Source organism: Triticum urartu, chromosome 5A, assembly GCF_056163025.1.
Source record: "Triticum urartu cultivar PI428250 chromosome 5A, HENAU_Tu73, whole genome shotgun sequence".
Taxonomy (NCBI): Eukaryota; Viridiplantae; Streptophyta; class Magnoliopsida; order Poales; family Poaceae; genus Triticum; species Triticum urartu.
Window position 1 is genome coordinate 60855338 of NC_141877.1, and position 72089 is coordinate 60927426.

Genomic DNA, 72089 nt, shown 5'->3' on the forward strand with positions numbered 1-72089 from the left:
CGGCCATGTATGTGTACATACGGGCGGGGTCTCGAATGCCTACTCGCGCATACGTACGGCGAGGACTCGTGTACATGGCTGGGTCAGAACGGAGAAACAGCATCGTCGTCGTGTTCATGGATCGGAACGGAATGCGTGGTCGTGTTCATCGGGAGGTCTTGGAGGGAAGAGGCGATGGAAACGAGGCCTGGCGTACCGCATAACGGAGGAAACGGACCTCCTACGATCGAAACGGGGGTCCTTTTGATCAGGAGGGGTGTGGCGTACCGCAAAACGGAGGAAACGGACCTCCTACGGTGAAAACGGGGGTCCTGTTGATCGGGAGGGGTGTGGCGTACCGCAAAACGGAGGAAACGGACTTGTGTTGGAGCGCTACGGTCGAAACGGGGGTCATGTTCATCGGGAGGGGTGTGGCATACCACAAAACGGGACTCCACGGGATACTGTTCATCTCCACCGTCGACCCCTCCAGCCTCCACGAGCTACTGTTCATCCACCGTCGACCTCCTCCAGCCTCCATGGGCTCCTGTTCATCCAGCCTCCACCGCGCGCTACTCCACCAGCTATTGTTCAACCACCCCTCCATCGTCTACTGTTCATCCAGCCCTCCACACCACGGGGTCCTGTTCAACCACCCCTCCACGGGCACCCCTCCACTGTCTACTGTTCATCAAGCCCTCCACCACACCACAGGGTCCTGTTCATCCAGAGGCAACGCCACCGCTCACTGTTCATCCAACCCCCCCCCCCCCCCGCAACGCTCACTGTTCATCCCATCGATCGGATTCAGTTAGCAGCAGTAGCCAAGGAATCGCTCGATCGGGTTCAGTTAACAGCCATCGATCGATCGCTCGGGTTCAGTAACGCGTAGCCTGCAGTGCAATTGCTCGGGTTCAGTTAGAGCCCAACGCCTCGCTCGGGTTCAGTTAGAGCCAACGCCTCGCACACACGCGCGTACGTGTACGAGAGAAACGCGCATCGCTCGGCCCCCGACCTCCCACCATAACCGGGAACTCCCTGAGATTTTCCTCCCCCTCGCTTCTACCACGGTTTTTTCCGTCATGGACGACCCAAAGAATGTCATGCAGCTGCGTCTCCGGCCCGCACAGGACAAAAAGCCCATTTTTTGTCATGATTTTTTGTCATAGAAGTAGGAGCCCACCACATCTATGATGATACCAGGTTTTGTCACAATTATCGTCATAGAAGTGTCATATGTATGACAGAAAAAAATTTCGTTCGGCCCAAAATGTCACGGATGTGTCTTTTTTTTGTAGTGAGTACATGTCTTTCTTCCTTTGCGTAGCAGCGTAGTACATGGGGTAAAACATGTCGAGAACTGAACTTTAGTAGCAAGGACAACAAAGTTATCTGAAAATACTGTCTAGATGGTCATAGAACGCCAAACAGTAAGAAAAACTGTAAAGAAATGCGAACCAAAAGGAAGGGGCAAATTGTTTTGTAATGTGAGAGGTCCGATTGAACTCTATAGTGGTTATGTTATTTCTATTGGTTCTATGCTAACTTGCTTATGTATGCAAGTTACTCTGAAGCAACACGATAAACAAGTACATTCATTTTCATCATGAAAATAAGGTCTATCTAGCATAATCTAATTTGTGTATCGTTATTTCGTACATTCATTTTTACTTTGGTCCATAAGTTTCCAGAGATCTTCTATTTGAAACAACCAACCCGTTCTTCTTTCGAGAATGTAGAAGCTATATAAGTATACTTATTTTCAATATATGTTGAAGAATTTGGTACCAATAGAATTTTCCGCAACTAAAAGTGTGCACATTTGTCATGGTTGAATTTCTTTTATTATTGAAAACCTAAGATTAGAAGTATACCGAGAGTCATGGTTAGAAGTTGAATGCTAAGGGGTGTAATAATTGATTTGGGTCATAATAAATTAAATCAAATGTGATGATTTTTTTCTCCCATTGCAACGCACGGGCCTTTTTGCTAGTTATCTCTAATATATTACACTATGTTTTTATTCCTATGTATGTTGCCGAGCTAGGAGTTGATCCTCAGGCCGATTTCGCACATCGACCAGAGTCTTAGGGGCTACCAGGTACAGCGGTTTTATGCTTTCCTTCAGGTGCATCTCGGGTTTTATACTGATACACACCTTTAGGGCTACGAATATACATCGGCAGAGAATAAACTGCACCAGTTAAAAATATTCACAATAAATCAGCCCGCGGTTGGGGTGGTGCACCACCTTGGAAGCAGTCCGGCATAAAGCTCAGGCGCTAGCGGCTAGCTCCAAAGAGGGCATTTCCGGCATTAAGCTCGGCTAAACTCGTTCAACTTTTTTGGACCAAGATGATCTATGACTTCTTGGATATAGTCCGGCGTTGGAGCTTGGACACAGTCCGGTGTTGGAGCTCAGATACATTTTAGCGTTGGAGCTCGGAAGCAGTCCGGCATTGGTGCTCGGCTACAAAAGGTACCTCGAATGCAGTCCGGCGTTATTGCTCGGAGGCAAGAGGACACTGCCTCCCGGGAACAACTTCAAACCCGAGGTGTGGCATAAAAATAACAAGGCATTGATAAAGGCCAGAAACTTAAAGGGGCTCCTCGGATACCCGACGTGTAAACTCGTCGGATGCACTTCGGCGATCCTCAAGATCGAAGATGAGAAGATTTATTGAACCAGTTTTCAAGACCGATGACCGAAGATGAAGAGCAGTTCGGAAGAATCGAGGAGCGTCCCTAACTTGAAGACTGGTTCAGGGGGCTACTGATGGTGTCCTGGACTAGGGGGTACTCATCATGTCGTCTCCCGATCAGTTGGATTGGGTCAAGGACCCCCATGGCCGTATACTCATGGGCCAGTCCGGACAGCTGCCGCATACAAGCAAGATTCCACAAGGCTTGGTGATCAAGACAAGGACTCCTCCCCTACCGGCGTATTCGGCTAGGACTCTTGTTATCCTAGGCCTCTAGTGCATTATATAAACCAGGGCCAAGCTAGTCGATAGATCATATATACATACAATCATACCATAGGCTAGCTTCTAGGGTTTAGCCTCTCTGATCTCGTGGTAGATCTACTCTTGTAATACTCATATCATCAAGAATAATCAAGCAGGATATAGGGTTTTACCTCTATCAAGAGGGCCCGAACCTGGGTAAAACATCGTGTCACCTGCCTCCTGTTACCATCCGCCTTAGACGCACAGTTCGGGACCCCCTACCCGAGATCCGCCGGTTTTGACACCGACAATAGCCTTAACATTCTAAAAGGATTCAACCCGGTCAATCAGACTCTTCGGCGTTTCTCCGAACCTAAGAGACAAGCCATGGAAGAGGAGCTAGCCAAATTACTGGAGGCATGATTCATTAGAGAAATAAAGCATCCGGACTGGCTAGCAAACCTACACCTGGGATGACGCCTTTAAAGGTGGTTTTGCTGGGTTTGATCCTCGAGGGATCGTGATAACCCACAAGTATAGGGGATCGCAACAGTTTTCGAGGGTAGAGTATTCAACCCAAATTTATTGATTCGACACAAGGGGAGCCAAAGGATATTCTCAAGTATTAGCAGCTGACTTGTGAATTCAACCACACCTAGAAACTTAATATCTGCAGCAAAGTGTTTAGTAGCAAAGTAATATGATAGTAGTGATAACGGTAACAAAAGGTAACAGTAGTAAAAGTAATGTTTTTGGTATTTTGTAGTGATGATAGCAATAGCAACGGAAAAGTAAATAAGCGAAGAACAATATGTGGAAAGCTCGTAGGCAATGGATCGGTGATAGAGAATTATGCCGGATGCGGTTCATCATGTAACAGTCATAACCTAGGGTGACATAGAACTAGCTCCAGTTCATTGATATAATGTAGGAATGTATTTCGAATAACTCTCTGGAAGCCCTTTTCGGTAGTATGATTGCCGGACACATTCCGGAAGGAATAACCAAGGCGGCAAGAAGCTAAGATGAACACGGGAACCCCCAGGTGGTCTCTAATAATAATTGATATACCCGTTTTTCACTATCTATACGCAGCTTGCCCTAGGATAGGACATTTCGAATTGTCCTAGTTTCTTCTTATTGCACTACTTGTACCAGTATGTTTCGACGTATTATTTAAATTTAAATAACAATGCATATCATTAGTCTATCATTGCATTATTTAAGCTTTTTTTTCTCTCTCTCTCTCTCTCTTATATGTCAATTTACGACAATCCGCACCCGGACGTTCGGGTACAGTCAGTACGCCAGGGGCTTTCGTTTACCCCATAATACGGCGCAAGAAGTCCGAACACTTTCGACAGTGCGGCACCCCGAACTTATAGCATTATATGCATCATCTCCGAATCATGTCTTTGGTCAAATGTTGGGTTTGCCCGGCTCCCATGCTTTGGTACCTTACGTTCCGCTATATCAGCTAAGGTAGCGGTGGGAGAACTACTACGATTGTGTCCCGGTTCTTCCGGACGAGCACCTTAGTAGAGAAAGCCGAAAACTGACTGTCATGATAAGGCGACAGACTGGTCGCTGTTCGAGAGGTTACGTGCTTCTGGAAAAGAACATGCATGACATCTTTTGTCCTACCCTCCCGTGGCAGCGGGGTCCTTATGGAAACTAAGGGATATTAAGGCCTCCTTTTAATAGAGAACCGGAACAAAACATTAACACATAGTGAATACATGAATTCCTCAGACTACGGTCATCACCGGTAATATCCCGATTATTGTCACTTCGGGGTTAACGGATCATAACACATAATAGGTGACTATAGACTTGCAAGATAGGATCAAGAAAACTCATATATTGATGAAAACATAATAGGTTCAGATCTGAAATCATGGCACTCGGGCCCTAGTGACAAGCATTAAGCATAGCAAAGTCATAGCAACATCAATCTCAGAACATAGTGGACACTAGGGATCAAACCCTAACAAAACTAACTCGATTACATGATAGATCACATCCAACCCATCACCGTCCAGCAAGCCTACGATGGAATTACTCACGCACAGCGGTGAGAATCATGAAATTAGTGATGGAGGATGGTTGATGATGACGATGGCGACGGATTCCCCTCTCAGGAGCCCCAAACGGACTCCAGATCAGCCCTCCCGAGAGGTTTTAGGGCTTGGCGGCGGCTCCGTATCCTAAAACGTGATGACTTCTTCTCTCTGATTTTTTCTCCCTGAACCTCAATATATGGAGGTGGAGTTGGAGTCAGAGAGGCAACAGGGGGCCCACGAGGTAGGGGTGCACCCTAGGGGGCAGGTGCGCCCCCCACCCTCATGGAGAGACGGTCGGCCCCCTGGCCTTCATCTTTGGCAGGTATTTTTCTTATTTTCTGAAAAGTGGCTCCATGAAGTTTCAGGTCATTCCGAGAACGTTTGCTCCTGCACATAAATAACACCATGGTAATTCTGCAGAAAACAACGTCAGTCCGGGTTAGTTCCAGTCAAATCATGCAAGTTAGAGTCCAAAACAAGGGGCAAAAGTGTTTGGAAAATTAGATACGTTGAAGACGTATCAACTCCCCCAAGCTTAAACCTTTGCTTGTCCTCAAGAAATTTAGTTGATAAACTGAAAGTGATGAAGAAAAACGTTTACAAACTCTATTTGCTCTTGTTGTTGTAAATATGTAAAGCCAGCATTCAAGTTTTTAGCAAAGATTATGACTAACCTCATTCACAATAGCGCATAGGTCTCAAGTTTACTCATATCAATGGCATAATCAACTAGCGAGCAATAATAATAAATCTCGGATGACAACACTTTCTCAAAACAATCATAATATGATAAAACAAGATGGTATCTCGCTAGCCCTTTCTGAGACCGCAAAACATAAATGCAGAGCGCCTTTAAAGACCAAGGACTGACTAGACATTGTAATTCATGGTAAAAGAGATCCAGTCATGTCATACTCAATGTAAACTAACAGTAATGAATGCAAATGACAGCGGTGCTCTCCAACTGGTGCTTTTTAATAAGAGGATGATGACTCTGCATAAAAGTAAATAGATAGGCCCTTCGCAGAGGGAAGCAGGGATTTGTAGACGTGCCAGAGCTCGTTTTTGAAACAGAGGTGAATAATATTTTGAGCGTTATACTTTCATTGTCAACATAACAACCAAGAGATGGCGATATCTTCCATGCTACACACATTATAGGCGGTTCCCAAACAGAATGGTAAAGTTTATACTCCCCTTCCACCAACAAGCATCAATCCATGGCTTGCTCGAAACAACGAGTGCCTCCAACTAACAAGAGTCCCAAGGGGAGTTTTCTTTGCAATTATTTTGATTTAGTTTGCATAAAGCATGGGTCTGGGCATCCCGGTGACCAGCCATTTATCTCATGAGTGAGGAGCGGAGTCCACTCCTCTTGAGAATAACCCACCTAACATGGAAGGTACGGACAACCCTAGTTGATACATGCGCTATTCGAGCATACAAAACAGGATATTTATTTGAAGGTTTAGAGTTTGGCACATACAAATTAACTTGGAACGGCAGGTAGATACCGTATATAGGTAGGTATAGTGGACTCATGTGGAATAACTTTGGGGTTTAAGGGATTGGATGCACAAGCAGTATTCCCGCTTAGTACAGGTGAAGGCTAGCAAAAGACTGGGAAGCGACCAGCTAGAGAGCGGCAACAGTCATGAACATGCATTAAAATTAATCAACACCGAGTGCAAGCATGAGTAGGATATAATCCACCATGAACATAAATATCGTGAAGGCTATGTTGATTTTGTTTCAACTACATGCATGAACATGTGCCAAGTCAAGTCACTTAAATCATTCAAAGGAGGATACCACCCTATGATACCACATCATAACCATTTTAATTGCATGTTGCCACCCAAGGTAAACCATTATAACTCATAGCTAATCAAGCATGGCACAAGAAACTATGATCTCTAATTTTCATTGCAAACATGTTTATTCATAATAGGCTGAATCAGGAACGATGAACTAATCATATTTACAAAAACAAAAGAGGTCGAGTTCATACCAGCTTTTCTCATCTCAGCCAGTCCATCATATAACATCATAATTGCCTTTCACTTGCACGGCCGAACGATGTGAATAATAATAATAGTGCACGTGCATTGGACTAAGCTAGAATCTGCAAGCATTCAATAAACAGGAGGAAGACAAGGCAATATGGGCTCTTTTGTCAGATAAACAATAATGCATATAAGAGCCACTTCAACAACTTAATTATGGTCTTCTCCTATCGACCCCCAAAGAAAAGAAAAGAAATAAAACTATTTACACGGGAAAGCTCCCAATAAGCAAAAGAAGAACATGAAATCTTTTTTGGTTTTCTTTTTAATTACTACTACAAGCATGGAAAGTAAATTAATTAAAAGATACAACTAATTTTTTTGGTTTTTCTTAAGGTTTATTAAACACACAAGAAGAAAGCATATAAAGGAAAATAAACTAGCATGGATGATATAATGAAAAAGTATGAGCCCCGACATCTAGCAATGAGTGTGTGGGCATAAATGTAATATCGGTGGGAAATACGTACTCCCCCAAGCTTAGGCTTTTGGCCTAAGTTGGTCTATGGCCACGGCTGGCCTGGCGGATATCCATAGTAGTAGCTGGGGTCATACTACGATGCAGTAGCTATCGCCTGCTGAGCTGCAGCGTGGCAACGAGCGGCCTCCTCTCTCCTCTCGTACTCATCTGCCTCCTCTCTGGTAATAGTATATCCTCCTCTTGCCTGATAATCAAAGAAGGCAGGAGCAAGGAGAGTAATACGGACAGCATGGCATCTGTCAAAGATTAGTCGATACTGGAGAGGTGATTCGTTGCTCTCGACAAACTGGTGTTGAACCATAGCATTAAAATATAGATAAGCAGGAGGTAATTCAATATCATCTTCGCGTATGGCTATACCAAGAAAATTAGCTATGCGGGTTGCATAAATTCCACCAAAAAAATCTCCATTAAGTCTATTAAGATGCAACCTACGTGCAACAATGGCTCCCAAATTATATGATTTGTCTCCTAACACAGCACTCCTAAGAATACTGAGATCGGGGACACACATGTAACATGCCTCATCTTTACTATTTATGCATCTACTTATGAAGAGAGAAAAATAATGTATAGCAGGAAAGTGAATGCTCCCTATGGTAGCTTGTGTAATATCCCTAGATTCTCCCACAGTTATGCTAGCAAGAAAATCTCTAAATTCAGATTTGCGAGGATCCCTTATACTACCCCATTGTGGAAGTTTGCAAGAAGTGGTAAAATCCTCTAAGTCCATAGTGTAAGATTTATCATAGAGATCAAACAGGACAGTTGGAGAATTACGTGAAGTTGAAAATTCAAACCTCCTCACAAAGGTATTGGTGAGATAGTGATACTGGCTGCAATTCTCTTCCTCGAAGCTCACAAGATCAGCGTTACACAAATATGCGTTGAATTCTTCCTTAATTCCCGCTTGATCCATAAAGTTCTCAGAGGGCCATTCACAAGGACGCACTGGAGCGTCTCTTGGTGGCTCGTCATCAAGCCTGGGTCCTTGCTTCCTTGAAGAACCACCTTGGAACATTTTCCTAAGCATATTTCTTCCTCTGAAAGATTCTGAAATTTTTTAGTAACTTCAAAATAAAAGTAAACCAAACTCAATAATATTTATAGCAACTACTACTCCTACAAGTGCCTAGGGCCTATATCATGCATCAAAACTACTTGGAACCATATAAATTTGACATGCAAGCTCAAGAACAGGGTCACCTAAGCAGCAAAGCAATGAATAAAGGACTAGAACAAAAACTAATTGGACCAATGGAGGAGTCACATACCAGGGAACAATCTCCCCAAGCAGTTTTGTGAGAGGTGCTTTGAGCAAGGAGATCGAAAATGGCAGCAAAGTGAGCTAGAATTCGTGCTTGAGCTGGATATTCGTGTTTGTGGGAGGAAGATGAAGTGTGTGGGTGCAGGAATAAGTGGGGGAGGGCCACCGTGGGCCCACGAGGCAGGGGGCGCGCCCTCCACCCTCGTGGGCAGGTGGTTGACCCCCTGCTGTGTTCTCAGTGCCAAATATTCTCAAATATTCTAGAAAAAATCATATTTAAATTTCAGGGCATTTGGAGAACTTTTATTTTCAAGGTATTTTTACATTGCATGGATAATCAGATAACAGATAGAAAAATATTTATTTTTATTTTATTTAATATAAATAACAGAAAGTAAAAGTGGGGTACAGAAGGTTGTGCCTTCTAGTTTCACCCATCTCATGATCATAAAAAGAAATCCAATAACAAGGTTGATCAAGTCTTGTTAACGAACTCATTCCGAATAACATGGAACCGGAGAAATTTCGAATAACACTATGTTACCTCAACGGGGATATGCACATCCCCAATAATAAGAATATCATATTTCTTCTTGACAGTAGGAACAGGAAATTCAAAACCTCCAAATATAATCGATGGAATTATTCCAATAGAGTTGATACTATGAACTTGAGGTTGTTTCCTCGGAAAGTGTACCGTATGCTCATTGCCATTAACATGAAAAGTGACATTGCCTTAAGTGCAATCAATAACAGCCCCTGCAGTATTCAAAAAGGGTCTTCCAAGAATAATATACATACTATCGTCCTCGGGAATATCAAGAATAACAAAGTCCGTTAAAATAGTAACATTTGCAACTACAACAGGCACATCCTCACAAATACCGACAGGTATAGCAGTTGATTTATCAGCCATTTGCAAAGATATTTCAGTAGGTGTCAACTTATTCAAATCAAGTCTACGATATAAAGAGAGAGGCATAACACTAACCGCGGCTCCAAGATCACATAAAGCAGTTTTAACATAGTTTCTTTTAATAGAGCATGGTATAGTGGGTACACCAGGATCTCCAAGTTTCTCTGGTATTCCACCCTTAAAAGTATAATTAGCAAGCATGGTGGAAATTTCAGCTTCCGATATCTTTCTTTTATTTGTAATAATATCTTTCATGTACTTAGCATAAGGATTGGTTTTGAGCATATCAGTTAATCCCATACGCAAAAAGATAGGTCTAATCATTTCAGCAAAGCGCTCAAAATCCTCATCATCCTTTTTCTTGGATGGTTTGGGAGGAAAAGGCATGGGTTTCTGAACCCAAGGCTCTCTTTCTTTACCATGTTTCCTAGCAACAAAGTCTTTCTTAACATAACATTGATTCTTTGATTGTGGGTTATCAAGATCAACAGCAGGTTCAATTTGTATGTCATTATCATTACTAGGTTCAGCATCATCATGAACATTATTATTAGCATTATCACTAGTTTCAGGTTCATTACCAGATTGAGTTTCAGCATCAGAAATAGAAATATCATTTGGATTCTCAGGTGTTTCAACAATAGGATCAGTAGAAGCATGCAAAGTCTTATCATTTTTCTTTTTCTTCTTTTTAGAAGAACTAGGTGCATCTATATTATTTCTCTGAGAATCTTGCTCAATTCTCTTAGGGTGGCTTTCAGGATACAAAGGTTCCTGAGTCATTCTAACAGTTCTAGTAGCCACTCTAACAACATTATCATTATCTTTACTATTCAATTCATTGAGCAAATCATTTTGAGCTTTAAGTACTTGTTCTACTTGAGTGGTAACCATAGAAGCATGTTTACTAATAAGTTTAAGTTCACCTATAACTTTAGCCATATAACCACCCAATTGTTCAAGCATATTTGAATTGTATTTCAATTGTCTACCAAAATAAGCATTAAAATCTTCTTGCTTAGCCATAAATTTATCAAACTCATCTAAGCAAGGGCTAGCAAACTTAGTAAACGGGATTACAGCTTTATCATATCTATAGAGAGAATTTACCTTTACTACCTGTGTCGGGTTATCAAGACCATGAGTTTCTTCAATAGGTAATTAATTAAGATTATATGTTTCTTCAACAGGCGGTAAATTAAGACCGTGTATTTCTTCAATAGGAGGTAAATTCTTAACATCTTCAGCTTTAATACCTTTTTCTTTCATAGGTTTCTTTGCCTCTTGCATATCTTGAGGACTGAGAAATAGAATACCCCTCTTCTTCGTAGTTGGTTTAGGAATAGGCTCGGGAATTGGCTCCGGAGGTGTCCAATTATTTTCATTTGTCAACATTTTATTCAATAGAATTTCAGCTTCATCCGGTGTTCTTCCCCTAAGAACAGAACCAGCACAACTATCCAGGTAATCTCTGGAGGCATCGGTTAGTCCATTATAAAAAATATCAAGTATTTCATTTTTCTTAAGAGGATGATCACGCAAAGCATTAAGTAATTGGAGAAGCCTCCCCCAAGCTTGTGGGAGACTCTCTTCTTCAATTTACACAAAATTATATATATCCCTTAAAGCAGCTTGTTTCTTATGAGCAGGGAAATATTTAGCAAAGAAGTAATAAATCATATCTTGGGGACTACGCACACAACCAGGATCAAGAGAATTAAACCATATCTTAGCATCACCCTTTAACGAGAACGGAAATATTTTAAGGATATAAAAGTAACAAGTTCTCTCATCTTTACTGAACAAGGTGGCTATATCATTCAATTTAGTAAGATGTGCTACAACCGTTTCAGATTCATAACCATGAAAAGGATCAGATTCAACCAAAGTAATTATATCAGGATCAACAGAGAATTCATAATCCTTATCAGTAACAAAGATAGGTGCAATAGCAGAAGCAGGGTCAGGTTTCATTCTAGCATTTAGAGATTGCTTACTCCATTTAGCTAATAATCTTTTGAGTTCATTTCTATTTTGGCAAGCTAAAATAGCTAAAGAAGCTTCTTGATAAAAAACATAACCCTTAGGAATAACAAGTGATTCTTCATCATCACTTTCATTAGTATCCTCAGATTCAATATTTTCAATCTCTCTAGCCCTAGCAAGTTGTTCATCAAGAAAATCACTATGTGGCATAGTAGTATCAGGCATAGAGATAGTTTCATCATAAGTATCATGCATAGAAGAAGTGGCATCATCAATAACATGCGACATATCAGAACGAATAGCAGATGCAGGTGTAGGTGTCACAAACTTACTCATAACAGAATGTGAATCAAGTGCAGAGCTAGATGGCAGTTCCTTACCTTCCCTCGTAGTTGAGGGATAGATCTTGGTTTTTGGATCTCTCAAGTTCTTCATAATGATAAGAAGATATATATCCCAAGTGACTCAAAGAATAGAGCTATGCTCCCCGGCAACGGCGCCAGAAAATAGTCTTGATAACCCACAAGTATAGGGGATCGCAACAGTTTTCGAGGGTAGAGTATTCAACCCAAATTTATTGATTCGACACAAGGGGAGCCAAAGGATATTCTCAAGTATTAGCATTTGAGTTGTCAATTCAACCACACCTGGAAACTTAATATCTGCAGCAAAGTGTTTAGTAATAAATTAATAAGATAGTAGTGATAACGATAACAAAAGGTAATAGTAGTAAAAGTAATGTTTTTGGTATTTTGTAGTGATGATAGCAATAGAAACGGAAAAGTAAATAAGCGAAGAAAAATATGTGGAAAGCTCGTAGGCAATGGATCGGTGATAGAGAATTATGCCGGATGCGGTTCATCATGTAACAGTCATAACCTAGGGTGACACAGAACTAGCTCCAGTTCATTGATATAATGTAGGCATGTATTCTGAATATAGTCATACGTGCTTATGGAAAAGAACTTGCATGACATCTTTTGTCCTACCCTCCCGTGGCAGCGGGGTCCTTACGGAAACTAAGGGATATTAAGGCCTCCTTTTAATAGAGAACTGGAATAAATCATTAACACATAGTGAATACATGAACTCCTCCAACTATGGTCATCGCCGGTAAGTATCCCGATTATTGTCACTTCGGGGTTAACGGATCATAACACATAATAGGTGACTATAGACTTGCAAGATAGGATCAAGAACACTCATATATTGATGAAAACATAATAGGTTCAGATCTGAAATCATGGCACTCGGGCCTTAGTGACAAGCATTAAGCATAGAAAAGTCATAGCAACATCAATCTCAGAACATAGTGGACACTAGGGATCAAAACCTAACAAAACTAACTCGATTACATGATAGATCCCATCCAACCCATCACCGTCCAGCAAGCCTACCATGGAATTACTCATGCACGGTGGTGAGCATCATGAAATTGGTGATGGAGGATGGTTGATGATGACGATGGCAACGGATTCCCCTCCCCGGAGCCCCAAACGGACTCCAGATCAGCCCTCCCGAGAGGTTTTAGGGTTTGGTGGCGGCTCCATATCGTAAAACGCGTTGATTTCTTCTCTCTGGTTTTTTTCTCCCCGAAACTCAATATATGGAGGTGGAGTTGGAGTCGGAGAGGCAACAGGGGGCCCACGAGGTAGGGGGGCGCGCACGAGGGGGGCAGGCGCCCCCCCAGCCTCGTGGAGAGACGGTGGGCCCTTGGCCTTCATCTTTGGCAGGTATTTTTCTTATTTTCTAAAAAGTGGCTCCGTGAAGTTTCAGGTCATCCCGAGAATGTTTGCTCCTGCACATAAATAACACCATGGTAATTCTGCTGAAAACAGCATCAGTCCGGGTTAGTTCCATTCAAATCATGCAAGTTAGAGTCCAAAACAAGGGCAAAAGTGTTTGGAAAAGTAGATACGTTGAAGACGTATCAGATCGATACCCATTTTTCGCACTGTATCCTGATAGAGCAGGTTCAGGCTGCTGCCGCCATCCATAAGGACTCGATTGAGGTCAAATCCGTCGATGATGGGGTCTAGGACCAGTGCGGCGGATCCGCCATGACGGATGCTAGTGGGGTGGTCCCTGCGATCAAAGGTGATCGGGCAAGCAGACCATGGGTTGAACTTTGGGGCGACGGGCTCCATTGCATAGACGTCCCTTAGTGCATGCTTCCGCTCCCTCTTGGGAATGTGGGTTGCGTATATCATGTTCACCGTCTTCACTTGTGGGAGGAACCCCTTTTGCCCTCCTGTGTTCGGCGGCCGGGGCTCCTCCTCGTCATCACTATGCAGCCCCTTGTCCTTGTTTTTGGCGTTTAACTTTCCGGCTTGCTTGAACACCCAGCATTCTCTGTTGGTGTGATTGGCTGGCTTGTCGGGGGTGCCGCGGATTTGACACGAGCGGTCCAGTATGCGATCCAAACTGGACGGAGCCGGAGTACTTCTTTTAAATGGCTTTTTCCGCTGACCGGATCTAGAGCCTCTGAATACGGCATTGACTGCTGTATCTTCTGTTTTATCACTGTTATTGTGGCGCTTTGGTCTATCTATTACGACGTTGCCTACCATTTGCATCTTTGGTATCTGAAGTGCCCGGATTCCTCAATGTGTTGTTGCTGCGAGCCAGCCAGCTATCCTCGCCCACGCAAAAGCGGGTCATGAGTGTTGTGAGGGCTACCATAGATTTCGGCTTCTCCTGGCCAAGGTGGCGAGCCAGCAATTCGTCATGGATGTTATGCTTGAATGCCGCTAGGGCCTCTGCGTACGGACGGTCGACAATTTGGTTTTTCTTAGTCAGGAATCGTGTCCAGAATTATCTGGCCGATTCCCCTGGCTACTGGGTTATGTGGCTCAAGTCGTCAGCATTCGGTGGCCGCACGTAAGTGCCCTGGAAGTTGTCCTGGAATGCGTCTTCCAGAACCTCCCAACTGCCTATGGAGTCTGCTCGCAAGCTGTTCAGCCAATGCTGCGCTGGTCCTTTGAGTTTTAGTGGGAGGTACTTGATGGCATGTAGATCATCGCCGTGAGCCATGTGGATGTGAAGGAGGAAATCCTCAATCCATATAGCGGGATCTGTTGTGCCATCGTATGATTCGATATTTACAGGTTTGAAACCCTCCGGGAATTCATGATTCATAACTTCATCGGTGAAGCATAGGGGGGGTGCGGCGCCTCTATGCCGGGCTATATCCCGACATAGTTCGTATGAGTCTTCTTTGCTGTATTCGGCCCGGCCGGATTTACTCTTGGTGTATCCGACACGACGATCATCGTCCCGTGTTGGCGCGCGTGCCCGTGACCCGTATATTGACCTTGCGATTTTTGCCTTACTGTCCAATACGTCTCGTAGGTCCCATGTGTTGCCCAGGGCCTTAGTATTTTTGATTGAGTGGCGGCGGGGTGCCGGCTGAACTTCAGGCTCAAACGCCTCTCTGGCTCGACCACGTAGTGGCCAGTCAGCCGCATCGTACACTGGTTAATGAGGTTCCAATGCTTCATCCTCGAGGTGAGGTAGCAACCTGCGTTTTGGGTAACTCTTGGAGGGGCGCTCGAGTTCGTACTCCTCTGCCGCAAGGACTTCGGTCCATCTGTTTGCTAGCAAGTCTTGATCAGCTTGAAGCTGTTGCTGCTTTTTCTTCAGGCTGTTTGCCGTGGCCATAAGCCGGCGCTTGAAGCGCTCTTGCTCGACGGGGCCCTCAGGCATGATAAATTCTTCGTCGCTGAGGCTCGCCTCGTCTTCGGAGAGAGGCATGTAATTGTCCTCCTCTGGTTCTCCATCTGCTGCCCGCTCTGGAGGGCTAGCTTGTTCATCCTCCGGCTCTACATCATGCTGGAGGGGATTGTTGTTGTCTTCGGCACTATCCGGAGTGTTATTATCTCCTGTGCCGGTATTACTACTTTTGCTGTGGCGGGACTTAGAGTGGCGCCGCTGACGTCGGTGCTTGGGTTGCTTCTTGGAGGGGTCATCCTCCGTTGTCTCGTCGCTATTGCCTTCTTTGGGGGTGTCCACACTACTAGGAAAAGGCTTATACATAGAAGTTCACCAGTAGCGTGTGTTTATGGCCCAACGCTACTAGTAGTTAGTAGTAGCGCTAGCTAGAAAGAGCGCTACTGGTATACGTTAGCAGCAGCGCTTGTTATATAAACCCGCGCTACTACTAAGTGTAACACACCACAATATCTGATCAATAAATATTAGCAATGCTTGTCGGCCAACCAGCGCTACTGTTAGTTCTGGATCTATAGCGCCTGTTGGTATAAACGCGCTACTGCTATTTTTTCTATCTATAAAATTTTACCAGTAGCGTGTTTTTTTATCCCGCGCTATAGGTAGTGCACCACCAGCCGTAGATATTTTGCAAGCTGCCATAGCAGTAGCGCGCATAGGAGACCCGTGCTACTGCTATGCCCGCCACCCACCTACCACCTTTCCCCTCCTTCCTCCCTTTTCTTCTACCTTCCCCTTCCTTTCTCCCCCTTTTCTGGCACCTTGCTTGTTCCAATGCTCCCCCTCCACCACCCCTCCATTAGAGCCCTCCCTTCCCCTCTTCTTTGCCCTTCCATCACCCCCCTCTTCTTTGCTCCTGCACCACCCCTCCATTAGAGCCCTCCCTTCCCCTCTTCTTTGCCCTTCCATCACCCCCCTCTTCTTTGCCCCTCCACCACACCCCTCCATTAGAGCCCCCTCCCTCCCCCTCTTCTTTGCCCACCACCACCCCCCTCTTCTTTGCCCTCCACCACCACCCCCTCCATTAATGCCCTCCCTCCCCCTCTTCTTTTCCCTCCACCACCCCCTTCCATTAATGCCTTCCCTCTTCTCCTCTCCCTAGCTAGCTAGCTAGTTAGAGCTATATATCTATAGAGCTACTAGGTAATGGAGAAGAAAGGTGCTCGATATCCCTCTCGACACATAGGTGAGCAAAAAAAGTGTTTGTGTGGATAGGACCGAAACTATATATATATATATATATATATATATATATGGGCGATATGAGAATATACCAAATTGTGTGTGGCATAATTTGGGTTGCCTACATTGTGTATTTGATGAAATAATGTGGGTGACATGAGTTGCCTATGTTTTGCCGAATTGTTGATTCAATTCCGTTTCGGTGAATTTCGGGCAAACTCAATATGTCCTATGTTTAGGGAAGGTCATGCCGAATGTTTGTATGAATTTGATCCATGCATGCATATATACGTGGTTATAATATTTGCTCCGCCCGTAGGTGATCATGAAGGTCAATGGAAGGAAGGTGGAAAGATACTGGAAATCCTTTGTGGATGACATGTATGAAAAAAGACTAAAGGATGTTTTATGTCCATGTCAAAAATGCAAAGGAAGAGTCAGGCTCGACCCCTTTCAGGGTGGTAAATTCAAGGCGCACCTACTCATGCATGGTTTCATGCATGGCCATACTCAGTGGATAAGTGAAGATGATGATGATGATGATGATGATGATGATGATGATGATGATGATGATGAGGATGTTGACGGGGTAGGAAATAACTACATGGGGCCACCAGACGAAGAGATGACCGATTATGTGCCCGAAGAGGAAGACGGCCTCAGAAATGTCGATGGCGAAGAGGCAGTTCAAGGCGGAGAAGACGCGGACATGCCACTGTCTTCGTCGCTACTAAGTTCAGCCATGAGGGACCCGCATGTTCGAGACTTGCTTCGCAAGAAGACGACTAGCGACAGAGCTGCTTCTAGAGAGGAGGCCAAACTGGCGCAACTCGAGGTAGACTCGATGACTCCTTTGTATGATGGTTGCAATAATCCCGAGGTGACCCGCTTGAGTTTCACACTAGAACTTCTAAAGATGAAGGCAAAAAACAAATGGACAGATACAAGCCTGGATGAGCTTCTGAAGTACCTAAAGAAGGTTCTTCCCGCGGGAAGCCTGTGTCCTACTAGTGTCGAGGAGGAAAAGAAAATCGTGTGCCCTCTTGATCTGCCACATATTAGATATCACACATGCATCAATGATTACATCATATATCGGAACGAGCACGCGGAAAAAACCATCTGTCCAAAGTGCAATGCTTCACGATATAAAAAGGCCGGAAAGAAACCTCCACGGAAAGCTGTATGGTACTTTCCGATCACTCCGCATCTACAACGGTATTTCGTAGATCCTAAGGAAGCAAAGCTTATGCGCTGGCACGCGGAGAGGGTGAAGCCAGATGAAGGAGATGAGCCGAAGCTGAGACACCTCGTAGATGCTAGCCAGTGGAGAGCATTAAATGCTGAATTTTATTTTTTCGCAAATGATCCAAGGAACATCGTGCTTGGCGCTAGTAGTGATGGCATGAATCCATTTGGCAACCGGAACACCAATCATAGCACATGTCCCGTGTTTGTATGGATGTACAACCTCCCCCCCTGGTTGTGCATGAAGGAAAAATACATACACATGGCTATGCTTATTCAAGGGCCGAGACAACCGGGAGATGATATAAATCTGTATCTCGAGCTACTGAAAGAGGAGTTACAGACCTTATGGACAACGCTGGCCAAGACATGGGATGCAAGCAAAGGAGAGTATTTCTACATGAGAGCCGCGCTGATCACGATGGTGCAGGACTATCTCGGTTACGGCTATCTCTCCGGCCAGGTGTGCCACGGATATTGCGGATGCACGAGGTGCATGGATGATACAACTTCTCTGCAGCTATCGAAAGATGGCGGGTCTTCGAAAATCGTGTACATGGCATTGAAGATGGCTCGAGAAGGATGACCCATGGAGAAAGCATGGAGATCTATTCAATGGTAAGGCTGAGAATCGAGGTCCTCCACGTAAGCATAGCGGTGCAGAAATATATGAGTTATTGAAGAACTGGAAAGAGTGCCCCTCGCCGGGAAAGACGAAGAAAAAGGCGCCGGAGCCCCTGCTGAAGGTATGGAAGACGAGATCTATTTTCTGGGACTTGGAATACTGGCCCATACTAGACACGCCTCATAGCCTTGATCAAATGCATATCACAAAAAATATCCTTGAGAGTTTGGTTGGAACATTGATGAACATGCCCGAGAGGTCCAAGGATGGGCCGAAGGCAAGAAAAGACTTGGAATTTTTGAAAATCAGGAAAGATCTCCAAATGCCCAAGACTGTGAGACGGACACGGGGACAGAAGATAGGGGCAAAGAAGTAAACAAGAAGGAAGAACAATATTGCCCCCCCTCTTGATTCACCTTAGATCCGAAGGAGGTCAATCAATTGTTCAAGTGCCTTGCCGGAATCAAAGTTAGTTCCGGATACTGTGGGAAGATAAGAAGATATCTGGACACTAAGAAAAAAAGGTTCAGTGGGATGAAGTCTCACTACTGTCATGTGATGATGACGCAGTTACTCCCGGTTGCACTTAGAGGGATTATGGACACACATGTGCGTGAGGCGCTTACTGACCTATGCCACTTTTTTGATGCTATCTCTCAAAAGTCGATCAGTGTGTACTTCCCACCCGCGTTCTTTGATGTCATGGTGCATCTATGTGTCCACATCGTGGACGACATCATCGACCTAGGGCCGACATTCCTGCATAGCATGATGCCGTTCGAGAGGATGAATGGGGTCATCAAAGGATTCGTTCGTAACATGTCCCATCCAGATGGAAGCATATCCCAGGGATATCTGACCAAAGAGTGCATCTCTTTCTATGAGAGTTATCTGACCAAAGACCGTGTTGTTGGTTTTCCCGTCAACAAGCACTGTGGAAGGCTCGAAGGCGAAGGTCACACCAACGGTCATAGGGATGTGAATGTGTTACGCTCGGGCCGACAAAACGACATTGACAGGGCAAACTTAGTAGTGCTACAACACCTAGATGTGCTAGAAGATTTCGTGACACTGCACAAAGAGACCATCACAAAGAAATACCGTGACCGTGGGGTGCACACGACGGACACTGAAGTTATTAGAGAGCACAACTCCACTTTCGTGCATTGGTTCAAAGAGCGAGTTCTGGCTAATCCCCCGGAAGAGGGTTGTCCGAACGGAACACTCATATACGCCTTAGCACATGCCCCCTTGACCAACCTCGTGACTTATCAAGCATACGATATCAAAGCATACACGTTCTACACGGAGGAGAAAGATATAAACAGTGATGGCCAAAACTCAGGGGTGACGATGGAAGCCATGACCGGGAATGTAATTGAAAGATATTACGAAAGGGTCGAAGAGAAATGGGAGCTTAACTACTCTGGATTGCATTGCGCGACGATGTTCCGTGTCAGATGGGCTAAGAATGGACACAGAGAAAACCGACATTTCACTACCATGTGTATACCCGACTCCGATGATAGCGGTACCATCAACGCCATCGCCAAAAATGAGCCATGGGTACAAGCTAAAAACGTGACACAATGTTTCTTCATAACTGATCCGATCAATCCCAGCCGTGTTGTCGTGAGGAGAAGCAAAAGGAGCATCGCCGGAATGGATGGAGTTGCCGACGAGGAAGACTATGACCAGTACGGTGATCCGATGAGGGAAGATGATGCTGATGAAGATGAAACATATGTCAAAAGAAGAATGAAGACTACATTAACTACAAAAGATCCTAATCCCTGGAGAAGGAAAAGTCACGACCATGGGCTCAATTATTCGACAACGAACAAAAGAGGGAAGAAGATCAGTCTGAAGCATCGTCGTCTCCCAAGCTGACAAACAAATTATTATCCGGAGGGTAACAGTGATATTGCTCTAACGACAGACCAAATTAAAGGAAGGAAAGTGCAAAAGAAAGATAAGAAAAAGAAAAGTGCAAATGAAAGAAACAGAAAAGGAAAGGAAGTTTTACAAAATGAAATGAAACGAAAAAGAAAAAGGAACTAATAAGTTGTGGAAAATGAAATGCAAGAAAAATAAAAAAATAAAAAGAAAAATACAAAAGAAAAAAGTTAGCAGTAGCGCGTTTTATCCTAGGAAGCGCTATAGCTAAGAAAAAGAAAAAATTAAAAAAAACTAGCAGTAGCGGGTTTTTTCTGGACAAGCGCTATAGCTAACTTAGCTATAGCGCGTTTTGCTAACAAGCGCTATAGCTAATTTAGCTATAGCACCGGTCCGCTAGCCCCCCCTTACTGTCTCTCTCACTCGCACCGCTCGTTGATCCCCTCTAACGCCACCGCCGACGCCAGCCCCGCCCCGCCTCAACCCCATCCCGCTTCGGTATGCCCCCCGCACCCTCTTCCTTCCTCTCCGACCCCTCAGCCCTGGCTCTCTCTCTGACCCCCTCCCACTCTCTGCAGATCAGCGACCCCGGCGACCCCGACGCCGGCCATCGACCCCGACCCCTTCAGCGCCTCCCTCCGTGAAGCAGCCGGCAACGCCCAGCAACGCCAGCGAGCACTAGACAGGTTAGTGCTAGTTAGTGTTAGTTAGCTTAATTTGCTTAATTTGCTCTTAGTGTTAGTTAGTGTTAGTTAGCTTAATTTGGTATTAGTGCTAGTTAGTTAATTGCTATTAGTGTTAGTTAGTGTTAGTGTTAGCCCAGTGATAGTTAGTTAGTGTTAGTTAGCTTAATTTGTTGTTAGTGTTTGTTTTTAAATGGAAATGGAAATGAAAATTACAGTTTTTGAAAATTAGCTTATGTAGTTGCTGTCCATTATGAAAATGAGGATTTTTAATGGAAGTGTTTGAAAATTTGGTCACTCTCTCTCTCTGCAGATTGAAGCTAGGGGCAGACCGACGAGGAGGAGAAGGACGCCCTCAACCCCCCTGGCCCCCTCTGCCCCAGCGACCCCGACCCCGAGGTGCGCCACCCCCTGTTCCCTCCCTCTTCATATGTCAACACATAATGATGCAAGGGGGAGTGTTCATAATGTGGCTGTTAAAGTGTTCATAATGATGCAATGGGTAGTGGAGCTGTTAGATTGGTTAATGAGCGGTTAGATTGGTATAGTTGATCTTTTTTGCATCAGTTGGGCAGCAATGTTCATGATTGTGTATATGTCAGTAGCAACAAAGTGACCTATGTTTTGCCGAAAATGTTGATTCATTTCCATTCCGGCAAATTTCAGGCACTCTATATGTGCACTTTCTAGCAAAGGTCATGCCGAATTTTTCCGTGAATTTCGGCATGACTTGTGCTAGAAAGTTGGACATATCGAGTGCTCGAGATTTGTCGCTCTGGGAATGAAACGACATTTCCGGTAAAACAAAGGTCACTTTTTTGTCATTATTCACTTTATTATATAAAGCTCGATAATTAAACCCCTATGACATTGAACCCTAGGAAACATGACCGACACCGATGAAGCCAGAGGTTCTCAGTCCCAATTAGGTCAAGCACACACCTACCTCGACTTTCTGGAGGATCTGGAGAGACAGGAAGCTGGGTGTCTGGACCGCCTTGTCATGACGGATGACGACGGTGGTGGCGCCGGTGCCGACACTGATGCCACCAACGACACCGGCACTGAGACTGGCATTGATGATGTTCCTAACTGCAGCACGGAAGGTGGGACCTCCCAAGCCAGTGAGGGACAGAAGGAAAAGAGGACACGACGCCCAAATGAGCTCGGCACTGGAAGAATGGTGGTCACGTGCGGTGGACCCTGGCGAGTTCGAGCCAATAGAGCCGCGAGAAGTGGCAGCGTGTTACGGCAACCAACTAGGATGCATCCTACAGGATACCTCTAACATCAACACCACAAAAATACGGAAGGATGAACATTTGAAGAAGATGCTTCTAACTAGGTTGCATGCAAGATTTCAGTTCCCCGGTCGGAATGACAATGTCGACCCATGGGATGATGAGGGCATGAAAAAAAATCAACAACAAGGCCCTAGGGAAGTTCAGCAATGCATTGAGCGCATGGAAAACTAGGGTGAAAAGGGCGATTCAAGTAGACCATGAAACCTACGCCGAGATTGTTGCAGACAATCCGAAAATTACGATAGAGGACTTTGAAAGGTTCAAGGAGACTTGCAATGAAGAAGCTGCCAAGGACGACTCGGAGAGAGGCAAGCAGCTGCAGGCAAAGAACATGGGGAACCACCGCCTTGGAAGTCGTGGTTACACGGGAAAGAGACCCGTGTGGGCTAAGGAGGACGCAGAACGTGAACGTCGGGGGATCCCAGACCCATTGGCTGAGTTCACCGACCAGCAGGAGCACGACTTCATCAGGGCCCGATTCTCGTGGGACCTCAAGAAAAAGATTTTTTTCACCGATGGGCCGACTAGGAAATTCATGAGATTACTGGTAATTATCCTTTTTACCACCTTACATATTAGGTTCTGATCAACGAAGTCTACTACATTCTAGTCGCATTCGTAAATGATTCACGGTCCATTTTGCAAAGAGAGCAACACAAGCTTGCGGCCGAGAGCAACTCGTCGACTCAGTCGACTCAGTCATCGGCGAAGTACAAGTGGGACACTCCTTTAAACCGGGCCATGAACATAATGATGGGACACCCGCCCGGCCAGCGACCGCAATATGGACGTGTGCATGGCGCCGGGGATGGGGCCACTTGGAAGTACTATTATAACGAGGACCCCGAGGCCAAAAGACAGAGAAAGAAGTTCAGTCAAGTGAGTATCGATGAGAAGGTGGCGCGGGCGATGCAGAAAGCAAAAGTTGAGACCAAAGCTGAGATGATCGCTGCCTGTAGAGATGATATGGTGGCTGCCTTTACAAGCTTGATTCCAACAGTGGTCACATGGGTGCAACAAAATCCAAACGCGCCACCAAGTGATTTTCCCATGCCCAGCTTCACTGGGAGAAACTCAATGAACACCGCACCCATACCCATACCTAGTATGGCAACTGCACCCGCACCTCCCACTACAAGAAATATGTCAACTTGTGACCAGCACTATTGGTCACTGAATGGTCACTGTTTTCAATTTGTGACCTTTTTGTGACCAAAAACATAAGGTCAAAAGCTGGCGGTCATAAACTGACTATAGCGACCTTTCTTCTTGAATGGTCGTAGACGTTTACGACCAAAATATGTCTATTGTGGCGTTTTGGTCACTAGCAGCCTCCCCAGGCCACGTAGGCATCCGATGTGGCAATCTGATGTGGCACAAGAATCAGCCGGGTCCAATTCAGCGTTTTACATGGGCCTACCCCAACAATTCGGCCTTTCTATATTTTTTTCCTGTGCTTTTATTAGCTACATGGGCCTGGCCCAAGAATTCGACCTTTTTATTTTCTAGGCCATGGCCTTTTTATTTTAATTTTTCCAAAAGATGAGCCCACTAGTGAGATGGGACCCAGTTGTTAGGTTCTAACAAGTGGGTCCCAGTTGTCACTGTTATATTCTTCAGATCTCAATTTTCCAGTAAATAAATAACAATATTTAAATCCGAACAGAGAGAAAACAAAATGCTTCAAACAGAGCACAACTAATCAGGAAAAATATGGTACACATCACGAATACAATCAGAAAGAGGAAACTTGGCACATTATTACAATCAAACTTGTTCATCCTGGTAACACAGCAAGGATGGTTCATCCTGGTAACACATTATTACAGAAAAATATGCTTCACATCAAGTTTACAATAAAAAAATGTTCACATCAGGTAACACAACTATCATAGTATAACTAGCTCCAATGCTTCTCCCAACTTGTTCATCCTGGACATGACGACAAAACATGAATGAAGGCCAGCATCTGCAAGTTATCAAGAAAAATGGTTAGAACAAGCAAAATGTGACATTTTTACCATTTAAGCATAGAAGAACAGGGTCAACAACATTTCGATCTTTGAAAATGAACCAGGATTTCAATCTTTGAACAGCAAAAAATTGATACAGTAGATCATTTGCGGTTTAAAACAACCCCTAAGGAGAGACATGTTGACACATTCATTTGGCAACATCTGTAGAAATTGAACCTCGTAAACATGCAATGTGCAATTTGTATCTCAAAGAAGTATACATACTTATCAGGTTTAATTAGCACATAAACATGCAATGTGGAATTTGTATCTCAAAGAAGTATATATACTTATCAGGTTTAATTAGCACACAGAAGCCAAATGCTAGTAGCTCATAATTAGTACACAAGACAGGATTCAACAAAGTAAACAAGAAGGTGGCTACAGTACAAAACTAAGCTCATCACACAGAATAAAATGATATTAAAAGTAAGCTCAGCATAAGCATGAGTTTTTTTGGCACCACCAGATCAAACATAGCAACGCCAGAATAATCATATGAATCATCATTTTCTCAGACCATCTTCCAAGTGCAACTACTTCATCATTCTAGCTAAATTAAGATGTTAAATGACTAAAGCTAGAAGTATGCTACAATCATATGGTACTGGTTAAAAAATGTGACTAGAGGACTACACTTGAACACATCACGTGCAATGCCTACTAGAAGGAGCAAGTGTATAGAAGAAAACAAACATTAGACAGGCTGGCCATCAGTCTTTAAAACCTTGATTTTGTATTCCTCAAAGAGAATCTCAGGAATATGTTGTTGTAGCATCATCTGACCAGCCAATCCATCATTAACACACGTGCACACACAGAGCAGAGAACGATTTGAAATCAAGTGCAAGAATTGCAGTAGCACATACAACTAGCATGTTACAGTTTGTGGGTGATGGGGAAAATGCATGTGAAGTGCATAAATCACAGAGGGGTGTGTACAATACACACCATCTTTGACAGCAAGCAAAGTGTTTTCATGGTCAAATATAAAGATTGCATTAAGAAAAGTGTTTTCAATTTTTCGACAGAATAGACACTGCAAGAATAGCATACTTCTATGCTGAGTCTAACAGAACAAGGTCCTGCAAAGAACTAGGACTAAACAGACTACTGTAGTATCAATTAACTCGCACATGATTAAAAAAACTCAACATAGTGTGGCAGAGTATTGAGGTGTTGGGTAATTCTTCAGTGAGCTAACAAAATCAGCATGTTCCAGTCAGTTCCGAATCCACATATGTGTCCAGCAAAACTGAAAACCAATCGCATACTCGCTGGGATTCGGATTTAAGTACTACTAGTAGGAAGGAGCATATATACCTGCTGCAGGATCGGATAGGGAGAATGTTGTGTGGCTTATCCCGGCAGTTGGGCAACCGCAGCAGGTCATTGAACTCGGGGGTCTTGGCGATCAAATCCTTGGCGATCTCCGCAGCCCTGTTCCTCACGAGTTGCCAGTCGATGGCGGCCCTGTATCAGAGGAAGAGATGTTCAAAACCTGAAGTTTTATCTATGCTACACGCTCACACGTACAGACGTACTTGCATGTAGAACCCCTCAGAATAATGGAACACGGTTGGAAAAAATATGAGTCACCTGAGCTTCTCGTTGCGGTGCAAGGCCGAGAGCAAGCGGGTGCGCCTGACGGCGCAGGAGGGGGCGTTGGGATGGAGTGGATGGTTCTGTGCAGATTGATGAAGCTGAAGAGGAGCCTCCCCTCCTCGCCGAGCATCGCGTCGACCTTGGGCACGAAGCGGACGACGTACTTGATGGCGTCGTCCCACTGGCCCTGCCTCGCGAGGCGCTGCAGGTGGTCCACGCTGAAGAACACGGTCGTCTCATGGAGCAACCTGGATCAAGCGCGTATGTGCAAAGGATTGATCTCAGACCAAATCAAATCGAAGCAATCTGCATATGGAATTAAAAAAGGATGCGAATCAAGCCGGGGAGCGACTGACCAGTGGGCGAAGAACTCGACGACGGCGAACTGCTCCCGCGAGGCCGTGAGGAAGGCGCCCAAGCTGGTGGGGTTGAGTTCCACGGCGTCGTCCCCCTGTGCGGCGGCCCCGGCCCCCGCCTCGTCGCCGACGCCCAGCGACCGAAGGGCATCCGTGCGCCCTGCAAGGGGGGAGGCGACAGCAGGAACGAGGAGGAGGACTCGCGCCATCGCGGAGGCCATGGGATGGGCAAGGAGCTGGATCTCACCGGTCCGGCGCGGCGGGGATCCGGCGATCCGTCTCGCCACATCCGTACATCTCGGGAGGAAGGGAGGTCGCCGGTGGGGGTGGTAGTCGGCCAGCGGCGGGATTGGAGAGGAATCGGGGGAGCGAGAGGAATTGAATGGATCACCAACCAAGGAGGGAAGGGGAGGTTGAGGCCATGGTTGTGGTCGCCGACGGTGTTGAAGTGGTGAATGCCGCCACGGGAGAGAGAGAGGGGACGCTAGAGAGAGGTGGCCATGGCGTTGATCTAGGTTTTCGGCGTGCAGAGAAGTAGAGGGTGGAGTGGAAGGCGGAGGTGAGAGGTCGCCGGCGGGTATGAAGTAGAGGATGTCACCAGGGCAGTCGAGGAGTGGGGGAGGAGGTCACCGGCGGGGATGGGGACGGGTTTGCGGGAGTGGAGATCGGCAGCGGGGCCGGGTTTGGGGTTGCGGGAGGGGAGAGGATGGATCTGGGGGACCGAGGGGGGGGAGTGAGTGAGTGAGTGGGGGTGGCGGCGGGTGGGGATCTGGGGGATCGAGGGGAGGGTGGGTGGGTGGGTTAGGGTTTTTGACTCTCGGGAGAAGCTCCACCGTTGGATGGATGCGTGACGAATGGCTCAGATTGTGTCCAATTTGGTGATCCGCGTGAAAGCTATCCCTCGCGTCTCATTGGCCGGCTATCTCACACTTGAATCTCAAAATTTTGGACCCAAAACTTAAAAAAAATAAACATAACAACGACATATTTGTCAAAATGATCTCTTTTTTTCATAAGTGTGCATCTTAGAATGGCAAACGATGCCATAGTTCGACGGCTTTTATTTACTTTGCACAAAAAGATAATTTTCCAATTTTCGAGTGCATAAAAAGATTTTTTTTTGTGAAGAAGCTACCAAATATTTGTTCCAAAATAGCACAACTCCATTTTTCAAAAATATTAGACCACATTTTATGTAAAATTGACCAAATAGTTACATGTCAAAGGCTTTTGATCCACCTCTTATAAAAAAACAAATTTCGTCCATTCAGTAGGAAGCGGGGAAAATTTGAACAAAAATTTGTTCAAATGATTTCATATTGTGCACCAGGGTGCATATTGGAATGGCAGACAATGTTGCCTAAGGAAGTTTTCGTTTTCTTTGGACGAAAAAATCATTTTCCATTTTTCGAGTGCCCAAAATGAGTTTTTTTTTGTGAATAACCTACCAAATAATTGTTGCAAATTTGGACCAAATAATTTTTGTAAAATACTAGGCCATATTTTATGCACAATTGACCAAATGGTTGGGTGTCACAAGTGTTGATCCACCTCTGGTGAAAAAGACAAATTTCCACCGATTCAGCTGGAAGCGGATCAAATTTGAACTGCAGCTGCCTCATAGTTTGCTCTTTATTTTTCCCAAAAGTCATTTCTAGGTACATAAGTACCTATTTAATCAGAGAAACACAAAAAAAATACAAGATTCAACCATTAGCTAGGAACGGTCATTCCCGCCGTTTTGACCGCATTTTGAATCGGGCATAAAAAATTCAAAAAAAAATCAAAAAATTGGGAAACCTTCGCATTGTGTCATCATATGTGGCCAAGTTCCCAGGAAAAATAACAAACTTGTAATACGACAATTATTTTAAAAAAGTGTTCTCAGAAATGAGCTATCATGCATGAAGATTCGTGGCTTTCAAGCCAAAATGATCAATCTTATGGCCACACTCATGGCATAGTTTGTTCAAATGATCTCATATTGTGCACAAGGGTGCATATTGGAATGGCAAACAATGTTGCCTAAGGGACTTTTTATTTTCTTTACAAGGAAAATTCATTTTCCATTTTTTGGGTGCCCGAATTGAGTTCTTTTTGTGAAGGACCTACAGTATATTTGTTGCAAAATTGGACCAAATCAATTTTATAAAATACTAGGCCATATCTGATTCACAATTGACCAAATGGTTGGGTGTTAAATGCCTTGATCCACCTCTGGTGAAAAAGACAAATTCCCGCCGATTCAGCTGGAAGCGGGTCAAATTTGAACTGCAGTTGCCTCATAGTTTGCTCTTTATTTTTTCAAAAAATCATTTCTAGATACATAAGTATCTATTTAATAAGGGGAACATCAAAAGTTTTCCAAGATTCAACCACTAGCTAGGAACGGTCAAACCGGCCGTTTTGACCGCATTTTGAAACGGGCATAAAAAATTCAAAAAAATCAAAAATTTGGAAAACCTTCGCATTGTGTCATTATATGTGACCAAGTTTTCAGGAAAAATAATAAACTTGTAATACGGCAATTATTTTAAAAAAGTGTTCTCAGAAATGATCTATCATGCGTGAAGATTCATGGCTTTCAAGCCAAATGATCAATCTTATGGCCACATTCATGGCATAGTTTGTTCAAATGATCTCATATTATGCACAAGGCTGCATATTGGAATGCCAAACAATGTTGCCTAAGGGACTTCTTATTTTCTTTGCACGAAAAATTCATTTTCCATTTTCTGAGTGCCCGAATTGAGTTCTTTTTGTGAAGGACCTAGCATATATTTGTTGCAAAATTGGACGAAATCATTTTTATAAAATATTAGGCCATATTTAATGCATAATTGACAAAATGGTTTGGTGTCAAAAGTTTTGATCCATCACTTGTGAAAAAGACAAATTTCTGCCGATTCAGCAGGAAGCGGGTCAATTTTGAACTGCATCTACCTTATTGTTTGCTCTTTATTTTTTCCAAAAATCATTTCTAGTTACATAAGTATCTCTTTAATCATAAATACATGGTTTGGTGGCGATACGTCGAGGTTTGGATGTGGCCCAAGGCACCAACTCCAAAGCGCGTAAACTAAGATGTCCGTCGCGTGGTCACCGCGTGACCTTGGCGTTGACATGCGTTCTGGGAGGCCTAGGCATGTCTAGCCAGTTGGGCACTCTCCGGGTAGGTGCTAGGAAGAAAATTACAATAGAAGAATCTCACGAGGAGACCGACCTATGCTCAAAGATGAATTAGCAGCCAAGTGTTTGATTAGCAGTACGAGAAATGCACATGGCCAATGGGCGTGAATTTTTGCTGAGGATGATCATCTACTAAGAAGAATGTCTTCGCAAATTTTCAGATCAAAAGGAGGATCCTAGGTGGTACTTGCTTTGCAAAGTACCACACTGGACAGAAATTTGAATGTTGAAGCTGGGCTCAAAATAATGAATGGATTGAGCTGAAATTTGGTGAAGGATGGTTATTTGGGCATTTGAAAGCACCTTAGAAAATTGATACCATTTGGACATGCCAAAGTGGTACTTCCTTCACAATGCTCTTCTATGGACAGAAACTTGGGAAAACTAGTGAGAGAAATTGGATGAATGAAATGAGCTCAAATTTGGTGTAGGTAAGTTACATAGGTATGGTTATTCCTTGGTAGATTTTCAAATCATTTGGGTAAGCCTAGATAGTACTTACTTCACAAAGCTTCTCTCGAGGTAGAAACTTTGGAAATTTACTGAGAAAGATTTACTAGGAAAATGGAGCTGAATATTATCATGTGGCAATGATTTGGGTATGGAAGAGTGCCCAAAGAGTTTGAGGTTAATAGGAGGGGTCTAGATAACACTTGCTTTGCAACGTGCCAATCTGGCCATGAAATATAAATTGAACCTGGGCTCACATAGTTAATTTTCCTGAGCTGCAATTTGGAGGAGGGTGATAATTTGGGCATATGAAGGAACTGTATAAATTCCATGTCATTTGGATATATAAAAAAGGTACTTCCTTGACAATGCTTCTAGGTGGAGCAAGATTTGCCAGGCAAATGGAGCTGAATTTTGTCATGCGGCAATGATTTGGATAGGAAAGAGTGCCCAAGAATTCCGAGGGCAATCAAGAATATATAAATAGCACTTCCTTCATAAAGTGATGTTGTGAATAGAATAGGAAAATGAATATTGTTGAATTATTTTTGAACTAGGAAAGGAAGTATTTTTACATATTTGACGAAGATATGACCCCAAGAATTTATGAGATTTTTTTTGGGAATTTTAGGAATGACAGAAATATAGGTTGCTTCACAACCTAGGGCAAAAATTGACACGTGGACATGACACATAGGCAAAACTGATGAGGTGGCGCCAAGTCATACCAATCCACCACAATTGACAAGGTTATGACCATCTATATTGGTCATGATCAGCTAGAAATAAGGTAGCGGACTAGTGCTATCTGCTTTATGACCATTTCGTGTAAGGAAATTACGACCTTTCTGACCAAAATGGTCGCAATGGTTTAGGGTTTGGAGCCCCCCGAACAGCTTTTGACCAATTGGTCTAAAATGGTCATAGATTTATGACCAATTCTTCCAGGATCACTGACAGAAGGTCATAAGTTGACATATTTCTTGTAGTGTCCTCCAGCACCTGCTCCTGCACCCAGCCCTCACAGCAGCCCTAGCTCCGTCTCTGGCTTGAATGTCGGGCCGTCAACATTGGCCGAGCTCGACGCCCTCACGGTAAATACACGTCATCACACCTTCATCAACTCAACTAATTAATTAACCTTCAGTTGCCGTTCTTTTTGGATCTCTGACGCCGCACATATATGTGTTTGTAGGCCGACTCCACTCCGTGCACCCTCCTTTACAACATGAAGGGCGGGTTGGTGGATGTGGGGAAGGGTACTATAGTGAAGCCTAATTAAGAATCGATTGTTTCACCGCTGGCAGATGCCTAATAACGCCTTAAGGGTCTCCGTGGCGAGTGTAAAAGCTGGCTACGAGGGTCTCCCTCGTCCGATACAACCCGATGGAGAGGATGACGAGACCCCCACGCAGCTTGGGAAATGCAAAAATTGGCCGATCATGTGGCCGAAAAATCTTCTTCATGTCGAGGTGGCCGGGAGCACACCAACGGGACCTCAGGAAGGTATGACCACAACACCACCTACACAAGTACAACCATCGTCTGTACTGCTTGCTGAGATCAAGAGACATGAGGAAGGAGGATAGGGATCATGACATGGAGGAGGCTGACGATGACCCTAACCAGTATTTCAATACTGCCTTTGACAAGGAAGTAACAATGAGTCAACCATATGAATATGAGATGTATGTACCAGAGCCGGAACGTCCTCGGGGGTGCAAGAAGTCTTTGTTCATGCAATCCTTGCAGGACACGCCTCCAGATGCTGGCTCCACCCAAGCTCAACTGATTAGCCAGAGTCGTACAAAGCTGAGCCCGACAACACTAGGGGTGATGCTCAGGGAGGGTCTGACAGACCCACCAGCACCTGAGCCCACCAAGAAGAAGCAGAGGAAGAGACCGGCGGCGAGAAAATCCAATAAAGCTGGCAATGTTGGTTCTAGTAGCCAGCCGCCTTCGACCAAGGTTGACCCTCTACCGATGAAACATGCGCCATTAATCCATGTCACGGGAGAGATAATGGTACCGGCGAATGCACTAGCTGCCATAGAAGGGGATCTCAGGAGACTCCATGACCATGTGCTTTCGACAGAGAGAAGCCTCCTCGTCACGGATGATCCAGGATACCCACTTTATACGATTCATGTGCCGAGTAGTTGCAAGATGTATGTCCACACATGCCCCGCGGAGCTCTTCTTCCTGAGGTTTGATTACATCTTCAAGATGTTTCAAATGAAGACACTCAATTTTACCTTCGTCCGCCTGTATGCGCTGCACATGAACTACATCGTCAGGAGAGAGCAAGTCACCGGTCTTGCGGTTGCGGACCATACTACATGCATGAGGGCTTCGTGTAAATCAATGACGCTAACCGTCAATATGCGAGTCAGTACATCAAAGAATTCTTGCTCAGCAATAATTACAAAGAAACGATTCTCCTACCTTATCATCCCAGGTAAGTCATCCGCGGATAGCACTATAACACATACATCCTTTCTTGCATTTCAATAGTTACTTTGCACGCATGGAGGCTAAACTTGATCGTGTATTTGGGCAGCGGGGGGTGTCGTGCCGTTCTCGTTGTTCTTTACCCGCGTTTCTCCCGCGGTCTATATTTGGACCCGTCAAAGACCATACAGAAGAAAGATTACACACACATAAAGTATGTTCTGGACAGAGCTATGCTGGGCATCAACATGCAGGGTGGCTACATCCAATGCAAAAAAAACAAATAAGGCCGGGCTTTGTTTCAGCCACAAGACTGACTTCTGTTGCATCCAGCAACCGGCAAGAAGTGAGAATGATGGATTCTACGTCATCCATCTAATGATGGAGTACAGAAGGGATGTGCAATCACTTTGCATGAAATCTTCATCCGAAACCCATATCCAGAGATAGGCCGAAGCCTTTGGAGCCATGCCGGATAATCGACTTCGAAATGATTTCTACCGGATCCAACAGGAAATTGTGTCCATCATCATTAAAGATGTCCTCGAAGAGAATGGGATGTTCTACGGCGGCCCAATATCGCGAGCTGACGTCCGAACCCGCATTGCCCTACAGCGTCAAGACATGACGCCTTTCACTAAGCTTGGGTGCACCCTTCCAGATATGGACAGATGGGAAGAGTGCACTTCTTAAAAACAATGTGTCTGTTTAGTTACTTGTTATTGTCTGTACGACGAAACTTCGAATCTCTCAGTACGACAAAACTATTAGATGTATGGTGCCCCGCTCTAGTTAATTACTTTCGGTACGATGAAATTTGTTAACTATGTTTACTATATATGTTGCTTCTATTTCATAAATATTTTGTTGAGTTCGCTTCATGGTATATATATGTGCATCTCTGACAGGTATATAGATCAACAATGGCGAGGAAGTGGTATGTCGTGTATGTAGGGCATGTTCCGGGTGTGTATGATGAGTGGCCAGAGTGTCAGGCCCAAGTCTCTGGCTTCTCCGGCGGAAGCCAGAAAGGGTTTGATAGCACAGTGGAAGCCGAAGCTAGTTACTTGAGATTCATAGGACAACAGGGGATTCAGAACCAGCGCCGCTACAAAAACTACTACATCATACTGCTTTTGATCATCCTGATCGCTCTTATCGTGTATGTCTTAGTTTAGGTAGATGATGAAACATGTGTCTACGGTGACAATGTAAGAGACATGTGATCATTAACTTGTATCGCTATTTCGAGATGATGATGAGATCGACATCATTTGTGTTGAGACTATGTTGATATGATGAGACTATGTTGTACCACTTCATTGATGATGATGAGACATTCCTTTTTCATATAGTTCCAGTGTATGTTGTAACTGTGTAAAACCTGAAAAAATACGAATACAGCAACATAAAAAAAAAGAAAATACTAGCAGTAGCGTGGGGTATTGGAGTAGTAGCAGCGCTACTTACCAGTAACGTTTTTTAAGCGACGCGCTACTAGTATTAGCAGTAGCGATGGACAGAGGCGCGCTACTACTAGATACAGATAGCAGTAGTGCTGGTTCAAACAAGCGCTACTGCTAACAAATAGCTGTAGCACCGTAGCAGTAGCGTGCCTACCCGCACTACTAATGTCCAAAAAACCAGCGCTACTGGTAAGGGTTTTCCTAGTAGTGCCACCATGTATATATCATATGCTGAGGTGGCGGTCCAGCGCCCTGTGGGTGGTGGTTCCTGTTCATCTCCTGCATCATCGTCCATACCGTAGAAGTCTTCGGAGTCAAAGTTGAGCATGCCGATTAAATCGTCGACAGTGGCTATTAAGTGGGTGGTGGGTGGGCAGCGAATTTCTTCGTTGTCCGCATCCCATTCTAGCCGGACATAGTTCGACCAAGGTTCTCCTGACAGGGAGAGAGACCTTAATGAATTTAGCATATCACTGAAAGGTGAGTGCTGAAAGATATCCGCGGAGGTGAACTCCATGATCGGCGCCCAAACGGATTTGATGGGTGTGGATGCAGGCGGCTCGGAGTCCGTGGCCGGGGAAGAATCCAGTGGTTCGGCGACACGGCTCTCGTAAGGGGTGAAGTCAGTATCCGGCTCTATCGCCACCGAGAGTGCGGCCTCCATGGCGGGGTCTATCCCTCCGCTCTTGGATGGCGTGATTTGCTCCAGATTGACGGCCGGAGTAGTTGCAAATGCGATCTCTCGTACATTGTCCGACGGCATAGTCACGTCATGCTCGTCGCGACTGTGCAACACACCTGACATGGGCTCGAATCCGTCGAAGATCAAGTCTCCACGGATGTTGGCCGTGTAGTTCAAGTTTCTAAATCTGACCTGATGGCCAGGGGCATAGCTCTCGATCTGCCCCAGATGGCAAGCAAATTGGCCCGCAGTGCGAAGCCGCCGAATACAAAGATCTGCCCGGGGAGGAAAACCTCGCCCTGGACCGCATCGCTAGCGATGATTGAAGGAGCCATCAAGCCTTACGGTGACGACACAGTGGAACTCTCAATGAAAGCACCAATGTCGGTGTCAAAACCGGTGGATCTCGGGTAGGGGGTCCCGAACTATGCGTCTAAGGTGGATGGTAACAGGAAGCAGGGGACACGATGTTTACCGAGGTTCGGGCCCTCTTGATGGAGGTAATACCCTACGTCCTCCTTGATTGTTCTTGATGATATGAGTATTACAAGAGTTGATCTACCAGGAGAACGTAGAGGCTAACTCTAGAAGCTACCTATGGTATGATTGTATGTTGTCCTATGGACTAAACCCTCCAGTTTATATAGACACCGGAGGGGGCTAGGGTTACACAAGGTCGGTTACAAGGGAGGAGATATACACATCCGTATTGCCTAGATTGTCTTCCACGCCAAGGAGAGTCCCATCCGGACACGGGGCGAACTCTTCAATCTTGTATCTTCATAGTCCAACAGTCTGGCCAAAGGATATAGTCCGGCTGTCCGGAGACCCCCTAATCCAGGACTCCCTCACCGACCTCACTTTCGACTTAGGGTATCACCCCGCTACCACTACCGGCTCAGGCGCGCTCCCAATGCTCTGCACGCCCACCATCTGCCAAGTCGCCATGACCAAGACACTCACCAACGGCGGAGCGGGCCTCAACGTGCTCTTCGTGGAAGCTTTCGGCTTGCTTCACATGTCATATGGCCGGCTCCGCCCACCAAGCCTTTTTTCGGGGTCAACAGCGTGTCCACCAGCCCCCTGGGGCAAATACGCCTTCCGGTCACCTTCGGTACCTGGGACAACAACCGCACCGAGCTGATCGACTTCAACATCGCCCGCATCGGCCTCCCGTACAATGCCATCCTCGGGTACCCTGCCTTAGCTCAGTTCATGGCAGCGACCCATCCGTCCTACAACCTCATGAAGATGTCGGGCAGCAGCGGTGTCCTTACCATGGCTGGAGACACCAAGGAGCCACTGGTGGCCCTCAAGCTCGCCTTCAGGGCCGTAGCGGCAGCGCACCCAGCCCACGAAACCGCCCCGGGGGCTAAGGAGCTCGCGCCGGCAAAGAAGAAGTAGTTGTTCACTCAAGATCGGGCTGAGACGAAGCAAGTCCCAGTTGAGGAAGATGGATCCTCGGGAGCAACCTTCACCATAGGCGCCAACCTCGACCCGGTCCAAGAGGAGGCATTGGTAAAGTTCTTGTGCGCGAACAAGGAGGTATTCGCCTGGGAGCCCAAGCAGCTGGTGGGGGTCCCCAGGGGGTAATCGAGAATCACTTAAGGGTGTGCCCCAATGTGCGTCCGGTGAAGCAGAAGGCGCGGCGGCAATCCATGGATAAGCAGGCCTTCATCGTCCAAGAAACTCGCAAGCTAGAAGTAGCGGGTGTCATTCGCAAGGTATGGTATCCGGAATGGCTGGCAAACCCCGACGTCGTCCCCAAGAAGGGCGGGAAGGAACGCATGTGTGTTGAATTCACCTACCTCAACAAAGCCTACCCCCAAGACCCGTTCCCGCTCCCGCGCATCGACCAGATCGTCGACTCCACCGCCGAGTGTGACCTGCTGTGCTTCCTAGACGCGTTCTCGGGCTACCACCAGATCAAGATGGCGGTGGAGGACATAGGGAAGACGACCTCCTTGACCCCGTGCGGGATATACTGCTACACATGCATGTCGTTCGGACTACGCAACGCAGGGACGACCTTCAGCGGTTGATGCACATCGCCTTGTGCCAGCAGCTAGGGAAGAACACAGAAGCCTATGTCGACGATATCGTGGTAAAATCTCGGGAAGCAAGAACCCTCATTCAGGACCTGCAGGAGACTTTCACCAGCCTGCGCCAGGTGGACCTGCGGCTCAACCCGGAGAAGTGCGTGTTCGGTGTCCCTTCCGGCAAGCTGCTGGGCTTCCTCGTGTCATACCAGGGGATCGAGGCCAATCCAGAGAAGGTCAAAGCAATAGAAGACATGAGTCCGCTGCAAACCCTGAAAGAAATGCAGAAGCTCGCGGGCTACGTGACCTCGTTGGGGCGCTTCATCTCCAAGCTGGGGGAGCGCGCCTTACCATTCTTGAAGCTGATGGAGAAGGGCTCGTTCAAGTGGACCCCAGAGGCCGACCTGGCATCTCAAGACCTCAAGAGATACTTAACCAGCCCACCAGTGATGGTAGCGCCTCGTCCCCTCGAGCCCCTGGTGCTCTACCTGGCTGCCACGCCCTACTCAGCTAGCGCGGTGTTGGTGGCAGTCTGGGAAGAACGCTAGGCCAAGGGCACGCCGTGCAATGCCGCTCCTTCGGTCAGGACAGCGCAGCGCCAAGACGGTGCTACCAAAGCCACAACGACACCAGCAGGTGATCAGGCCATGCAAGACAGCACTACCGGGCATGCGAAGGCCTCGATAGGCGATCAGGCTCCTGAGGTCCCCTCACCTCACAAGGCGTCCCAACCTCTAGAGGCCTCGGGCTCTATTGATGCTCCCGCCCTTGTTGAGCACTCGGTGTACTTCGTCAGGACGGTGCTACGGGATGCGAGAGTATGATACCCCATGCCACAGAAGCTCTTGCTCGCGCTCCTGGTGGCCTCACGTAAACTGTGTCATTACTTCCAAGGCCACCCAATCAAGGTCGTCTCGGCCTACCCACTGGAGAGGGTACTTCGGAGCCCCAACACTGCGGGAAGAGTCGCCGAATGTAATATCGAGCTACAAGCGTTTTAGTTGGAGTTCAGCACAACCAGGGTCACCAAGGGAGCTGCACTCGCCGACTTCGTGGCAGAATGGACCGGCACCCTGGAGCTCGAAGCTGGCGAGGACCGACCGCTCTCGCCAGGAAGTGAAGCGCCAGATGGCTGGGTCATGTACTTCGACGGCGCATTCGCGCGCCAGGGCGCGGGGGCTGGAGCCGTGCTCATCTCGCCCACTCAGGACAAGCTCTGATATGCTGTGCAGCTCTGCTTCCAGCAGGGCGCGAAGGTCTCCAACAACATCACAGAGTACGAGGGCCTCATCGCCGGCCTTAAGGCTGCGGTGGTCCTAGGAGTGAAACGCCTCACCATCAAGGGTGACTCGCAGATCCTCGTCAACTTCTCCAACAAGGTATACGAACCAAAGGACGAGCACATGGAGGCATACCTCACGGAGGTACGAAAAATGGAGAAGCAGTTCTTGGGCTTGGAGCTGCAGCACGTGCCCCGTGGCACCAACAAAGAAGCTGACGACATCGCCAAAAGGGCGTCCAGACGCCTGCCCCAGGAGCCCGGCGTCTTCGAGGAACGGCACTTAAAGCCTTCAGCAGCACCTCCGTCTGCGGGGCCGGCATCGCCCCGGGAGGAACTTCCCCTGCCACCAGCCTCGGGAGCCCCCGCCTGTGGCCCGACCTCGGGAGCACGCCTGCTCCTGGCACTCGAGCCTCAGGAGGGGTGCTGGACCGAGGAGTTCAAGGCATACCTGGTGCGAGGAGCGCTGCCGGAGAAAGAAGAGGACGCAGAGCGTGTAGCCCGGCAGCCTACAGCATATTGCATTCAGGATGGTGAGCTTTACAGAAAACGACCAAATGATGTTTCCTTGCGGTGCATCTCCAGGAATTAGGGGAGCGAGCTGCTAGCTGACATACACGCCGGGGACAGCAGGCATCACTCATCGTTGCGCACCTTGGTTGGCAAGGCGTTTCGCAGCGGTTAATACTTGCCCATGGCACTCAACGATGCAACCGAGCTGGTGAGGTCCTGCGAGGCTTGCCAATTCCATGTCAAGCAGATCCACCAGCCGGCTCAAGGCCTCCAGACTATCCCACTCGCTGGGCCATTCGCGGTCTGGGGGCTAGATATCTTGGGTCCCTTCCCTCGAGCGCCCGGGGGCTACCACTACCTCTATGTCGCCATCGACAAGTTCACCAAATGAGTGGAGGTGGAAGCCGTCCGCACCATCCCAGCCGGGTCTGCGGTCAACTTCATCAAAGGTCTCGTGAGCCGGTTCAGGGTCCCCAACCGCATCATGACCAACAACGGCTCGCAGTTCACTAGCAACCTCTTCAAGGCATATTGTGCTAACCTTGGAACGCAGATTTGCTACGCTTCGATGGCACACCCAGGAGCAATGGCCAAGCCGAGCGCGCCAACGCGGAGGTTTGAGTGGCCTCAAGACCAGTACCTTCAAGAAGAATATCGAGGCCTGCGGTAGGGGCTGGCACGACGAGCTCTAGTCCGTGTTGTGGTCCATCCGCACCATCGCCACCAAGCCAATAGCCGAGACCCCGTTCTTCCGCGTCTACGTAATAAAAGCGGTTCTCCCTCATGAGGTCAAGCATTGCTCCGTGGGTCCTGGCGTTTGATGTGATGCAGCAGGATGCCATGCGGGGGATGGACCTTGTGCTGGGGGAGGAACGCCGCCGGGAAGCCTCGCTCCGAGCGGCAAGGTGCCAGCAGGCACTGCAACGGTACCACTGTCGCAACATCCGCTCCAGGACACTCGAGGTGGGCAATCTCGTCCTGAGGCGGGTGCCTCTCCAGGGAAGGGCTGCACAAGCTCTCACCCATGTGGGAGGGCCCATCTAGGATTGCCCGTGTCTCCAGGCCTGGTGCCGCGCGCCTGGAGACACATGACGGGATCCCCATCCAGAACGCCTAGAACATCCAGCACCTCCGGAAGTTCTAGCCATGAAGCAAGGCCCAGTGCCTGTGAAGGTCTCCGCTCGTGACACTCGCACGTAATAATGAGTGGGGCTGTACATTCCATGGAGTCTCCGAAGTGCTGCCCTCGGGCCTCGGGGGCTCCCTACCATGTCCAAGTGGCAGCACTTAGCTCCTCGATAGTGAGAAGACTAGACTAGGTGCCGGACGCGGCTGTTCATTTGCTTTATGTAGTTAGCTTGTCCCGTTTCTTTTAATGGAATTTGAAGTATTGGCATTTCTCGATGGCTTGGTTGAACCCCCTCTTTTCTCTGTTTCTCATCTCGATTCTTTATTTTGTGCCAGGGAGGGCGGAAGTTGCTCGACGCTCTCCCTCGCGCGCCTCGCGAGGGGGCTAAACAGGTATGCGTGCGTGCACGCTCCCCTAGTCTTCGCGAGGTGCCCTCATTTGAGCTTATGATCGGTGCATCCCCTCTTTAAGTCTGTGCCCCACGGGTACCTGTGACACCCCAAAAATTTGGCCTTGTTTTAATGAATTAAAAATTTTGCCAGGAATTAAAACTTTGAATTTCTGAGCTCCATTCTGATTTTTAAATCATTTCCTTCCCTGTTATGATGAGTTTTTCCCAAAGAGAAAACTTTTCAAATATGTCATTGGACATATTTAATCTCTCAAGAGAAACTTTCCCTTATTTAATATAACTAATTAAATAATTAAGTTGCTTGATCTTTACTTTCTTGAAAATGGTTTTTCAAGGTTAAATGGCCATATTTGAACTACAACCATTTGATAGATTCACTTAAAATTCCCACAAAAATTTGGAGATGTCATGTGATGTTATTCAATAACTTTTGTGCAAAAACATCTTTATTTTATGAAATATTTTGAGCTCTACAACCAATTTTGTTCTCTGGTCCAGTGGGCAATTTTGCACTACAACTCATTTAAATAATTCTTTCTAGCCTCCACCAAAATTATGGGATGATGGTAATAGCCTATGATTCCACTTTATGCAAAAACCTGGTGTTGTTCTTTGCAAATTTTAAGTGATTCAACCTCATCTTCATTCTGGTCCAACATGATGGATTGTACAGAAACCATATTTTTGCTTGCTCTTTAGCCCTTAATTCTTTCTCCTACTTATAGTCATCCATGTTAAACCCTTAAGTCCAGGAGCATGCACCCTTTGGGTCATTTTTGGTTCATGAAATGATGCCATTTATTTCCTGTCCAGAATTGAAGTTTTGTAAAACTTGCACTAACAAGTTTCTCCTTTTGCCAAACTAACCCTACCACTCTCTCTTGCATCTAAGGAGACACTGATCTGGAGTTTTTGACCACTCCAAGACTTGCCTAAGTGCCCTTGGCATTTTGTCAAACACCTTATGGGCATGATCTGTTTTGGCATGAATTTTTGGTTTGCACTGTGAACCTGATCTCCTGACCAAACCAGCTTGTCCACTGATCCCCTTGCAAGCCCAAACCTAGACCTGCTAACCCCCAGATCCAACCGAGCCACCTAGCATGCCATGGCATTTCGCCGAGCATCTGGTGGGCGTGCGCTGGGCGCTTCCCGAGCGCGCAAATTGCAGTCGCGCACACGAGCCGCCGCGTCGCGCCCCTGTCTTGGCCCACACGGCAGGACCTCGCCACGCACTCCCCGCCTCGCCTCAACACGACAGCCCGCCCTGGCGCCCTACAACGCCACCGCCAGAGCACTTTTGGCGGCACGCCGGCGTCGGAAGTGCGCCTCTGCCACGGGCAGCGCCGCCCAAGCCTCTCCCGCTCGCCACCTGGCCCCTGGAGCAGTGCGAGCTCATCCGCAAGCGTGTCTGCTAGCCCTCGTCGCCGCCACGTCGCCCTAGCTACAGAGAGGCGGTTCACCGGAGAGCTTATCCACGGCCACCGCGGAACCGCCTTGCCTCGCCTATTTAAGGAGCCCCGAGCTCGTCTCCACACGAAGGTAGCCTCAAGCGGTCTCCAGGAAGCCCCCAGTGGCAGCCAATCGACCAGGGAAGGCCTTCTTCCCCGAGTCCGGCCGGTTCGGCCGCCGCCAAGTTCCGGCCGATTCCGTCGCCACCAGTGCCTCCCCCTGTCCATTCTATCCACCAAGAGCTCTCCCTCCCTCTCGTGAGTACAACCCCACGCTCGATTTTGGTCAGAGGCCACCGCAGCCCCAAACTCACTATCCACCCGAAGCCTCCTCCGCCGCGAAGCTCGCCGCCGGCAGCTCCCTCCGTCCCCACCGGCCTGGCGACCACCTGGAGGACCGCGCTGGAGTCGCGGATCCATACAGACCCTCTGGAACCCGCGGGGCCACCGTTCGCCGGCGACGACCGCCGTTGCCCCGCCTCCGTTCGGCCAAAGGAAGAGGAGGGAGAAATAGACCAGTCAAACCTGACCAGTGGGCCAGGCGGGCCCACTGTCAGTGAGACGCGCGCCGTCCATGCTGGATAAGTGGAAGCGTAAAGCTCGCGAGTACGTTTACCCTGCACCGAAAGCGTATTCTATCTGAAGCGTTTTCTTTTGTACATTTAATTTAAAAACAGATTTGACCAGAACTTTGACTGGCTATAACTTTTTAATTATAACTCCAAATGAGTTGATTCTTTTTCCTACCTTCCTCAAATTTGGTCTAGTTTATTTTAAGATTTATTTGAAAATTTTCCAAACAACTTTTTTGTACTGTTTTTGAAATGTGTGTTAATTCAAATATATTTTAAAATAGGATTTTGGAGAGAGAGAAGTAACTTTCAAAAGTTTTGGAGAGCACCTCACCCCTCCACAACTTAAAGGCAAGCATTCTGAACCCTGGCATAATGTTTTTGGTGTGTTATTTGACACGTTTATAACACCACCATATTTCAGAGGACTTGTTATTTCATGTGACATGATCATTTGCATGGAAGCATATTAGTGATTTCCTTGCTGTTGGAAATGAATATAATTGTGATGGTAATCATCCTCATGTGCCTTGCATGCATGCCGGAAAGGAATCCGAGAAAGCCTCGGCCTTGGGTAGGTGTGAGCTTGTCGCCGGTCCCCGTCGGGACGGTTATGTCCGGTATGGCATGGTAAGGTATATTGAGTGGTGATTTTGTTGATTGAAATATATTTGTTTACATGTCATGCAGGGAACTTATAAACCTCCTGAGTCGACCGCAGATCGAGTCTTGTTCCAGTAACCCCCATACTTGCCTCGTACTACCACTCGTCCCTGCCGCAGGTAGGGTACGGTTCAGTAAGTCGTCAACCCCTTTCCAGCACACACCGTACAGAGAGGCCATGGTGGAAGATATCGGTTGTAGCCGGTAGGCATGCTACCTGGTCAGGGGGCATGGGTGTTTCCGGTTGGGACCGAGAGGGGAGGCCACCCCTTAGAGCGCGCGATATAAATTTGATCCCATGCTACGCGAGGTTGTAGCCTCCCCACTTAGAGTTTTGCTTAACAAGTGTCATGGGTGATTCCAGACACCGATGAGTTAAGCTGGTGTGTGCAAGTTAGGCGTGTTTTCAACTAAAAGGCCATAGACGGAATTAGTCCCGATGGACTAAAGGAATCCGTTACTCGTGGGTAAAGAGTACACCCTCTGCAGAAATTAAACCTATTCGAATAGCCGTGTCCATGGTTAAGGATTACAGTCTGGGATGGGTCAAGTGTTGGTCTTAATGTCGGTCTTCGGAGGTGAAATTGTTAAACCAAACTTGGATACCGACTGGTGACTTGTGAGAAGCATGATTATTATTTTATGATGGACTAACCCGTTGCATTATTGTATTATCGAGTATCCCTGGGATGGTTCTACCTCCTGGATATTCATTGTGATTATTTATTCTCAAGCCCTTTTATGTGGTGTCGCTCAGACGCCCGACTGTGGCATTTCTTTTTAAGCCCTTTATGTGGTGTCGCTCAGACGCCCGACTGTGGCATTTCTTTTAAGCCCTTTATGTGGCGTCGCTTAGACGCCCGACTGTGGCATTTCTTTTTAAGCCCTTTATGTGGTGTCGCTTAGACGCCCGACTGTGGCATTTCTTTTTAAGCCCTTTATGTGGTGTCGCTCAGACGCCCGACTGTGGCATTTCTTTTAAGCCCTTTATGTGGTGTCGCTTAGACACCCGACTGTGGCATTTCTTTTTAAGCCCTTTATGTGGTGTCGCTCAGACACCCGACTGTGGCATTTCTTTTAAGCCCTTTATGTGGTGTCGCTTAGACGCCCGACTATGGCATTTCTTTTTAAGCCCTTTATGTGGTGTCGCTCAGACGCCCAACTATGGCATTGCTTGTTATTTATTTACTTTGTAAGCCCTTTATGTGGTGTCGCACAGACGCCCGACTGCGGCATTTTATTTCCCACTCCATTATTGCTTATTCATATTGCATATAAATAACCTGCTTGCATGCATAAAAGATATTTTATCTGTGACTGACGATGTGATCATAGAATATTTCAGTGCATGATTATCAATTATATTATCCCAGTGTTCATAATGTTTGCGAGTACATTCAAAGTACTCACTGGCTTGTCCCTGGCTATTGTCTTGGCCAGATTTCTGCATGGAGAGGAGCGTTGCGGTGACAGCCCCGGAAACTAAGCAACGGTGATAGCAGCCTCGCGAAGATAGGAGTTAACCTGGTCAGCTGTTCCCGTGGGAAATGGAGTCCCATACACTGATGATTCACAAACCGCTTCCGCCATCGACCACTAGAAAACCATTTGATGTACTCATAGGCCACAATGGTTTTGTACTACACATTTTGTACTTTTGCTTGGAATTTCTGTAACAAGTTGGTGCCTCATCAGCTAACAGTAATCCTGGGGCTGGTGAGCACAACGGCCATTTTCTGGAAATTTATGTCCGGAAAACCGGTCGTGACAGACTTGGTATCAGAGCCAGGCTGACCATTGGCTAATCCTATCTTAGCCGGGTCTATAAACTTAGGCAAACCAACCCACCAAACCATAACCAAACCCCAGCCAAGCTTCTCGTGCAAGATAGCCACACAGTGACCCAACACTTTTTGGCAGTCGGTGCCCAACCTATCAACCTAACCTGTCACTCATGCGCTAGTGATCGAATCCTAAATAGTCCTTTCTCGCAAGCGTGCGAAGGAAGACTCCGTCCCCTTTTTCCTATAAAAAGGCGCATGCTAGCCCCAACACAGCACAGCACAGCCTCTACCCCAAACCGAGCCACAATGCCTGGACCTGTCGTACACAATGAGACCACAGCAACCAACCTTGGAGGCTTTGTGACCATACTCGCAAACCTCACCCGTCGTGCCTATGCGTTAGAAGAGCCCCCAGAATATGTTGTGTACCAAGGAACCATGAGGGTGAGAACCGTCAATTCTGGGCCACTGTACACCTCTACGGTAGGGGTCTAGAGCCCGAGCGCCCCTACAGGTTCACCGGAAGAACAACTTCCTTTGAGCTTCAAGCCATCCAACTAGCTGCTCGAGAGGCTATAGTTCATCTCCGGCACTTGTCGCCCAGAGTTAACTGTCGCTCGTTCCACTACTACCCCAGACGTGAAGGGTATGGTAGGCCACCCCAAGTTGCCAACGGAGATCACGAGACGGATCCTGCATTGTTGCACCTAGTGCGCTATGTAAGTGCACTAGAGGAACTATGCGATCAAATCACTATTGATCTAATCGCCGCTCGTGGAGAGCTGGTTCGTCGAGCCCCGGCGAGAGAAGAAAACAAGCCCAACGCCGACAACCCAGTCGTGCTGTTTGGACACCCGATCGAGTCCCTGAGGCCTGCCCCAGCCATAAGCCAAGGTGCTGCGATAACCCCAGAGGTGCTTCATCGCATATTGGGAGCACACTCCAACGGGATTGTGGCCAACAATCCCCGAGATGGTCCTCATCGCTACCCCGAGCCTGCAGCCCCTCAACCCACTCCAGCTAATTCAGACGACGAGACCCGAAGAGAAGCCTCGACATCCACAAGGCACGCCCGCTTGGATATAAACGAGGTAGACTAAGTCACTCGAGTAGTGTCGAGTCCCAGTGTACTCTCACTTTGTTATCGTGTGACCTTGTAAGTAAGCACCGCCTGTTGTCGTGCCTCTGTTTTAATAGTAGGCTTGCCTGGATGCGCCAGTATGCAGTATAAGATTTCTATCCCAGGCACAGTTACCAAAAACCTCCTCGACAACCCCCACAGTAACACATCACTATAGTGAAATGTGTGAATCTGTGGCTTGACCTCGACCCTTGGAACAGAGCTGAAAATTTTCTTTACCATTCACCACGGTAAAAATGACCCAGCTCCAGTGCTATAAAAGGCCACCGCGTGACCTTGCCAAGCACCTCTCACCTTGTGCACCACCGTCACAACCATTTCCTAGCCATGCCGAGCCCTAGCATTTATCTGATAACCCCAGATGCAACCCCAGGAAGTTTTGTCAAGATATTGCGGGATTTTACCTGCAGTACCATGGGCGCTACCCAGCCACCCTAGTACGAGCTGTTCAAATCGAGGATCACCTCTTCCACCTCAAGATATTGGGCAGCAGTGCACATCCCTCCCGTAAACTCAAACCAAGACCCAACAGAGGTCTCCTTCGTGGGGAAATCTATGCCAACCCCACATATGGCCATAGAAGCTGTTGCATACGAAGCGCTTGCTCGCCTTCGATTCGCGGTACCCTATGCCAGCGAACGAGGGTATTATTACTTCCCGAGCCGTGCAGCACCCGGAGGAGTGACATCTTTTCCCGGTGGACGAATTGAGAGAGACCCGGTCCTGGCCAACCTTGTCCAGTACGTCATCGCTCAAGAGCGTTTAACCCAACGTGTGATGGGTTATCTCCAGAGCCTCGCAGATTTAAATCTTCAGATCGCCATCGGCAGAGCACTAAGGCCCGACCAGGAGAGACACGTGCATCGACTGGTCAATCCACTTTCCCCGATAGAAAAGGAGTGTATCCCAGTACCAGAGACGTTTTCTAGGGACCCCATCCAGTTACCGTTTCCATTTTAGACGTTGCTGCGGTGTTCATTATTGCGACATTTATTTATGTGTGTGACTTATGCGTGATACCCTGAGTTTGTACGACGAGTCAATTATTTGGTTTCTACTAATGTGTGTAGTTTTTGTTGTGGTTTATACTCCTTTAAATTAACTGTTTTTCCCTCGCAAAATTCTGGAGTGAGATTTCTTTTCCCTGAGTTGCTACATCTACACTTTCTCACGGCGTGGATTTATTAACTTCACACAGCACCAGGCAGCAGACTCACAACCATAATCATTCGGACACATATACTGTTCGCAAAACTTTGCAACAGTGTTGCATCCAGCTAATCACCCCCTAACAACGGTTAGCACCTGGCACACCCCACCTACTCCTCGTGATCACCACCACCGCGGAGAGCCAACACCCGAGCAGCAGCGTCGCGACGCTCGTCGAGGATCATCGCGCACAGGAGCACGGAGAGCCCCAGCAGTGTCGCCAGCCCTACGCATATCAGGATCGCAAACCAGTCCGGCATCGCCTCCGCCCTTAGAACCTAACCCGAGCTTTTGTAAGCAGTAATGGAGGAAGAAGGAGGAGGAGAAGTGAGGCCAGGTGTGAGGAAGAAGAGAGAGGCACCCCGGCCGTTTTATAGCTCGAGCTCGGTGTACGGTGGGCGAAGTCCACCAACGCCGCTCGTCGCCGATCGCCGGTGTTCGGAGTCGAATCCGCGAGCAGTGCCGACAGCACGCTGGCCCGCGAGGTGAGTGCACACTGCACCGGCAGCTAGCACGCCGCGCACTACTGCGGTACGGCCTAGATGCCCTACACGCTAGGCGTCACCGGTGGAGAAAGCGCGCGGGAGAGAGGAAGAAGAGAGAACCAGAGGGAGAAGAAGAGACTGACAGTGGACCCCGGGTCCACCTGTCAGCCAGAGGGAACACTGTGCTCTCGGGTACGACCAGCGTATATTTAAATTTAGAAGTTATTCTAAATTTATATCTAGCGTAGAATCCCACGTTTTTGTCCCGAACCGTAGATTTTTCCACGCAGCACCAGTATTCACACTGTGGTTTTTCACCACTTATTGCCCTCTCACTATAGCCACATCTGTATTGCGTAATATTTTCTTAACACAGCTTTTAACAAATCTCGAGGACGAGATTTTTCTCAAGGGGGGTAGTGTTGTGACACCCCAAAAATTTGGCCTTGTTTTAATGAATTAAAAATTTGCCAGGAATTAAAACTTTGAATTTCTGAGCTCCATTTTGATTTTTAAATCATTTCCTTCCCTGTTATGATGAGTTTTTCCCAAAGAGAAAACTTTTCAAATATGTCATTGGACATATTTAATCTCTCAAGAGAAACTTTCCCTTATTTAATATAACTAATTAAATAATTAAGTTGCTTGATCTTTACTTTCTTGAAAATGGTTTTTCAAGGTTAAATGGCCATATTTGAACTACAACCATTTGATAGATTCACTTAAAATTCCCACAAAAATTTGGAGATGTCATGTGATGTTATTCAATAACTTTTGTGCAAAAACATCTTTATTTTATGAAATATTTTGAGCTCTACAACCAATTTTGTTCTCTGGACCAGTGGGCAATTTTGCACTACAACTCATTTAAATAATTCTTTCTAGCCTCCACCAAAATTATGGGATGATGGTAATAGCCTATGATTCCACTTTATGCAAAAACCTGGTGTTGTTCTTTGCAAATTTTAAGTGATTCAACCTCATCTTCATTCTGGTCCAACATGATGGATTGTACAGAAACCATATTTTTGCTTGCTCTTTAGCCCTTAATTCTTTCTCCTACTTATAGTCATCCATGTTAAACCCTTAAGTCCAGGAGCATGCACCCTTTGGGTCATTTTTGGTTCATGAAATGATGCCATTTATTTCCTGTCCAGAATTGAAGTTTTGTAAAACTTGCACTAACAAGTTTCTCCTTTTGCCAAACTAACCCTACCACTCTCTCTTGCATCTAAGGAGACACTGATCTGGAGTTTTTGACCACTCCAAGACTTGCCTAAGTGCCCTTGGCATTTTGTCAAACACCTTATGGGCATGATCTGTTTTGGCATGAATTTTTGGTTTGCACTGTGAACCTGATCTCCTGACCAAACCAGCTTGTCCACTGATCCCCTTGCAAGCCCAAACCTAGACCTGCTAACCCCCAGATCCAACCGAGCCACCTAGCATGCCATGGCATTTCGCCGAGCATCTGGTGGGCGTGCGCTGGGCGCTTCCCGAGCGCGCAAATTGCAGTCGCGCACACGAGCCGCCGCGTCGCGCCCCTGTCTTGGCCCACACGGCAGGACCTCGCCACGCACTCCCCGCCTCGCCTCAACACGACAGCCCGCCCTGGCGCCCTACAACGCCACCGCCAGAGCACTTTTGGCGGCACGCCGGCGTCGGAAGTGCGCCTCTGCCACGGGCAGCGCCGCCCAAGCCTCTCCCGCTCGCCACCTGGCCCCTGGAGCAGTGCGAGCTCATCCGCAAGCGTGTCTGCTAGCCCTCGTCGCCGCCACGTCGCCCTAGCTACAGAGAGGCGGTTCACCGGAGAGCTTATCCACGGCCACCGCGGAACCGCCTTGCCTCGCCTATTTAAGGAGCCCCGAGCTCGTATCCGCACGAAGGTAGCCTCAAGCGGTCTCCAGGAAGCCCCCAGTGGCAGCCAATCGACCAGGGAAGGCCTTCTTCCCCGAGTCCGGCCGGTTCGGCCGCCGCCAAGTTCCGGCCGATTCCGTCGCCACCAGTGCCTCCCCCTCTCCATTCTATCCACCAAGAGCTCTCCCTCCCTCTCGTGAGTACAACCCCACGCTCGATTTTGGTCAGAGGCCACCGCAGCCCCAAACTCACTATCCACCCGAAGCCTCCTCCGCCGCGAAGCTCGCCGCCGGCAGCTCCCTCCGTCCCCACCGGCCTGGCGACCACCTGGAGGACCGCGCTGGAGTCGCGGATCCATCCAGACCCTCTGGAACCCGCGGGGCCACCGTTCGCCGGCGACGACCGCCGTTGCCCCGCCTCCGTTCGGCCAAAGGAAGAGGAGGGAGAAATAGACCAGTCAAACCTGACCAGTGGGCCAGGCGGGCCCTCTGTCAGTGAGACGCGCGCCGTCCACGCTGGATAAGTGGAAGCGTAAAACTCGCGAGTACGTTTACCCTGCACCGAAAGCGTATTCTATCTGAAGCGTTTTCTTTTGTACATCTAATTTAAAAATAGATTTGACCAGAACTTTGACTGGCTATAACTTTTTAATTATAACTCCAAATGAGTTGATTCTTTTTCCTATCTTCCTCAAATTTGGTCTAGTTTCTTTTAAGATTTATTTGAAAATTTTCCAAACAACTTTTTTTTACTGTTTTTGAAATGTGTGTTAATTCAAATATATTTTAAAATAGGATTTTGGAGAGAGAGAAGAAACTTCCAAAAGTTTTGTAGAGCACCTCACCCCTCCACAACTTAAAGGCAAGCATTCTGAACCCTGGCATAATGTTTTTGGTGTGTTATTTGACACGTTTATAACACCACCTTATTTCAGAGGACTTGTTATTTCATGTGACATGATCATTTGCATGGAAGCATATTAGTGATTTCCTTGCTGTTGGAAATGAATATAACTGTGATGGTAATCATCCTCATGTGCCTTGCATGCATGCCGGAAAGGAATCCGGGAAAGCCTCGGCCTTGGGTAGGCGTGAGCTTGTCGCCGGTCCCCGTCGGGACGGTTATGTCCGGTATGGCATGGTAAGGTATATTGAGTGGTGATTTTGTTGATTGAAATATATTTGTTTACATGTCATGCAGGGAACTTATAAACCTCCTGAGTCAACCGCAGATCGAGTCTTGTTCCAGTAACCCCCATACTTGCCTCGTACTACCACTCGTCCATGCCGCAGGTAGGGTACGGTTCAGTAAGTCGTCAACCCCTTTCCAGCACACACCGTACAGAGAGGCCATGGTGGAAGATATCGGTTGTAGCCGGTAGGCATGCTACCTGGTCAGGGGGCATGGGTGTTTCCGGTTGGGACCGAGAGGGGAGGCCACCCCTTAGAGCGCGCGATATAAATTTTATCCCATGCTACGCGAGGTTGTAGCCTCCCCACTTAGAGTTTTGCTTAACAAGTGTCGTGGGTGATTCCAAACACCGATGAGTTAAGCTGGTGTGTGCAAGTTAGGCGTGTTTTCAACTAAAAGGCCATAGACGGAATTAGTCCCGATGGACTAAAGGAATCCGTTACTCGTGGGTAAAGAGTACACCCTCTGCAGAGATTAAACCTATTCGAATAGCCGTGTCCATGGTTAAGGATTACAGTCTGGGATGGGTCAAGTGTTGGTCTTAATGTCGGTCTTCGGAGGTGAAATTGTTAAACCAAACTTGGATACTGACTGGTGACTTGTGAGAACCATGATTATTATTTTATGATGGACTAACCCGTTGCATTATCGTATTATCGAGTATCCCTGGGATGGTTCTACCTCCTGGATATTCATTGTGATTATTTATTCTCAAGTCCTTTTATGTGGTGTTGCTCAGACGCCCGACGTTGGCATTTCTTTTTAAGCCCTTTATGTGGTGTCGCTCAGACGCCCGACTGTGGCATTTCTTTTAAGCCCTTTATGTGGCGTCGCTTAGACGCCCGACTGTGGCATTTCTTTTTAAGCCCTTTATGTGGTGTCGCATAGACGCCCAACTGTGGCATTTCTTTTAAGCCCTTTATGTGGTGTCGCTCAGACGCCCGACTGTGGCATTTCTTTTAAGCCCTTTATGTGGTGTCGCTTAGACGCCCGACTGTGGCATTTCTTTTTAAGCCCTTTATGTGGTGTCGCTCAGACGCCCGACTGTGGCATTTCTTTTAAGCCCTTTATGTGGTGTCGCTTAGACGCCCGACAGTGGCATTTCTTTTTAAGCCCTTTATGTGGTGTCGCTCAGACGCCCGACTATGGCATTGCTTGTTATTTATTTACTTTGTAAGCCCTTTATGTGGTGTCGCACAGACGCCCGACTGCGGCATTTTATTTCCCACTCCATTATTGCTTTTTCATGTTGCATATAAATAACCTGCTTGCATGCATAAAAGATATTTTATTTGTGACTGACGATGTGATCATAGAATATTTCAGTGCATCATTATCAATTATATTATCCCAGTGTTCATAATGTTTGCGAGTACATTCAAAGTACTCACTGGCTTGTCCCTGGCTATTGTCTTGGCCAGATTTCTGCATGGAGAGGAGCGTTGCGGTGACAGCCCCGGAAACTAAGCAACGGTGATAGCAGCCTCGCGAAGATAGGAGTTAACCTGGTCAGCTGTTCCCGTGGGAAATGGAGTCCCATACACTGATGATTCACAAACCGCTTCCGCCATCGACCGCTAGAAAACCATTTGATGTACTCATAGGCCACAATGGTCTTGTACTACACATTTTGTACTTTTGCTTGAAATTTCTGTAACAAGTTGGTGCCTCATCAGCTAACAGTAATCCTGGGGCTGGTGAGCACAACGGCCATTTTCTGGAAATTTATGTCCGGAAAACCAGTCGTGACAGTACCGCGACGTAGTGTGTTTGGTCATTTCAACCCATGCCTAGGACCTCGCACAAGAAGGGGTAAGTATTTTGTCGGTGTCAAAACCGGCGGATCTCGGGTAGGGGGTCCCGAACTGTGCGTCTAGGCCGGATGGTAACAGTAGGCAAGGGACACGAAGTTTTACCTAGGTTCGGGCCCTCTCGATGGAGTTAAAACCCTACGTCCTGCTTGATTAATATTGATGATATGGGTAGTACAAGAGTAGATCTACCACGAGATCAGAGAGGCTAAACCCTAGAAGCTAGCCTATGGTATGATTGTTGTTGTGTATGTCGGCCTACGGACTAAACCCCTTCGGTTTATATAGACACTGGAGAGGGTTAGGGTTACATAAAGTCGGTTACAATGGTAGGAGATCTACATATCCGTATCGCCAATCTTGCCTTCCACGCCAAGGAAAGTCCTTCCGGACACGGGACGGAGTCTTTAATATTGTATCTTCATAGTCCAGGAGTCCGGCTGAAGGTATAGTCCGGCTATCCGAACACCCCCTTATCCAGGACCCCTTAGTAGCCCCCGAACCAGGCTTCAATGACGATGAGTCCGGCGCGCAGATTGTCTTCGGCATTGCAAGGCGGGTTCTCCCCCAAATTCCGAGTACCTGTTGAATAAAGTCCGGTTTATGGTAGATGTTGCGCCCCTTGGCTTCTACGCCCAATAATGGCCGCTTCCCACGTGTCAAACGAATATGAAAAGTCTAAGTGTTTTTACATTCACACCCCTAGCCACGTAAATGAGCTGCCTTATTTAAGGGGACGAGGATTTAGATCCAAACCACATCTTCCCCCCTTCGCGAGTGTTCATCAGAGCGCATCCGACAAAGGTCCATTCCACCATGGCCAGCCATCACAACTCCTCCTTTCGCCCTTCTAGCCCTTAGCCTGGATATTGGGAGAGATGCTCCATCCCGCATAGCGAGCTAGTGACGCTCCAGACCAAGGGATTTCTCCCCCCGGCCTATATGATCCCGGTTCGAGCCGGTCTTGCCGTCTATAACGGCGGAAAGCAAGCGGAGAGTGCCCCTAATCCCTCCAAAGGAGAGCAGGTATGCCTCGTCCCTTATTTAATAAGGGGGCTCGGGTTTCCAATCCATCCATTTCTCTGGGGGCTGCTGGAGTTCTATGGCCTCCAGCTACACAATCTCACGCCTGCCTTCGTATTGCATATCGCGGGCTTCGTAGCCCTCTGCGAGCTGTTTTTAGGCGTCGAGGCTCATTTCGGGCTATGGAAAAGGTTATTCTGCCTTGTGCCCCGCTCTAAGGAGGTGTCAATGTATCAAGTGGGCGGAGCCGAAGTGTGGCGCATCGCCGGGACCGGATATCTGTCCGGAACCCCAAAGAAGGCGTCCGAAGACTGGCCCTCGGAATGGTTTTATATAGAAGACGTCCCGCTGCCGGATCCTATCCGGATCGGCCTCCCTGAATTCGACAGTGCTCCCTTAAAGAAGCGCCTAAGCTGGCGTCCACGGAGCCCTCAGACTGAAAGTGACAGGGACATCATTTACCTGATGGGCCGAATAATATTGTTAGCCCATTCCGGACTAACCATGATCGGGGTTATGGCTGAATGCATCATGCGGGGGGTGCAGCCGCTTCAGTATAGAAGCCAGCCCATGTGGGACTTCAACGGGGAGGACGACGCCACCTGCTACGGCCGTAAGGGGCCGGATTCAGCTGCCGCTCTACTAAAGATCTTGTCCACTTTGTATAAGGGAGAAGAGGAGGAATTTCTCCGCGTCAACCCACAGGGTGGATTCTCTATGCACAATCCGCCAAGCTGGGTAAGAGGTCACATTTACTTGCCCATCCGTTTTGTATTCCCATTGTTAAATATTCAGTCTGATGACTTCAACGCAGGAACTGCGCCGGGCTGTTTAGGAAATAAGCAGCCGTCCTCCACAACCTGAGCACCCAGGACGGTCCCTCGACCCGGCCTCTCAAGAGGGTCCGGACATATCCGTGGATCTGATTGATGGAGTGTTCCATCAATTGAGCAAGGACAACGCCTTGGTGGCCATTACGGCTGATTACCCAAGGCTAATCCCGGCCTCCCAGGTAACTGAGATCGAAGTCCCAGTACCCCGAATAGGTGTCCGCCCTCTCGTGTTTTCAATTTCCTGATTACAACCGAACTTTGCAGGGGAGGTTTTTGAAGCGGAAGGCCGAACCTGCGGCGACAAGCCAATGAGGGGCCGCAGGGCCCCGTGGGCAGAAAAGAAGTGCAGTCCGGACCGAGGCGTTAGCGCAAAGGTATGGCGCCTCCCCCCCTTATCCCAGGTGTTATTCCTTCGAGGCACATTGACACTCATGCTCTCTTCGGGACAAAGAGACCTCACCGGACTATATCCGGAGAGGCTGCCAATCACACCTCCACCAGCCAGGCTCCAAAGCCTGGTCCGGAGGCGGAGGCGAATGCAAGGCGCGCGCCAGACGCTCCTCCGACGGAGGATGTGGACGGGTTGTCTGCCACCAACTCTGAGGTGGAGAGTGCCATGAACCACAGGCGTCGCCGGACAATTCTTCACGATGCTTGTTTCTCCCAAGGGGCGTTCGATGCCTTCAACCCGGGAGATGCGTACCTCCGTGCCGCTCAAAATGGTCTAGCTAGAGCCACAGAGCAATATGTAAAAGACATACGGGTAAGAAAATTTTGGTAATTATATATATATACCAGTAGCCCCCGAGACTTGAAACAGTTAGAATAACTGATTTAAGGATCATTTGTTATGCAGGTTCTTACAGAAAAGAATTCCCTACTGTCCAAGGAGCTGGAAGAGTGCAAAGCCCAACTTGAGGCCGCACTAGCCGCAGCAGGGGAGCCCAAGGAGACCCCCCTCTGGTAATATACACTTCGAAAGATAAGTATTTTGCGAAGCACGGCATGGGTGCAAATCTGACAAATGAATTTGCAGATGGCGCCGGATTGAATCCGGAAAGGCAACACCTCCTACGTCAGCTAAAGGCTGGTGAGAAGGTGCTCACAAAGGTGAGGACTCCAAGATGCCAACACCAAGCTGGGCGCCGAGCTGAAAGATGTTCGTGCCCAGCTGTCAGACTCCATGAAGGAGAATCAGTGGCTTCGGCGTGGCATATTTAGTAAGTGCTTGAACGAACCTTTGAAAGAAAGTTCGGCGGGGAAGTCGACTAACAGAGCAATGTTTGTAGGTGTGCTAACAGGTCATCCTGCAGAGGAGATGCCCGGTTCTACGGGTGACCTTCTTCCCGAGCTCTCACAACTGCTCGATCGAGTTCGGCAGGCGATGCAAGGCGTCGCCCAGGCCCTGTGGCCATCCGTCTCCATGCCCGAAGGTCTTGGAGAGCTTGCGGAGAAGCTAAAGGGAGCACGGCGGTGCTTCTGATTGTGGAAGATATCGGCCTGCCGTCAAGGCGCTAGGGAGGCCTGGGCCATGGTGAAGAAGCGGTACACAAAGGTTGACCCCAACCACATGGCCGAGGTCGGTCCTGTAGGGCCCGATGGGAAGGAGATCCCTGTAAGCTTAGTATACGGCCAAGTAGAGTTGGCCGCAAAGTATTCCCAGCAGGACTGTAAATTAGACAGCCTGTTAGATGGTATTGAAGAGGAATACAATCAATCAAGATGACTATGTAATTTAATTGACATTTATAATGCCTTCTAGCCGGATTGTAGATCATTTGTCATGGCCGACCTTTTCGCTTCATCCTCGGGACCTGACGGTCCGGAGTGTGTCCGAATTGCCATGCGGTTATATAGGAACCGGGGAATCCATGGAGACCAGGTGTAGGGGTCATTAGTGCATGAACAGACAAGTGCCTGACTAGTTATGTTATATTACATGGTTAGTAAGAAACATCTTCCGGGGAGAATAGTTCCGTTAGGGGTTCCTTTCCCTGGGAGGCATGCCCTAAGGTGCATGTCCATGCTGCGAAAAGAAACGCTGGAAAAACATCTGGGGGCGTATAGAAAAATAAAAAAAAAGATCATCTTTAGTTCACCGACCGAATATTCCCTTAAGAACGCTAGCTTTCGGCTTCACCCAGTCTGAGGTACAGGTCCGACTGACCCTGCAGTAACAATCGCAGAGGTGCTCCCTTTACCACCTAGCCGAACAATCGGGAATGTAGGGGTAAGCACAGGAGCCAGGCAACCCAGCTTGGCCAAAACTTAAGTCATATCGATGCATATAATGGTGAATAAAAGGTACATGCGGAAGTGTGACACATGTGTTGGGCATGAAGCCCGTATAAATAAGCTTCTGTTTAAAGAAGCCCCCAGGTTTAATGAGCGCGGATAGCGCGTCATTTTATTAGCCTTTAAAGGCTATAAGAGAGAGAAAGAAGAAGAGGAATGTAAGACAGAAAGTATATATAAAAATGGACAGAGGAAGGAGACAAACACAGAGTCCGGCGCTAGGCATAGAATATTCGGAGACGGGCTGCGTTCCATGGGTTCGGCTCAAGTCGGTTATCCCATCCCGCAGGCGGTACGCTCCACCTGTCAGGACTTGGTCAATTATGAAGGGACCTTCCCACTTGGGCTTGAGTTTGTCCTTTTTCTTGTCCGGAAGTTGTAGAACTAATTCGCCAACGTTGTAATTTTTGGCCCGTACTTCTCTGCTTTGGTATCTTCGAGCCTGGTGTTGATAGAATGCGGAACGGGCTTTTGCCACGTCACGCTCCTCCTCCAATGCGTCCAAGGTGTCCTGTCAATCGAGCTCAGCTTCTCTTTCTTCGTACATGCGCACTCGAGGTGAGTCAAGAATTATGTCGCAAGGCAAAAATGCCTCTACGCCGTACACCATAAAGAATGGTGTGTATCCGGTGGTGCGATTCGGCGTGGTCCGCAGCCCCCAGAGTATGGAGTCGAGCTCCTCTACCCAGTGCGTGTTAGATTCCTTGAGGGACCGCACTAATCTGGGTTTGATGCCGCTCATGATAAGACCATTTGCACGTTCGACCTGGCCGTTAGTTTGTGGGTGATAGACGGAAGCATAATCGAGCTTGATGCCCATGTTTTTGCACCAGAGTTTTACCTCGTCGGCCGTAAAGTTCGTGTCGTTATCTGTGATGATGCTGTGGGGGACGCCGTAATGGTGTACAACCCCGGATATAAAGTCTATCACCGGTCCGGATTCGACCGTCTTAACAGGCTTGGCTTCTATCCATTTGGTGAAATTATCCACCATGACCAGTAAGTATTTTTGCTTGTGGGTTCCGCCTTTAAGGGGTCCAACCATGTCAAGCCCCCAGACCACGAAGGACCAAGTGATGGGGATAGTTTGGAGGGCGGTGGGTGGCATATGGCTTTGGTTTGCAAAGAGCTGGCAACCGGTGCATCGTTGGACTAAGTCCTGGGTGTCTGCCCGGGCCGTCGGCCAATAAAAGCCTGTATGGAAGGCCTTGCTTACAAGGGACCGAGCTGCCGCGTGATGACCGCCGAGTCCGGCATGAATTTCAGCCAGGATGTTCCGCCCTTCCTCTTCGGAGATGCACCTTTGAAGGACTCCGGTAGTGCTTTTCTTATGAAGCTCTCCCTCGTGGACTTTGTAAGCTTTGGATCGCCGCACTATGCAGCGTGCCTCATTTTGGTCCTCGAGGAGTTCCTGCCTAGTAAGGTAGGCGAGGAATGGTTCCGTCCACGGGGCAATAACGGCCATTATTACATGGGCTGAAGGTGTTATTTCATTGGCAGAGCCTCCGATTGTGTCGGAATGTTCGGTGTCGGGCAGTGCGGTTGGGTCCGGGCTGTTATTGTTTGGCTCCCCTTCCCATACTACGGATGGCTTGAACAGCCTTTCCAAGAAGATGTTGCGGGGGACTACATCGCGTTTTGCGCCGATGCGTGCCAGGACATCTGCCGCCTGATTATTTTCCCGGGCTACATGGTGGAATTCAAGCCCTTCGAACCAAGCTAACATTTTTAGGACGGCATTGTGGTAAGCTACCATTTTGGATCCTTGGCATCGAAGTCTCTATTTATTTGGGATATTGCGAGGTTCGAGTCCCCGCGCACCTCTAGGCATTGAATGCCCATGGATACTGCCAACCGGAGACCATGTAAAAGGGCCTCATATTCGGCTGCATTGTTGGAGTCCGTGTACATAATCTGGAGTACATATTGAACTGTTTCTCCTATGGGGGACGTCAAAACGACGCCAGCCCCCAGTCCGGCCAACATCTTGGAGCCGTCGAAATGCATGATCCAATTTGAATATGTGTCGTACTCTTTAGGGAGTTCGGCCTCCATCCATTCTGTGACGAAGTCGGCCACTACTTGTGACTTGATGGCTCGCCGTGGCTTATAAGTTATGTCGAATGGGAGGAGCTCAATGGCCCATTTTTCAATCCGGCCTGTTGCGTCATGGTTGTTTATAATATCGTTAAGTGGTACTTCCGAGGCTACTGTTATTGAACAATCTTGAAAGTAGTGTCGTAGCTTCCGGGATGCCATGAATACCGCGTACGCAATCTTTTGATAATGCGGGTATCGTGATTTGCAGGGAGTGAGGACAGTGGACACATAATAGATCGGCTTCTGAAGGGGGAATTTGTGTCCGTTCGCTTCTCGTTCGACGACGAGCATTGCGCTTACAACTTGATGTGTTGCTGCAATGTATAATAGCATTGGTTCGCCAATGTTTGGTGCGGCCAGGACTGGGTTTGTTGCCAGTATGGCTTTTATTTCGTCGAGTCTGGCCGTGGCTGCATCCGTCCATTCGAAGTGTTCGGTGCGTTGAAGGAGGTGGTAAAGGGGTAGGGCCTTTTCTCCCAAGCGGGAGATAAAGCGGCTTAGAGCCGCCACGCATCCGGTTAAATTTTGTATTTGTTTGAGGTCCTTTGGGATATCTAGTTGCGACAGAGCTCGGATCTTCGCTGGATTTGCTTCAATTCCTCTACCGGATACAATGAAGCCCAAGAGCTTTCCGGCTGGAACGCCGACAACGCATTTTTTCTGGGTTGAGCTTGATGTCGTATGTTCGGAGGTTATCAAATGTGAGCCTCAAGTCGTCTACTAGAGATTCGACATGTCTTGTTTTGACGACCACATCATCTACATATGCCTCCACTGTTTTCCCGATCTGGTTTGCCAAACATGTCTGAATCATGCGCTGATATGTTGCGCCGGCGTTTTTGAGCCCAAAGGGCATCGTGTTGAAGCAGAATGGGCCGTATGGTGTGATAAATGCCGTTGCGGCTTGGTCTGGTTCTGCCATCTTGATTTGATGGTAGCCGGAATATGCATCGAGGAAACACAACGAATCATGTCCTGCGGTAGCGTCGATAATTTGATCGATGTGGGGGAGGGGGAAGGGATCCTTTGGGCAAGCCTTGTTAAGGTCTTTAAAATCAACACACAGGCACGAGGATTTGTCCTTCTTTGGTACCATCACCAGGTTTGCTAGCCAGTCCGGATGTTTTATATCTCTTATGAATCCGGCCTCCAATAGCTTTGCTAGCTCCTCTCCCATGGCCTGTCTCTTAGGTTCAGAAAAACGCCGAAGAGCCTGTTTGACAGGTTTGAATCCTGTTTGGATATTTAAGCTGTGCTCGGCCAGCCTGCATGGGATTCCTGGCATGTCTGAAGGGTGCCAGGCGAAAATGTCCCAGTTCTCTCGTAGGAACTCTCGTAGTGCAGCGTCTACATCAGGGTTTAACTGTGCACCGATGGAAGCTGTTTTATTGGGGTCCGTTGGATGGACTTGGAATTTGACTATTTCGTCCGCCGGTTTAAAGGAGGTGGACTTGGATCTTTTGTCGAGTACCACATCGTCCCTATTCACCGTAGAGCGTAGCGCAGTGAGTTCCTCAGCCGCTAGGGCTTCGAATAGTGCCTCGAGGGCCAGTGCGGCTGTCTAGTTTTCGGCGCGGAGTGCTATGTCCGGATCACTAGCAAGAGTGATGATCCCGTTAGGCCCGGGCATCTTGAGCTTCATGTACCCGTAATGGGGTATTGCTTGGAAGATGTAAACGCTTCCCGCCCTAGGAGAGCATGATAACCGCTGCTGAACGGAGCCACATGGAACGTGACCTCTTCAGACCTGTAATTATCTGGCGTGCCGAACACCACATCTAGTGTGATTTTTCCTGTACAGCGCGATTCTCGACTGGGGATTATTCCTCTAAAGGTTGTGCTGCTTCGCTCAATGCGGTTCCAGTCTATTTCCATTTTTGAAGGGTTTCCTCATAAATGAGGTTCAATCCGCTGCCGCCGTCCATGATTACCTTGGTAAGACGAAAGCCGTCCAGTATTGGACTGAGGACCAATGCGGCTGGTGCTCGGGCTATTCGGAATTTAGGTTCATCACTGGCGTTAAAGGTAATAGCCGTGTCACTCCATGTGTTTATTGTTGCTACTTGGTAGACTTCGGCAAGGCTGCGGAGTGTCCTTTTTCGCATATTATTTGATGCGAAAGTCTCGAAGACTGTTAATACTGTACTGGTGTCTCTGGGGTGGCTTTCTGTGGCCTCCGGAATTAGGAGATTTTCGCCAATTTTGGCCATCTGCCAGAGTATCCAACATGCTCTGAGGCTGTGAGTTGGTGTGGCGTCCTCCGTACTGTGAATTTTACAGGGTCCATTGAGCCATCCTTACAGTACGGTTCCCTTCCCTATGGAGGGTTTTTGCTTTTTAGTGCTTGACCCGGGTGTCTGGTGATGATGCACCCTTTTATTTCGGACTGGGTTTGTATTCAGGGCCGGATTGTCCCAAAATTTTATTTCGGTTTTCCAGGTGCTTTCCATAGGGCGCATCTCCTTCACACATTTGGTAAAGTAGTTTTCATAAAAGGGAGTCCCGTCTTTTTTGGGACTTGGACAGCCATTGGGCATCTCCTCCGGGTCTAACTCTGCTTGCCATGCTTACGCCCGGCTCAAACCAGTAATACTCCAGCTCTGGTGGATGATCGCTTTATCTCTTCAATTCGTTGGGGCATGACAGATAGTGTGTCCAGTACCTCCCTGATGTGTGAAGGTGGTTGTTTACTGTGCGAGATAGCTGATATGGCCCGTTGAGTGTCGGTATATAGTTGCTCCACTAGGGTGTACACAGCTTTGAGCTCTACAAGCATGTCTTGACCAAGGTTGGAGCTTCTGGGGCCTGTTTGAGCAAACATATGATAAGTCGCCACGCGGGTCAAAGTAAATTGCTGGTGAAAGATTGCGGTACAATGTTACTTACCAAACATGGCGGCTGTCATATGGTTAACATGTTACTTTAAGTCAGATAACTCTTCAGTCACCAGCTTAAGAGCGGCCTCAGCGTCTTCAACTCTTTTCAATAGAGCCGCCTTCTTAGTATCCCAGCCGGCTCTCTCAGCATTGAAGTTTTTCCTCAATTTTTCTGTTACTTCTAAGGCAATTTTCAGTTCTTACCCGGCCTTTGAAGTTCCTGCTTGTTGCGATTTGACGTTCTACTGCAAGTTGACTACTTGAGACTCTTTCATGCTTAATTCAGCCTGAAACACAATAGCCAAGTAGTACGTTGCAGTTATGATAATCATTCTATTGAAGTCCCAAGTGAGGGCTAATGTAGGTCTTTTTTTACATAAATAAGTATTTAATGACCCATCTTAATTTTTGCAATTTAGCCAGCCCATGGGGGTTACATATTCAGATTTCTTACAACAATATCTTAAGTCCCGGCTTAACTATTCAGTTTAAACCGGCCCTTGGGGACTACTCATTTGGATCTAATGGAGATAAACTGATATGGATAAGCTATAAGATGAAGGATGTTATTTAAGTCTACAACATTTTCAATTCTTTCATATCATATAGACTTGGCGGCTAACATAGATTCACATGAGAAGGATTTCGGTGTTTACCTCAAAGCATTCCTTCATCAAATTGACCAGGTCGGCTTCCATGTCACGACTGGCATGAAGGCGGCTTAAGTAGCCCGCATGAATTTGACTGGCATAGATCTCCATGTCCAATTTCCATTTGCCTTTGTTAGCAGCTAAAAATTATTCCTTGGCATTGTGTTTTGCCAAGACAATGGGGTTCTGTATAGCTAGTCTCAGTGACCACAACATCTTAAGCATTTTCTTCGGCAGGCTTGGTGGGACTTGGCGGCTTAGCACTGGCGGGTCAACACCCATTGGATCCACTGTGACATCGTGAGTCTCTGGTGGTGGGTCATCGGCAGTAGCTTCAGGGGTTTGATGAGAAGCTTCTGATATTGTATGTTTCTCCGGCTTAGTGGTCTTGGGGTCTTCGACCGATTTGCTCATCTTCAACTTCTTTCTTGGTTTGGCTATACCGCTGAAAATAAGACATATGAGGATGTCAATATATCAGGATACAAGTGTTAAACAAAGAAATCAAATGTTCTCACCCAGGGGCAACTTTGAAGGGAGGTATTTGAGTACCAGTAGAGTCGCTAGAGGAAGAGTGGGAGGTATGCTGATAATTTGAGTCGGAAGGATTAAGTGGTTGATGGATAAGACCTGCATTTGGAAAAAAAGAAGATGGAGCTTTGAGGCACCTCTAGTCGGCGTTTGCGAGGGGTCGGCGTATTGGGTAAGCCGGCATGAAGGTATCCCCCTCCGTTGTTCCGGGTTGTACGTCGAGCTTCATGTTGTTGTTTCTTCAAAATAAAGTTTGGATCCAAGTAAGCTAAAGGGCGAGAAAACCTTACTTTCCGGGTCATTTGCCGAACTTTCTGTCTTGGCAAACGCTCTGAGTTGGAGGAAATAATAGTTACCTCTTCAGCGTCTACTTGGCTAGTCTCCGCGTCATCCTGTGAGGGGTCAACATCAATAAGATGTATAAAAAAGGAGCCAAGAGAATCAAGTTCTACCTTCGACTCATCATCGTTCAGTGCAAATAACTCTGTTGTGTTAGTTTTCTTCTTGGCGGGTTTCTTGGGAGCCTTAGTTTTTGCCCTGGCCAGTTTATCTTGAAGCTTCTTGTTCCAAAAAGGAGAGTCGGCCTAAAGAAAACAAGATGATAAGGCAAGTGTAGTATATGAGAATAATTAAAAAGGTAAAAATAGTCTGAAATACTTACAGCTGGAGCAGGGTTAAGGACACAGAAGGGGCTCAGCCCCGTTTTGCTGCAGTTTTCTAAAGATTCCCCAAGCAAGGACTTGGCCATTTCATTGAGGTCCTTCTCTTCAAGGCATGTTGAGTTATACCGCAAGAGGTCATTTTCATCGCCTGTATATGTGCACATTAAGCCGGGACTGCGGCTTAAAGGCATGATTCTCTAGCTAACCCAGCATTGGACTAAGTCAACACCGGTCAAGCCATTTGCCACCAAGGCCCTTATTTTGGTAAATGTCGGTCCATATTTGGCCCATTCAGCAGAGCTGATCTGATTTGGAAGTGGATGTCTTGGGTTGAGCCGGTGGATACGGAAACCTAACAGAGGGTTCTCACCCGCCCGGGAGGTGTATTGGCAATAAAACCAAGTCTGATTCCAATCTTTAGGATGACTGGGAAGCGAGGCTGCAGGAAAGACAATGTCTCTTCGTCTCTGGATAGAAATTCCACCAAGTTCAAGGCTGGGCCCATCTTTCATCTCCGTTTGGCGGTTCAAATAATAATATTCTATGAAGAGGTCAACGTTGGGCTCCTCTTGAAGGTATATGATACGCCCATTTTGCATCATGCTTTTATATCGATATTTATTGCATTATGGGTTGTTATTACACATTATGTCAAAATACTTACGCCTATTCTCTCTTATTTTACAAGGTTTACATAAAGAGGGAGAATGCCGGCAGCTGGGATCCTGGGCTGGAAAAGGAGCAAATATTAGAGACCTATTCTGCACAGCTCCAAAAGTCCTGAAACTTCACGGAAGACATTTTCCAAATATATAAAAAATACTGAGTGCAAGAAGTTCACCAGGGGGCCACACCCTACCCACGAGGGTGGGGGCGTGCCCCCCTACCTCGTGGGCCCCCTGGTGGCCCTCTGATGGCCATCTTCTGCTATAAGGAGTCTTTCGATGAGAAAAAAATCATAATCCATCTCCTCGGATGAAACTTTGCCGCCACGAGGCGGAACCTTGGCGGAACCAATGTAGGGCTCTGGCAGAGCTGTTCTGCCAGGGAAACTTCCCTCGGGGAGGGGGGAATCATCACCATCGTTATCACCAATGCTCCTCTCATCGGGCGAGGGAAATCTCCATAAACATCTACACCAGCACCATCTCCTCTCAAAACCCTAGTTCATCTCTTGTATCCAATTCTTGTCTTCAAGTCCGGGATTGGTACTAGTAGGTTGCTAGTACTGTTAATTACTCCTTGTAGTTGATGCTAGTTGGTTTATTTGGTGGAAGATCATATGTTCAGATCCTATATGCATATTAATACCCCTCTGATTATGAATATGAATATGCTTTGTGAGTAGTTACGTTTGCTCCTGAGGACATGGGAGAAGTCTTGCTATTAGTAGTCATGTGAATTTGGTATTCGTTCGATATTTTGATGAGATGTATGTTGTCTCTCCTCTAGTGATGTTATGTGAACGTCGACTACATGACACTTCACCATTATTTGGGCCTAGAGGAAGGCATTGGGAAGTAATAAGTAGATGATGGGTTGCTAGAGTGACAGAAGCTTAAACCCTAGTTTATGCGTTGCTTCATAAGGGCATGATTTGGATCCATATGTTTCATTCTATGGTTAGGTTTACCTTAATACTTTTGTTGTAGTTGCGGATGCTTGCAATAGAGGTTAATCATAAGTGGGATGCTTGCCCAACTAAGGAAAGTACCCAAGCGCCGGTCCACCCACATACCAAATTATCAAAGTACCGAACGCGAATCATATGAACTTGATGAAAACTAGCTTGACGATATTCCCATGTGTCCTCCGGAGCGCTTTTCTCTATATAAGAGTTTGTCCAGGCTTGTCCTTTGCTACAAAAAGGATTGGGCCACCTTTCTGCACTTTATTTACTTTTGTTACTGGTTGCTCGTTACAAATTATCCTATCACAAAACTATCTGTTACCACTTATTTCAGTACTTGCAGAGAATACCTTGCTGGAAACCGCTTATCATTTCCTTCTGCTCCTCGTTGGGTTCGACACTCTTACTTATCGAAAGGACTACAATAGATCCCCTATACTTGTGGGTCATCAAGACTCTTTTCTGGCGTTGTTGCTGGGGAGTGAAGCGCCTTTGGTAGGTGGAATTTGGTAAGGAAAATTTATATAGTGTGCTGAAATTTACTGTCACTTGTTACTATGGAAAGTAATCCTCTGAGGGGCTTGTTCGGGGTATCTTCACCCCGACCAGTAGAGCAAAGAGTTGCTCCTCAACCTACCGAACCTACTGAAAATGAAAATGTCTGCTTTGAAATTCCTTCGGGTATGATAGAAAAACTGCTAGCTAATCCTTTTGTAGGAGATAGAACAAAGCATCCTGATGAGCACCTAATTTTTGTGGATGAAGTTTGTGGATTATTTAAGCTTGCAGGTGTATCCGGAGATGTTGTTAAGAAGAAGGTCTTCCCTTTATCTTTGAAGTAAGATGCATTGACATGGTATAGACTATGTGATGATTCGAAGTCATGGAACTACAAACGATTGAAATTGGAATTTCATCAGAAGTTTTATCCTATGCATCTTGTTCATCGTGATCGCAATATATATATTTTTTGGCCTCGCGAAGGAGAAAGCATCGCTCAAGCTTGGGGGAGGCTTAAATCAATGTTATATTCATGCCCCAATCATGAGCTCTCAAGAGAAATGAGTATTCAAAAATTTTATGCTCGACTTTCTGATAGAAATCGCACCATGCTTGATACTTCTTGTGCTGGCTCTTTTATGATGAAGACTATTGAATTCAAATGGGATTTATTGGAAAGAATTAAATGCAACTCTGAAGATTGGGACCTCGATAAAGGTAAGGATTCAGGTATGACACCTAAGTTTGATTGTGTTAAATCTTTTATGGATACCGATGTTTTCCGTAAATTTAGCACTAAATATGGACTTGACTCTGAAATAGTAGCTTCTTTCTGTGAATCTTTTGCTACTTATGTTGATCTCCCAAAGGAGAAGTGGTTTAAATATCATCCTCCCATACAAGTAAAAGTAGTTGCACCTATTAAGGTTGAAGAAAAGACTATCACTTATAATGATCCTATTGTTCCTACTTCTTATGTTGAGAAACCACCTTTCCCTATTAGGATAAAGGATCATGCTAAAGCTTCAACTGTGGTTCATAAAAGCAATATTAGAATTTATACACCTCCTGAGCAAATTAAAGTTGAACCTGATATTGCTATTGTTAAAGATCTCTTATCTGATAATATTGATGGGCATGTTATTCATTTCCTTGATGAGACTACTAGAATTGCTAAACCTTGTGCTAAAGATAAAAACAGACCTGTGGTAGGCATGCCTGTTATTTCTGATAAAATAGGAGATCATTGTTATCATGGCTTATGTGATATGGGTGCTAGTGCTAGTGCAATACCTTATGCCTTATACAAAGAAATTATGCATGATATTGCACCTGCTGAGATAGAACATATTGATGTCACAATTAAACTTGCCAATAGAGATACTATTTCACCAATGGGAATTGTTAGAGATGTTGAAGTCTTGTGTGGGAAAACTAAATATCCTGCTGATTTTCTTGTTCTTGGTTCCACACAAGATAGCTTTTGTCCCATTATATTTGATAGACCCTTCTTAAACACTGCTAATGCTAAGATAGATTGCAAAAAGGATGTTGTTACTATCGCTTTAGATGACGTGTCTCATGAATTTAATTTCTCTAAATTTAGTGGACAACACCATGAAGAAGAATTACCTAGTAAGGATGAAATTATTGGTCTTTCTTCTATTGTCGTACCTCCTAGTGATCCTTTAGAACAATATTTGCTAGACCATGAAAATGATATGTTTATGAATGAAAGAAGGGAAATAGATGAAGTATTCTTTAAACAAGAACCTATTCTGAAACACAATTTGCCTGTTGAAATCCTAGGAGATCATCCTCCACCCAAGGGTGATCCCGTGTTTGAGCTTAAACCGTTGCCTGATACTCTTAAATATGCTTATCTTGATGAGAAAAAGATATATCCTGTTATTATTAGTGCTAACCTTTCAGAGCATGAGGAAGAGAGATTATTGAAAACTCTGAAGAAGCACCGTGCTGCTATTGGGTATACTCTTGATGATCTTAAGGGCATTAGTCCCACTCTATGTCAACATAAAATAAATTTGGAAGAAGATGCTAAACCAGTTCATGATCATCAACGATGGCTGAATCCTAAAATGAAAGAAGTGGTAAGAATGGAAATACTAAAGCTCCTTGAGGCAGGTATAATCTATCCCATTGCTGATAGTCAGTGGGTAAGTCTTGTCCATTGTGTCCCTAAGAAGGGAGGTATTACTGTCATTCCTAATGATAAAGATGAATTGATTCCTCCAAGAATTATTACAGGTTATAGGATGGTAATTGATTTCCGCAAATTAAATAAGGCCACTAAAAAGGATCATTACCCATTACCTTTTATCGATCAAATGCTAGAAAGATTATCCAAACATACACATTTTTGCTTTCTAGATGGTTATTCTGGTTTCTCTCAAATACATGTGTTAGCCAAGGATCAATCAAAGACTACTTTTACTTGCCCTTTTGGTACTTTTGCTTATAGACGTATGCCTTTTGGTTTATTTAATGCACCTGCTACCTTTCAAAGATGCATGATGGCTATATTCTTTGGCTTTTGTGAAAAGATTTGTGAGGTTTTCATGGACGATTTCTCCGTCTATGGATCTTCTTTTGATGATTGCTTGAGCAACCTTGATTGAGTTTTGTAGAGATGTGAAGAAACTAATCTTGTCTTGAATTGGGAAAAGTGCCACTTTATGGTTAATGAAGGTATTGTCTTGGGGCATAAAGTTTCTGAAAGAGGTATTGAAGTTAATAAACCCAAGGTTGATGCTACTGAAAAGATGCCATGCCCCAAGGACATCAAAGGTATAAGAAGTTTCCTTGGTCACGCCGAATTTTATAGGATGTTCATTAAGGACTTCTCAAAAATTTCTTGGCCTCTGACTAATTTATTACAAAAAGATATACCATTTGTTTTTTATAATGATTGTGTAGAAGCATTTGAAATACTTAAGAAAGCATTGATCTCTGCACCTATTGTTCAGCCACCTGATTGGAATTTACCCTTTGAAATTATGTGTGATGCTAGTGATTATGATGTAGGTGTTGTTCTAGGGCAAAGAGTTGATAAGAAATTAAATGTTATTCAATATGCTAGTAAAACCCTAGACAATGCTCAAAGAAATTATGCTACAACTGAAAAAGAATTCTTAGCAGTTGTATTTTCTTGTGATAAGTTCAGACCTTATATTGTTGATTCTAAAGTAACTATTCACACTGATCATGCTGCTATTAAATATCTTATGGAAAAGAAAGATGCTAAACCTAGACTTATTAGATGGGTTCTCTTGCTACAAGAATTTGACTTACATATTGTTGATAGAAAGGGAGCTGAGAACCCCGTTGCAGACAACTTGTCTAGGTTAGAAAATGTGCTTGATGACCCACTACCTATTGATGATAGCTTTCCCGATGAGCAATTAAATGTCATAAATGCTTCTCATACTGCTCCATGGTATGCTGATTATGCTAATTACATTGTTACCAAATTCATACCACCTAGTTTCACATACCAGCAAAAGAAAAAGTTTTTCTATGATTTGAGGCATTACTTTTGGGGTGACTCACATCTTTATAAAGAAGGAGTAGATGGTGTTATTAGACGTTGTGTACCTGAGCATGAACAGGAACAGATCCTACGCAAGTGTCACTCTGAAGCTTATGGAGGACACCAGGCTGGAGATAGAACTACACATAAGGTATTGCAATCTGGTTTTTATTGGCCTACTCTCTTCAAGGATGCCCGTAAGTTTGTCTTATCTTGTGATGAATGTCAAAGAATTGGTAATATTAGTAGGAGTCAAGAGATGCCTATGAACTATTCACTCGTTATTGAACCATTTGATGTTTGGGGCTTTGACTATATGGGACCTTTTCCTGCTTCTAATGGTTATACACATATTTTAGTTGCTGTTGATTACGTTACTAAGTGGGTAGAAGCTATTCCAACTAGTAGTTTTGATCATAACACTTCTATTAAAATGCTTAAAGAAGTTATTTTTCCAAGATTTGGAGTCCCTAGATATTTAATGACTGATGGTGGTTCACATTTTATTCATGGTGCTTTCCGTAAAATGCTTGCTATGTATGACATTAATCATAGAATTGCATGCCCTTATCACCCTCAGTCTAGTGGTCAAGTAGAATTAGTAATAGAGAGCTCAAATTAATTTTGCAAAAGACTGTCAATAGGTCTAGAAAGAATTGGTCCAAGAAACTTCATCATGCATTATGGGCCTATAGAACTGCATATAAAAATCCTACGGGTATCTCTCTGTATAAAATGGTTTATGGAAAAGCATGTCACTTACCTCTCAAACTAGAACACAAGGCATATTGGGCTATTAAAGAGCTCAATTATGATTTTAAACTTGCCGGTGAGAAGAGGTTATTTGATATTAGCTCACTCGATGAATGGAGAACCCAAGCCTATGAAAATGCCAAGTTGTTTAAAGAAAAAGTTAAAAGATGGCATGATAAAAGGATACAAAAGCGTGAGTTTAATGTAGGTGATCATGTATTGCTATTCAACTCTTGTTTAAGAATTTTTGCAGGAAAACTTCTCTCTAAATGGGAAGGTCCTTACGTTATCGAGGTGGTCTATCGTTCCGGTGCCATAAAAATCAACAACTTCGAAGGCACAAATCCGAAGGTGGTGAACGGTCAAAGAATCAAACATTATATCTCAGGTCATCCCATAAATGTTGAAACCAATGTTATTGAAACCGTAACCCCGGAGGAATACATAAATGACACTTTCCGGAATGTTTCAGACTCCGAAAAGGAATAGGTATGTGGTACGGTAAATAAACCGACTCCAAAACAGTTTTTAAGGCAATATTTCTCCGTTTTGGAATATTTAGAGAAATAGAAAAATAAGAAGCAGTCTGGGAAGGACACGAGGCCTCCACGAGGGTGGAGGGCACGCCCTACCCTCTTGGGTGCGCCCCCTACCTCGTGGGCACCTCGTGCGCTCTCCGGACTCCGTTTTCTTACACGACACGTATTTTGGTCAGTAAAAAATCATTATATAATCTCCCGGGGGTTTTGACTCCCGTATCATGCAATTATCCTCTGTTTGTGTTTCAAGCTGTTTTTCTAATGGATCCAGGACGTCGTGTCGTCTTCAAGTGCCCCCAAGGACCAGTTCTTCGAGAAGGTCATCAACCCCTACCTCACGGAGGTGCTGCAACACCCTCAAACCATTGAGATGCGTGAGGGGTTGTTGCACATCTGCGATGTTGAGGGACCATGGAAGACCGGAAGCACGGAGGCAAGGCTCGAGGCATTGGAGCAAGATGTTTTCAAGTGTCAGGAGATGGTGGAGCGTGGACTCAATTCCAATCACATTATTATAATGGAGTTCACCAACAACCAAAAGTTGGACGTCAAGGACATTGGGGAGGCCATCTTCAAGCTTCATGAGAAAATCGAGAACCTCCAAGCCCAGATCTATGACCTGCAAAATCAAAACTGTGAGTATGAATATAGATTCAAGAGGATGAGTTTGGCTGCAGATTTGAGGTTTCAGGAGACTCGATCATCCTTCTATGATGGTGAGCCTATGCCTTGGAAGAAGGACGACAAGCCTACGCCATCAACAAAACCATCACCTTCTCCACCAATAAAGAAGAATTAAGTATCTGGTATGGCCACTCCCCTTGGCAACTGCCAAGCTTGGGGGAGTGCCCCGGTATCGTATCACCATCCTTTTATCTTTACCATTTTTCTTAGTTCGGTCCTTTTGGTAATATCTTGATCTAGTAGAATAAAGTTTATGGCATGATCTAGTTTTGAGTTTTGCTTTATGATCCCTCTATGTAATCGAGTCTATGATTTATATAATAAAGATTAGTGTTGAGTCAAGGGCTTGATTATTTTGCCATGATCCTAAGTGAATAAAAGAAAAGAGAAGGAATAAAAAAGGAAACAAAGAGATCATATGGATCTTATGGAGAGTAATGAGCTCATATAGAAAAAGTATGATGAATAAAAGTTGTTGAGAGTTGAAAAACATAGTTTTGGTCATCGTTGCAATTAATAGGAAGTAATAAAGAAAGAGAGGTCTTCACATATAAATATACTATCTTGGACATATTTTATGATTATGAGCACTCATTAAAATATGACATGCTAAAGAGTTGACGTTGGACAAGGAAGACAATGTAATGGGTTATGTTTTCTTACATCTGAGATAAATTATATTGTCATGGATCATCCAACATGGTTGAGCTTGCCTTTCCCCCTCATGCTAGCCAAATTCATCGCACCAAGTAGAGATACTACTTGTGCTTCCAAATACCCTTAAACCAGTTTTGCCATGAGAGTCCACCATACCTACCTATGGATTGAGTAAGATCCTCCAAGTAAGTTGTCGTCGGTGCAAGCAATAAAAATTGCTCTCTAAATATGTATGACTTATTAGTGTGGGAGAAAATAAGCTTTATACGATCATGTGATATGGAAGAAATAAAAGCGACAGACTGCATAATAAAGGTCCATATCACAAGTGGCAATATAAAGTGACGTTCTTTCGCATTAAGATTTTGTGCATCCAACCATAAAAGCGCATGACAACTTCTGCTTCCCTCTGCGAAGGGCCTATCCTTTACTTTTATCTCCTACATTGCATAAGAGTCATGGTGATCTTCACCCTTCCTTTTTACATTTTATCCTTTGGCAAGCACAGTATGTTGGAAAGATCCTGGTATATATGGCTAATTGGATGTGAGTTTTCATAACTATTATTGTTGACATTACCCTTGAGGTAAAACGTTGGGAGGCAAAACTATAAGCCCCTATCTTTCTCTGTGTCCGATTAAAACTCCATACCCATAAGTATTGCGTGAGTGTCAGCAATTGT

The 72089-nt window shown here is 46.3% G+C and overlaps 1 non-coding gene across 1 annotated transcript; it reads right to left on the bottom strand.

The window, feature by feature from the left end:
- Positions 1 to 25095: 25095 nt before the first annotated feature.
- On the bottom strand, positions 25096 to 25175 carry LOC125511716 (small nucleolar RNA SNORD36). Its single transcript, XR_007285074.1, has one exon. It is a non-coding gene; the product is annotated as a small nucleolar RNA SNORD36 (small nucleolar RNA).
- Positions 25176 to 72089: the final 46914 nt, after the last annotated feature.